We start from the raw sequence: 69,293 nt of genomic DNA on the forward strand, positions 1-69,293 counted from the left end.
TGCACTTTGCTTTATTGCACTTCACAGATGTGGCATTTTTTTTTTTTTTTCAAATTGAAGGTCTGTGGCAACGCTGTGTTGAGCAAGTCTGTTGGCACCTTTTTTTCCAACAAAATTTGCTCAGTTTGTGTCGCTGTGTCACATTTTGGTAATTCTTGAAATATTTCAAACTTTTTCATTATTATTATATTTGTTATGGTGATCTGTGTTGTTACTGTTGCAAAAAAGATTACAACTCCCTGAAGGCTCTGAGGATGGTTAGCATTTTTAGCAATAATGTATTTTTAAATTAAGGTACATACATTTTTTTAGACCTAATGCTATTACATACTTAATAAACTACAGTATAGTGTAAACATAACTGTTATATGCACTGGGGAAACCAAAAAATTTGTGTGACTCACTTTATTGCAATATTCCCTTTCTTGCAAGGGTCTGGAAACAAATCCTTGATATCTCTGAGGTATGCCTGTACATGCCAGCTGCGAGTTTAGGTGGAGAAAATGTAACAGTGCAGGGACTTCCCTGGTGATCCAGTGGTTAAGACTCTGCCCTTTCAATGCAAGGGGTGTGGGTTCGATCCCTGGTGGGGGAACTAAGATTCCACATGCTGCTCAGAGTGGCCAAAAAATAAAAAAAATTTAAAAAATGTAATGGTACATGAAACAGGGAAATCAAAACAAGCAAAAAAAAAAAAAAAAGCAGAAGCAAGCAAAAGCAGAAGCAAAAGCATAAGCAGACAGACAAAATAATTTCAAGTTTTATTAAGTAACATGAAGGAAACAAGCGAGAGTCTGAAATAGCTAGATGAGGTAGTCAAGAAAAGCTTCATTGAGAAGATAGCATTTAAGCAAGAATCAGCTGTAAATATTGTGAAAGCCCAGTACTGTTCTATTTATTCTGTGATAGGTAAACAAAACACTTTCCCCTTAAGGTGGAAACTATGAAGAAAGTCTAATTACTAGTAGGTCTCTCTGGAAGAGAGACACCTCTTCTTGTCCCTCTTCTTATCAGCCCTTGCCTCCCAGGTGATTTTTTGCAAATCTCTTTGCCAATGGGGGTGGGGGCAAGGGTGGAACTTGGACTTTTGGCAACAGTGAAATATTATTGACCCATCGAGGGCAAAGCTACAGAGGCTTGGGAATGTCCCTGAAAGGCCCTTGATGGAGCTTGGAAGAAGCTGTTCTCTGAGTAGTTCTAAGTATGTTTGTGTATGTGTCTGGTTACTAAGTATATGTAAGTGTTAGTGTCTTTAGGGATCTCAGAGATGCGCTTGGCACAGTACACAAAAATGTTACTTTGCTCTTCTCTCCTCTCGCGTTGTCCAGGTAAATCCAATCACAGATGGTGGTCCTCAATCAGTCTACCCCCTTCTCCGACCTTATGGACACCCAGACCCATCACCAAAGTGAAGAGCGTCACAACTGGACACCAGTGGCCTGGGCCTAGTCCCTGCTCCAAAGTCACTGAAGGGGGATGGGGCCTCCTGCCGGGAAGAGTTAGTCTTGGACTCAGATTTCTGTCCAGACCCTGACCTTATTTGCACTGATGTAATCAGCCAATATTGGCATAGTCCTGAGAGATCTCGTTCCCAGCAGGCTTGGAGGTGGGGGTGGTGCTGCTGCCTTCTCTATATAGGGGTTCAGCCAGGTGCCCACAGCAGTCCTGTGGCCTCTCCAGCTCATCATGCCTCGGGCACTGGGAGCACCCGTTGTAGTGTGGTTGTGGGGCCTGTGCTGGTCTCTGGGTAATGCCCACCCTCTTTCTCGGTGAGTGACGCTGGGGCTGGGGAAGAAGGACCGGGGCCCAGATGAGAGTGGAATAGGGCCAGCTTTTAGGTCTGGGACAAGTCTCGGGTCAAGAGCTAAAGGAGAGGAATTGGACACTGTGGAGCCAGACATCTGCATGTCTTCTCTCTAGGGCTGATGCCCCTAGGCATGGAGCTGAAGGTGGGAATGCGACCAAGCTGGACCCAGACGTGATTGGTGAGGCCTTGACTCCCTGAATCTATCTGTGTGGCTGTGTCTCTGCATTGTATCATCTGACTGCTCTTTTACTTGCTATCTCCCCACCTCCTCCCCAGAACGCTGCTCGGATGGCTGGGGCTTTGATGCTACCACCCTGGATGAGCATGGGACCATGCTGTTTTTTAAAGGTAGGAGGGGATGGGATTGGGGCATTTGGGACTTCAGACTTGGTCTCCTTCACCGAGGGTGTATCCATCTGCAGGAGATCTTAGGAGTTATCTGAGAGTATCACCCACAGCTTCTTTGTAACTATCTCAGGAGGCCAAAAGTTTGTTCCAGGTCCCTCAGTGATTGTGCATTTTGCAGGGGAGATCGTGTGGAAGACTACAAATTGGACCCGGGAGTTAATCTCAGAGCGGTGGAAGGATATCCCCAGCCCCGTGGATGCTGCATTCCGCCGTGGTTATGACAGAGTCTTTCTGATCAAGGTATGGCTGGACCAAGGTCAGGGCCAGGCCAGGAAGTGCTGGATCAACACTATAGACACTCCCCCAAATGCCCCTGGCATGGATCCCTTACCAATAGGTTCCAGGTTTCCTCCCCCGTGCCTTCCTTTCCTGAGAAAGCTCAGGCTAAAGGAGTCTGTGTGCATGCAAGTCTGGCAGGCACAACACCCTGGCTCTTCTTCAGTCGTAATCTGCGTCCATGCCTTTCTGCTACTCCTCAAGCCGTCGACCATCCTTTCCTTCCTGGAAATTTCTTGTTTTGCTTCCATGACCCCACATCAGGTCTTCTTCCTATGGCTGCCAGGTTGTTCACAGCACAGTGGTACCTGGCCGAGGAATGAGTGGAGGATGAATCCAGCCTAGTGTTCTCATCAAGCCCCACGCCCTGGCCCAGCCTCTGTCTCCTCCTTCTAGCATCTTTTCCTGACTCACACAAAGATGCTGTGAGGTTGGGGTAGCCTTCACTGCTGGCTTTGTTTTCCCCCTGCCTCTTTTCCTGCTCTTCACAGGCTTCTCATCCTGGGTCACTCCCTGAATGTTCCTTGGGGATCCTTCCCAGACCCTCCACACACCCTGCCTGGGTGATCTGAACCACTGCCATGGCTCTGAGGACTCTCCAAGTTGTGGACCCCAGATCTGGATCTCTCCCCAGAGCTCCAGACATCTCTTTCCAATTTCCAGGCTGACATCTTCAACTCAGATGTTCTGTAGGCACCTCAAATTCAGCATCCACCAAGTGGAACACAACGTCTTCCATACAAATCCACCCCTCCTCCTGAGTTCCCTATTTCAGCAAATGACACCACCACATGCTAATTCCTGCAAGCCAGGTGCGCATGGATCTTCAGACCTGGCCCTTGGTTATCTTTTCAGGTTTATCTCCTCCCCCACCACATTAATTGTGTGCCGGTCACACAAGCATGCTGTGTACATGCTACTCCCTCTGCTGGAAATGCCCTTTCCACACCTGTCTATCTGGAAAACTCCTGCTCAATTTTTAACTCTTGACCCAAATGCTTCCTCCTCTGCACCTTCCAGGAATTCTCTAGGTTGACTTAGGCACTCCCTCTTTATTCCCAATGTACTTCTCATGCCTCCACCTTGGGGTTCATATGGCTAGGATCATAGGATCTTTTCTGCTTTTGTACAATGAACTCCCTGAAGGCAGAGACAGAGTCTTGTCAACCCTTTATCCCCAGGTATCACAATACCTGACATATGGTAGTCATTCAGCAACTGTTTCTTGAGTGAATAAATAAACAAGTGAATGTATGAATGGATGGACGATTGCAGGATGACTATTTGTGGATGTGTTTGCCAAAACCAATGTGTTACAGATAATTGTGCCATGGGAGTGTCTGGCTGTACATAGCCAGATGTATGTGTTATAGTAACAGTGATGGGATTTGCACAAACTGAACGTGTGTATTTGTGCAAGCGGACAGCACATTGCTGTCCACAGACGGCTTGAGAGTGTGTGGGACTGAAGAAGGGTATTATGTAAGTGCAATAGATCAAAGATGTTGTGTGGGATGACAGAGTGGTAGTATCTGGCGTGCATATTAAAAGTAGTGTGCTTTTGTGTGCAGGGGGACAAAGTCTGGGTATACCCTCCTGAGAAGGAGAAGGAATATCCAGTGTTGCTCCAAGAGGCATTTCCTGGAATCCCATCCCCACTGGATGCAGCTGTGGAATGTCACCTTGGAGAATGCCTACATGAGGGTGTCTTCTTCTTCCAAGGTCAGTCCAGGCTGGAATAAGAGAGACTCGAGTAGTGGGGGGGGTGGTGGTGATGGAGGTAGTGGTAGGGATCATGGTGGTGGTGGAACCACTATATGGTTTCCTGAGGAAAGGAAGTAATAGAGAAGCCAATTATGGTCTAGAGGTCAAGTAGGGGAAGGAGAGGAAGTCATCCTGGAGAAAGTAACTGGGTGTAATTCTGCTAAAAGTCCCTCATCGTCCCACATGACCCTTAGGACAAATCTATGTTTCTTAGACTTACATAACATGGTTCTCCATGACCAAGTCCCTACTGACTTTCCAGCCTTCAGTCTCATCAAACCCTTACCTTGAACATGAAGCCCCAGAAACTCTATGCTCTTCCCTGTACACTCAATTTGCTTCATGCTTTAGACTTTCCTCTCTGAAGTTGCATCTCCCACTCTTGTCTACCTTGTAGCTCCTCCTTTAGATTTTAGCCACAGCAAGGGCAGTGGGAAGTTTTCCCTGACTTGTCCCACTGCCCTTCTGAGCTGATCATGTGTACTTTGCTGCTCAACTTTATCGTATGATTAGTTTCCTCAACTGTTTCCCTGCTGGGCTGTGAGCTCCATGTGATGGGGACCGTATCTGGTCCATCCTGGGGCCCAGTACAAGCACAAGGGAGGGCACAGCCTGGCCTCATGGAACGCTTGTTGGTTGATTGAACAAAGGCAACCGCACGTGGTTCTGGGACTTCACTACAAACACCGCAAAGGAACATTGCTGGCCGGCTGTTGGGAAATGCTCTTCTGCCATGCGATGGCTCGCCCGCTACTACTGCTTCCGCGGTAACAAATTCGTGCGCTTCGACCCCGTCTCGGGAGAGGTGCATTCCCCAAACCCTCTGGATATCCGAGACTACTTCATGCACTGCCCTGACAGAGGTGAGAAAGCCCCAAGCCCCGGGACTTCTTGGAATTTGTCCACCTTCCCTGAGTTTGTGGACCCCATATGCCGCAGCTCCTACCTTCACTCTGTGGAATGACACCTTGGCCCTTGCCCTAGCCCCACTTCCATTCTGGCTTTTCCCAGCTGTCCTCATGTGGGGAAAACCTGCAGCCCCAATAACCCCAGCCATCTCTTCCACCTCAGACCTCCTTCTGACCTCTTGCCTTCCTGTGTTCCCCTTCACCTGTTTCTCCCCCAAGGCCCTGCACACTGGAATGTGACCCACCCTGGAGGTCAACGCTGTAGCCCAGATCTAGTCTTGTCTGCACTGCTGTCTGACACACATGGTGCCATCTATGCCTTCAGTGGTAAGAGATGCGCTCCAACTCCCCCAATTCTGCCCTCCAACTCTCCCATCTCTGCCCCCCATACCGCCCATCTCTTTCATGTGTGTCTCTTATCTCTGGCACATTTCCTCCATTTTCATCACTGTTCCCCATATTTTGTCCCATCAGCCCCTATCCTTTTACCCTAGTATGCCCCTTTCCACCCCTCATTTCCTTTGGTGCATATGGTTCAACCTGTCTCCCATTGCTGAAGCCTCTAACTCCATCCACCTCTCTGCCTCCCAGTATCATCCAGTCCCAGGTCTGTGCCTTCTCTGTACCTCTTGGCCCCTATGACTCCTCACATTCACTTTGCTCTTGCGTGTCTTGCAGGGTCCTCTGGCCCTCCCCCCTCCCGCATCGAGCTTATGCGCAGGAGCTCCATCTTGTTACAGGTTCCTGGTTCCTGTGTCCAGGCCTCTGGGCACAGCATTAGCTGGGGAAGAGATGTCCCCATTGCTGACAACTGGTCAAGAAATGTTCAGTCCCTGAGACCTTTAGGCAATAGCTTCATTAGCCTGAGGAGATTTCTCCTTTGAGTGACCAGGGGAGACCCCTCTCCCCAGACCTGTGCTGTTAATTAGTAAAAGCCATCTAATGATACCTAAGGATGTTCTAGGGCTAGTCAGACAGGGAGCGATAAGTCTTGATCTATGCTTGAGGACAGCTCCAAGAGAAGCAGTGACCTGCCACATTACACTCAGGCCAAGATATATGTATATGTATGACACAAATGTAAAATAGCAGTGAGGATACAGAAGAGTGAAAATCCTTTCTTGCTCCTAATCCCTGAATAAATATGATCAGATATGGCTACCAAGCCATAATGAAAAATACACAGTCACAAGGAGAGCATATCCCCACAACAGGAATGCATGCTGTAATGAGAACATGCATCTGTGATGAAACACACACCTGTAGTGAAAAGGTAGACCTATACTGAGAACATAGGCCAGAGTAAGAACACATGAACATCAGGAGAACATGCAGCTGTGGTGGAAGCAAGGCACCATTGGGAGGACACACACACAGAGTGAGGCAGCAATGGAGACAGAGATAGGTAGAGACAGAGATGGGTAGAGAAATACGGAGACAGAGACACTAAGAAAATAGGGCCACAGGGACCACACAGAGATGTAGAGAGAACACCCAGCCATGGAGAGATCATGGAACCTCAACCATGTGTCCATAAATAGAATGCAACTGAATTCCTCAATCAAGAGTACTAGAGATGTTTTATAGAGAATACTGTTGAGAGAACACTGTTATGTTAAAAATACCCAGTTGAGGTGGGAATTCACTATCTTGGTGCAAACACCAGTGTGAACCAGCCAGTCAGCACAGGGCTGGTTCTCTCCTCTCCCTTATTGATAAACCGCAGAGCTTCTAATCCATCCTTTCTGTTTGTCACAACTTTGGCTCACACATGGACCATCATGTCCTCTCCACTTTCTCTCTAGTCGTGATCTTTTAACCTCAGATCCAACTGATAGCTGCCTCGGTGGCTCTTTTTCCCACTTGGACTTCCAGAGAGAGAATGGGACGGGCCCAGCCCATATTTTTATTCAAGACTACATTAAAGTGGCTGCTGGTCAGCCTCTGAATTGGCTATTGATGGACTGGGGGCTCAGCACTTATTTCCTCTGCACAAAGAACAGCACAGCTCTGATTCTCAAAATAGGGGCCACGAGCAGGGTAGTTTCAGCAGGAGGGGAAGGTAGACATGTAGTCACTGTGACTTGCCCGGTTAATACCCATAAAGAGAACTTGAGGCTGCATTGGGAACACCAGCTGTTTTTCAAGCACTGAAAAATTCTCAAGCACCTGATAGGCACTGGGCATTGTTCTAGGCACTGAGATACAGTCATCAACATGGCAGACAAGACACTTGCCCTCAAAGAGTCTGCTAGAGGGAGAGATGACAATAAAAAAGGGAAAATGAAAGAGAATACTTTCAGGCGATGGTAATAGCTGTGAAGTGGTCTGGGAACACTGGAATGTTACTTATCCTCAAATACCATTTGAAGCTAGAATAAATGGATTTATGAGTTGTTGATGTTTTAAAATATGAAATAAAAAATGTTAGGTCCCCAAAAAAGCTGTGAAGAAAATTAGACAGGATAACGGAACAGAGGTGAAGAGAATGAGGGGCCCCTTCTCTAAAGAGATGATTTTTGAGCTGAGACTTCGGTGATAAAAAGGAATTAGCCACATAAAGCACTGGAGGAGAAGCATTTTAGCCAGGGAGGACAGCAAATACTTTGAGGAGTCAAGAAAGGAGGCCAGTGTGGCTGAAAAGGAGCAGGTAAGTCGCTTGAAAATAGGGAGGCAGGGGCCAGATTACATGGGCCTGGTAAGGATTTTCAACGGTAAAAGGAAGCCAGGAGGGGGTCTTGAGCAGTGCTGTGATATGTTCTGACTTATTTTTTTTAAAAGATCATCCTGGGGACTTCCCTGGTGGTCCAGTGGTTAAGACTTCACCTTCCAACGCAGGGGGTGTGAGTTCAATCCCTGGTCAGGGAGCTAAGATCCCACATGCCTCCAGGCCAAAAAACCAAAACATGAAACAGAAGCAATATTGTAACAAATTCAATAAAGGCTTTAAAAATGGTCCACATCAGGGGGCTTCCTAGGTGGCGCAGTGGTTAAGAATCCGCCTGCCAATGCAGAGGTCACGGGTTCGATCCCTAGCTCCAGGAAGATCCCACATGCCACGGAGCAACTAAGCCCGTGTGCCCAAAGAAAAAAAAAAAAAAAATGGTCCACATCAAAAAACTTAAAAAAAAAAAATCATCCTGGCTTCTTGTGGAATGTAAGTAAGTTCAAGGAGGTACGCAGGGAATTCAGCGAGGAGTTCTTGCAGCTCTCTGGATTCGAGGTGATGACAGCTTGGACTGGGATAATAGCAGCAGACGTGCTAAGGAGTCATCATGATGTGCTCTGGACGTCGGGCCCATAGCATGAACCAGTGCCTTAGATATTGATTGGAGTGGGGAAGGGAAAAGAGATGTTTCAAGAATGACTTAGCTTTTGGAGACTGGGCAGCTACGTGACTGGTGGTTCCCTTTTTTTTAAATTGGGAAAGACTAGGGAAAGAGGTGTGTGTGTGTGTGTGTGTGTGTTTGGTGGGGGCAGAAATAAGTTTGGACATATTACGTTTTGGTGTCTAACGGCCCCAAATGGACATGTTAGGTAGGCAGCTGGGTTTGAGCCTGACACTTGAAGAAGAGCTCCATCAGATCCAAAGAGAACAGATCAAAAGTCATCAGTAAGTAGATGGTGTTTAAAGCCCTGGACTACGTGAAATCACCAAGAGAGTAAGTGCGGATAGGGCAGAGGCCCAAACTAGTGGGTTCCAATATTAGATATCAGGCTGACGAGAAGTCAAAAATATAAGAGGAACGCTGGAAGAGTCTGGAGTCACAGGAGCCGAGATCCAAAAAAAAAAGATATTTAAAGAAGGGAGCTGTGAGCAGTCAAAATGCTGCTAAGAGGTAGAGTAAGATGAAGACATTAGATGTGGCAAGTTGGAGGATACTGGTGACCTTGAAAAGAGAAATTTCAATGGAGGAGGGAAACAGGAATGTAAGTGAAGTGGGTTGAGGAAGAAAGGGTAAATGAGAGTTTAGACAGTTCCTTTAATAAGTTGTTATGAAAAGCGGAGAGGAAAATTAGGGTGCTGGTCTGGCTACTGCCATCTCAAAGGATTAGAGAACACAGCCAGCATAAGAACACCAAGTGGAAGCTTGCTGCAGTGCTTTCCTTTTTAAATATTATTTTATTTTATTTTTTTAAGCTCTTTATTGGAATACAATTGCTTTACACCCTTGTACTAGCTTTTGAGGTACACCAAAGTGAATTTATACATATATCCCCATATTCCCTCCCTCCCGCGACTCCCTCCCACCCTCCCTGTCCTGGCCCTCTAAGGCATCACCCATTATTGAGCTGATCTCCCTGTGTTATACAGCAACTTCCCACTAGCTATCTATTTTACAGTTGGTAGTGTAAATATGTCTGTGCTACTCTCTCACTTCAACCCAGCTTCCCCTTGGCCCCCCCCCCCCCCCCGCCAACCCCGTGTCCTCTAGTCCATTCTCTGCATCTGCTTTTCTTATAACTTCTTTTCTTTTTTTTTTTTCTGGCTGCACTGGGTCTTCGTTGCTGTGCACAGGCTTTCTCTAGTTGTGGCAAGCAGAAGCTACTCTTTGTTGCAGTGCACAGCCTTCTCATTGCAATGGCTTCTCTCTTGTTGCGGAGCACAGGCTCTAGGCATGTGGCCTTCAGTAGTTGTGGCACATGGGCTCAGTAGATGTGACTTGTGGGCTCTAGAGCACAGGCTCAGTAGTTGTGGCACACAGGCTTAGTTGCTCCACGGCATGTGGGATCTTCCTGGATCAGGGATCGAACCTGTGTCCCTTGCATTGGCAGGAGGATTCTTAACCACTACATCACCAGAGAAGTCCCCTTTTAACTTCTGGCCACCGTCTTATTGTAGCATCTCTGTACACGGGTATCTGAGATGCATAAGGAGCCCCCACCAAACCCCATGACATTGGCCTTACCTGGTAACTTCGCTACTGTTCTCCAAGCTTGCCCTTCCATCAGGCCCCTACTGACTTCAGTTCCAATCAGGTCACATGCCCAACTTTTCCAACCAAGTCCTGCTCTACTCTTTCTCACTTGGCCTTTTCCCTCTTGGCCTCTGGATGCATCCTCTCCTCCCTCTCACACTCACCCCTGCATCTGTCACTTGCCTCTTCACTGCTTGGCCTTTTACCACCAGCAATAGAGGTACCTCTGCTACCCCACAGGATTGAACTACTGGCGTCTGGACACCAGCCGGGATGGGTGGCATAGATGGCCCATTGGCCATCTGTGGCGCCAAGGTCCTTCAACAGTGGATGCTGCCTTCTCCTGGGATGATAAGCTCTATCTGATCCAGGTGTGTGTTGGGAGAGATGCTTGAGGTAGAGATTGCGAAAACACCCAGCTCTGTGCTGATTAATGTCCTTTGTCCTCCAGGGCACTCAGGTATATATCTTCCTCACAAAGAGAGGCTATATCTTAGTAGAGGGTTATCCAAAGCGGCTGGAGAAGGAATTTGGGAGCCCTCATGGGATCAACATCGATACTGTGGATGCAGCCTTTACCTGTCCTGGGTCTTCTCACCTCTACATCATGGCAGGTGAGGGGTGTCCGGTGCTGAGGGGTGGCTTGTTCTGCTACTTCTCCACATCACAAATTCTCATCAGGGTGTGAGAAGGGCCAGGTCAGGATACCCACGACATAGTAGCCATGTTATGTCTGGTGTTTCTTCCCAGGACGGCAGCTGTGGTGGCTGGACCTGAAGTTAGGAGCTCAAGCCACGTGGACAGAGCTTACTTGGCCCCATGAGAAGGTCGATGGGGCCCTGTGTACAGAAAAGTCTCTGGGCCCCAACTCGTGTTCTGCCAGTGGTCTTGGCTTGTACATCATCCAAGGCCCCAATTTGTACTGCTACAAAGACGTGGAGAAACTGACCACGGCCAAGGCCCTTCCCCAGCCCCAGAAAGTAAACAGCCTCCTGGGCTGCTCTCACCCCCAGCACTCCTGATGTGGGTCTGGCCCAGCTCCTTCTCCCGGTTTTCCTTAAAATAAAGCCAGAGTGCTTCTTCGCTTGAACCAAAGAGCCTTGGTTGTGCGACAATCTCATTTCTTTCTTTGAGTTGAGAAGCTTGTAACCTCTCTTTTGAGGCTCTTAAAGAGGCTGCGGGGGACTTCCCTGGGGGTCCAGTGGTTAAGACTCCGTGCTTCCAATGCAGGGGTCATGTTTGATCCCTGGTTGGGGAACTAAGATCCCACATGCCTAGCAGTGAGGACAAAAATTAAAAAAAAAAGAAAAAGAAAAAAGGCTGCAGGAGACAAGGGAGGGGAGGGCTCAGGGACAAACCTCATTTCTGCACAGGTGATTCCTGAATCCCAGTCATAAACTGGCTTCCTTCAGACTATCAACACAGAGGGGAACAGAGGAACAAAAGTAGAGAAAGGAACCCCTGTGTTTACATATCAATAAAAAGTAAAGCAGGGACTCTGCCCCCGCCTGCTGATAACTGACCGCAGCTTGGCCCCAGGACATTGGGAAAGTAGGGCTGGAGGCGGCTACGAGTGTGCAAAACGGATTGGCTCAGCGCTGCCGTGGGGGGCCCTCAAATTGTAGGTCCAGGGGTTCAGGCAGCATCACACCAGAAGACAAGGTTTTGGTTGCTATGAGTTAGGCATAACAGGTGGAATGAAAACAGATGGTTTTCACTCACCTAAGACAAGCTAGGGAAAGCGGGAAGGGACTGATTCAGGGACCTGGCACCATGAAACACATTTGCAAAATGTCACACAGCCTTTGGGGAGTCCTGCTGGCTAACTCCCCTGGGTATCTGCACCATCTAGCCCAGCGAATGTGGTCTGGGTGGAGGTTTGTTCTTTTCTGGTCATAAGGTGACCAAGGCTTTAGGCTTCAAACTTACTGACAACCATCTGACTGGGGATTGGCCTGGGCTACAGGCAACTGGGTCTCAGGTAAGACCCTTTCCCTCCTCTACCTTTCCAACCTAGCTGAGCTTGAAAGCTTGTTTGTTTGTTTGTTTTAGGCTCAAAAACATAGCCTCAGACTCTAGCATGGGGCCCTCACTCTGAGCTTCCATATCTTAGCCTCAGTGACTTCTTCCATAAAATGGAAGGCACCTCCCAGTGACAAGCATGGACTCAACCCATCTCTTGGATTCACTCTGGAAAGGGCCTTGAAAGGATACCCACACTCTGGCCCATGGCCCCTCCTGGTTTAGGGCCAGCCCCTCCTGACCTGGTGGCCCCTTGCCCTGTGGGGCTTTGGTGGGTAGAAGAGCAGACAGACAAGCTTTGCCCTGGGAGGCCAGGCCGTAGAGTGGCTCCCAACAGGCATGAGGACCCTGTGGTTCAGGAGAACTGCCTCAGGTTCCTTCCCCAGCCTCTGTGGCTGGGAAGGGAAGCAGGGGGTGAACCCGGGCCTCTTAGATCAGGGTCCACCCGGGACTTGAGGTTGGCTGGGGCTGGGAACAAAGCTAGGGGCCAGGCACCAGGGCTGCGGGATCCACTTCCAAGGAGTGTCTTGAGCTTTCTCCTCCAAACCTGAAGATGTCTGGATGGTTCTCCTCACAGGGCTGCTGTCCCTCCTGCAGCCTGAGGGGTGAGGACAAGGCCAGAGTCTCAGTTCTGAGCCTTATTCAGTCAATGTGTCACCTATGGGGCCATCACTGCATCATGTCAGGGAGCCTGGAGGTGTCTAAACAGTTATCCAGCAACTCTGATGGATACTCAAGGTTAACTTCCTCCTCGCCGTTGAGAAATGAGAACTATGTCTCCTCTTCCATCTCTTCTCCCATCTGCCCTGTTGCAGGGAAGCTTCTAGCTTGTGTCCAAGGACTCCCAGACAAGGTCCAACTCATGCTTCTTCCGTCCACACACTTAGCACCTCCTATGTTCACAGCAGTGTGTTAGGCAGTGGATAAAAAGATGAGTCAGACAGTCCCTGCTGCCAAGGCCTGCCACTCTACACAGTCAGGACGGGGACACACAAGGCATCAGATAAATGCAACAGAGTGAGACAGGCCTTAAGATGGAAGACTACATACGCAAATGAAAGTGGAGCCAGTGATATGTAGATGGAGAGGGGGTTAGGAAAGGCTTCATCTATGACATTACACTTGAGCTGAATTTTAAAAGATGAGTAGAATGTATGCAATCTTTAAGTAAAATATATATATTCATTGCCTGCTATGCACTACCATGCAGGGTGAATTACAGACAGAGGAAGCAACACAAAGAAAGAAGAGCCAGGAGTGGGAACTGCAACTACTCAGCAGGGCTGAGTACAGGGGATGAGTGACAGGCTGGTGGGAGATGAGGCTTGAGAAGGAGTCAGGGGCTTCTCAGCTCATGGGGGGCTTGCATGTCAGGCTAGGAAGCTTGGATTTTGTCTATATTTGGGGCAATGGAGACCTACCAAGGGATTTTAGACAAAGGAGTGAGGTGATGAGATTTTCATTTTAGAAAGATTACTCTGCCTGTTGCAGAGTGGATCCTGGGTGGTAGGAGACTGCTGTGGGTGTGAGAAGGCCACTGAGGAGTTGGTGCTATGGTCCAGGTGGTAAATCATGGAGGCCTGGACACTGGTGCAGTGAAGATGAAGAGAAGTAGGCAGATTAAAAATGATTTAGATGACAGTCTGTAGCACTTGCTGATGGACTGGATGGGAGGGTGAGGCAGAATGAAGAATTTCACCTCCAAACTGCTCCACAGCCCTTTTCCCTGTTCATCATTGTGCCTCTTCTTCCCATACTTTCCATGCTGCCATCTCGAATGCACACTCCGTGGTCGATAAGCTTCTCTATATTCTTCACACCCTCCACAGTTAATGTGCTCCTCTATCTCTACCTCCAACTTTAATTGAGACCAGCCTCTGCTCCAGGGCCCTATTCCTTTCCGGTAGATGTGAAGCATCTCAGCATTGGCATGAGTCCCATACACTCATGAAAGAAATCTATGCCATTTCTCTTTTGTCTGTTTAGGTTAAATTCCTCTTCCTTTGGCATCAAGCAAGTGAGCCACAGTACTCTCATGGCCATTATCTACCAACCTCCTGACTGTGTCCTCATTTGCTGAAGTCCCCACTTCAGTCACCCAAACTCAGACCCTAGTCCTCATTCACAATTGCTACACCTGTGAAGAAATTCCTTAAGTCCCAACATCTGCCTGGTGACCACAGCCTCTTATCCTTATCTTCCTGCTTCTCTCTGCCAACCTGGCAACCTCATTCTCGCTCTCCTGCTCTCTGATGTGATAGAGGTTTTGATCCCTTTATTATCTCCCCGTCCTCCATTCCCTAAAGGCTATTCTTTTTCCTACCAAAACTGAACATCAAGGTTGATCATCTGAACAACTTTCTTAACAATGCCTTTATTTCTCTGTCCCCTTTAACTTCTATTTAATCTAACCATAAAAAACAAAAGAACAAAAGCTAACTTTAGGCCAGAGAAAGAGTGAGAACTTTAGAGTCTGACTTGTCTGAACTCCAGTCCCAGCTAGGCCACTTACTAAGTCTGTAGATTTGAGAAACTCACCCTCCCTGAGCCTTGTGTGCGGTGTCTATGTGTGTACACGCACATGTGTATGCAAAATAGGAAAATGTGTATTGTATCAATCACTGTTTAATAAGGATACAGAAAGTACTCTAGATATTCCAAGTAGAGGATTTAATGTAAATAATTTGTTACAAAGTTGTAGGGGAGATAAGTAGAAGCACAAGAGGGAAAGAAGGGTTACCCAGAGACCAGGAAACTACCATTAATCTTGGCTTAGAGGAGCAACAGGGAGAAAAGGTACCCCCAAAGATCAAGGAGGGAGAACCCACAAATTGGCACGGGCTGCTGATGCAGCTGGAATTTGTATTGTTGACGCTACTGGACCGGCCTCCACATTTGCTAGGTTGGAACCGCTGCTGCTGATGTTGCCAGAGGCATTGCCAAAAGCAGAACGACTTTTCCCTTCCTTCCATCTTCCTCAAGTGAGGGTTCCCATTGGCAGAACCTAACTGGAGTGAAGCGGCAAAGGAATCTGAGAAATGCAGTTTTCAGATTTCCAGGCTTGTTGATATGGTGGAGATTACAGAAGTCTGGAGGTGGGGCCGAGTACCAACAGGCAATATGGGCCTTGTATACCTGTCATAACTCTTGGTTGCAAGCAATAAAACCCAACTCAGAGTGGTGTAAGCCAAAAAAAAAATGATCAACATATGTAACTTCGGGAAAAGGTAAACAAAGGTATGAAAGTGATGTTATCAAGCATCTATCTCTCTCCATCTCTTAGCTCTGCTTTCTTTGAGTTGGCTTCATTCTCAGGCTTATCCCTCCTCATGGCAAGTTAGGAACCAGGCTTATACTTTACCAGTACCTCTTGCCCAAAAGTTGAAGGAAAATTCCTGGCTCTGAGTTTCACTGGCTCAAATTTAGTCAGATGCCTATCTCTGAATTGATCACTTTGACTTGATCATGGTTTAGGAGCCCAACACTAAAGTGGGTTGTAGAGCTGGAATGATTCCCATCTGTAGCACACAGACTAAGAGTGGGGAGGAGATGGGTCTTCAAAGAAAACTGATGTGCTGTTACCAATTAGAGGGGGAGAAAGATGCTACACTGATAAAAACAAAGGCAACAACAACTTGTTCATGACAGGATAATACTTATCTTGTAAGGTTTTCCTTGTTCTCCATCCAACCCTCTTTCCTTTACTCAGCTAATGACTTTGAAAATATTGATGTCACTTGGCATGAAATACCTTAACCTCTTGCCTGCTCCCACCTTATTAATTACCCTAGCTTCCCCCTATCCTCACCCCATCCCTTCAGCCTATAAAGTTCGGGTGTCCAGTTCTACATGAGTCCTTGATCCCACCTCCTCTCATCACCTCCAGGATCTCAATCCATAGCTCATCTTTTTTCTTTACTTTCAAATTTATCTTCTCTACCACTATCTTTTTGTAGTTTATACCCATGTTCAAGTCTCCATCATCTTTTTTTTTTTAAAAGACAAAACCAGAATCTTTAACTTTACATCACTTTTCAGCTACTGTCTATTCTTTCTTCCAACTTTCTGAAAAGGAGGATCTGCACATTTATGGTACTTCCTCATTTTCATTTGTCCAGTTCATTGCATTGTGGCCTCTGCCTCCATTTTCTGCTGATTTAGATCATAGCATGGGGATACATGACCTTCATGTTGCCAAATTCAGAGGATATTTTTTTGCCTTGACCTTGTTGGAAATCTTTGCTGCATTTGATGCTGTGGACCACATCTTCCTCCTTGAAAGTCTTTTCTCTCTTGGATTTCTTCCATGACATTACTCTCTCCTGATCTTCTCTTATCTGTTTCTTCTCAGCTTTCCTCTTGGCCTTCTTTTCCTCTACTGGCTCACCAAATACTAGCATTCTCAGAGATCAGTCCTCCATCCTTTTCTTTTCTCATTCTATGTGCTCTTACTGGGAATGTATTTATTAGAACAGTCCTGTTGAAGAAGGGTGTTGAGGAAGTCCTTGCCAGGACTAGCAACTGACTTATGAATTCCAGTGCATATAATACGTAGGAAGATTTTACTTCTTATAGATTTCCCAAATGATAACAGCCACCCTAAAGAAAGAGGGTTTATTGGATCAACTACAAGAAAAATTACAGTATCAAAATAATATTTACATGTAATGGTAGAAAAGGCTGCCTTTGCTCCAAAAGTGTCTTTACTGCTAATTGAGTTGCAAGCTCTATTCTTTCCTGTAGGTGACTTGGGTGCCAACGGCCTGGTAATGCAGATGTCCACCAGGCTGATCTATCAAACCAAATAGCATAAAGCCAGTACTCTTGGTAAATGACTCTGGATGGATTTGCTTCTAATTCATTTTTCCTGATAGGTCCAAGGTAATAATTTAAAAAGTTTCCTGCCTCAGAGGGACCCATGTTGGTAAAAACCACACATAGCATATGAGATGGCTCATAGGCTACTGGTTGCTCTGGAAAGCATTAGAAGGGGGGATGAGATACAACAGAGAAAGGATGGATGAAGGGCACAGGTTGACGCCCTACCAATCAGGTGGCTTTGCAGACCTAGGAGATCAGGGATGCAGGAAGACGGTGTGTGAGTCAAACTGCACAGTGTGTGAGCTGTACATTTCCCTTTCTTCATCTTAGCTAATTAAACTCCTCTCCCCATCCTGTCTGTGAGCCTCGGATCACCTGAAGAGACTTCCCTGGATGTTGCAGCCAACCTGCTCAATGGGATTGGTAAGATAAGTATTTTGGCGGGCTGTTTGTCAATGAGTGACATTTCTGGATTCTTTTCATTTGCTCAAACAGAAATCTGGAAGTCATCATTTCCTTCATACTACCATGGCCAATCAATCAACTGATCATCAGTTTTTGTGAATTCTACCTCCTGAATATTTATTAAACTTATGCAATTTTCTCCATCCCTACTCCCATCGCTATAGTCATCTCCCACCTGGACTACATCAATTGTTTTCTCACTGGCCCCCATGCTGCCAGTTTTGCTTTCTATCCTCCACTTAGCAGCCAGAGGTGATCTTCTAAAGTGCAAGGGTGAACACGCCCCTCCCCTGCCTCAAGCCCTTTGATGATTTTCCATTGTCCTTAAAACAAAGTTCAAAACCCTAAGCCTAACAGACAAGGCCATCCTTTATTTGGCACCTGTCCACCTTTCCACCTCACCTTATGCCATTCTTCTCCAACCCATACTGGCCTTCTTGGACTTCTCCTTTGACTTGGAATTATTTTCTCTTCTCCTGGATAAACCTCTATCTCCTTCACCTCTTCCCTTCACATAAGTGCCACTTCCTTGTGAAAGCTTTCCCAAACTCCCCCACCAAATTTAGTCCACTCACATAGCATCGTGTACATCTTTAAAATACTCATCACATTTCTAATCATATATTTAATATCTCTTTCTCTTGTTATTCAAGTTCCTTGAGGGCAAGGATTCAATCTTGTTTCTTTACAAGTTCCTAGCACCAAGGACAGTGCCTCCCACATGATAATTATTTGTTGAGATAGAATGATCAAATAAAGGAGGACACCTTTCTTCTTCTGGGTAACTCTTACTCATCTTTCAAGGACAAAGGTCATATGCTATACCCTCCAGGTTGAGTGACAGTCAAATCTGATTCATCTTTGGGTCCCTGGGACCTAGCTCGGGACTTGGTACATGGTTCACAGATCATAGAAGTTTGTCAAACCAAGATAAATTCTTGGCCAAGAGTTGATAACTTTTGAAGCTCAGTGATGGGTATATAAGGGTTCATTATACTATTCTGTCTCCTTCTGTTTTATATGTTTGAAATTTTCCATAACAAAAAGTTAAAACATTTATATTCACCTCGAATCAAGTGAAAGTGTAGTCAAAGATGATCTTGAGGCTTCTGGCTTAGGCAAGCAGTAGATGGTGTTACCAGTCACTGGGATGGATAAAGGGAAGCTGCAACCAGTCGTGTGTGTGTGTGTGTGTGTGTGTGTGTATGTGTGTGTGTGTGTGTGTTCGTGCACACATGCACTGGGGAAGGTTCTTTTTCACCCCAGTGAAACTTCTAAGAAGGCCAATAAAGGGAATGAGACAATGAATTTAGATATTTAGATTTGGACATTTTTAGTTTTAGGTACCTCGAGGGCATCTTGAGTCAGTTGCTCAGTAGTTAGTAGGCACAATAAATTAGAACCTCTGCCTTAGAGGAATGAGCCAGGAGAGGGTTTCTGGATGATAATATTCCCACTATCCAGGGAGTCTGTTCAATGTTGGGCCCCACCATTCCTTCCTTCACACTTTTCATCCACATTCTCCCCTTCTTCCTTCCCTCTTGTGAATTTCTACCAGGAAACGATTCATTCTTCACGTCTGCAAGGCCTCGGTGTCACAGTTTCATGTCCAGCAGCAGGGGTAGGGTGTGAACAAACAACTGGGTTCCAGTTCGACTTCCCCACTTACCTGAGACTGCAGGCAAGTCGCTTTATCTTTCTGAACCTCAGCATCTGCCTCTGAAAACTGAGGCTAATCACAGTGGCGACTTCACAGGGCTGATGTGAGGACGAATGCACATAAAGGGTTTAACACAGAGCCTGGCACCGAGTAAGCGGTCAATAAATACGAGCTATTATTATCACCAACGCTGTGCCCTCATCACTTCACCAGGACGTCAGGCAGTGTTGCCGCAGGAGCGGAGCAGGCTGCCTCCTCCGAGCCCCTCCCCGCGCGGCCGCGGCCCGGGCAGCGCCACAGCCGCTCTCGCTCCAACCTCGTCGGTGCGTCGCCCCGCGGGCGTGCGGGGCCAGGGCCCTGCGGGGCGCGCAGGGTGAGTCCGGGGCCTCGCGGCGGAGGGCGGTGCCGGGCTGGGCGGGGGTCGACGGAGGCCGGGGCAGCGCCTTGGGACCCGGGGACCCGGGGACCCGGGCGCAGGGATGGCGGCCCGCGACGGGGTTTGGGCCGCGGGGCTCAGTGAGGCCCGAGGGTCCCGTGGGGAGGGGCCCTCTGCTCCGCTGCCGCCGGTGCCGCCCCGGAGGGGCTCGCGCTCCCGGGCCCGAGCCCGGCCCAAGATGGCGCCCCTCCCCCACCCACTGCCCCGCGCGCGCCTCCGCCGCTCCGGGCGCGGCCCCGCGGCCCGCGCGCTCCTGGGCGGGGGATGTTGTGATGGAGAAGCCGCCGCGGAGGCCGAGCCCCGCAGCCTGAGCTACCTCCGCCACCTGGGCCTGGGGCCTCCCCGCGCAGGTAGGAGCTGCCCCTGCCCGGCCCAGTCCGGGCGGTCGGATCCCGGCCCCCAGCGGCCGGCGAACCCCGCAGCCCGAGCCCCGCGGTGGCCCGCGTCCCCCGGCCAGGCCCCATCCCCGCGGGCGGCCGTCTCTCCGCGTATCCCGACCACCCTCTCGTCCCTCTCACCCCACCTCCTTACGAGGTCCGATTCTGCTTCGGTCCTCACACCGTCCCCTCCCCGACCTTTGCCTCCTGCCCCTCCGGGATGCATAGGGAGCCAGATAAGGGACGGGAAGCGAGGGGCGGTGGGGGATGGAGGATGGGGGATGGAGGATGGGGGATGGGGAGTAGAGGATGGGGGATGGGAGGTCAAGGACTGGGAAGGGGACGTGGGGTGAGGTGGGCCGGGAGGCTACACGGATTCCTGCAGGGTCCCTGGCCTGTAATCTGTCAAGCTGCATTCGGTTGCCCTCGGCGACCGAGGGGTGTGCCCTGGGGCCGGCTGTGTCCCCAGCTCAGCCAGGAGGCCTAGCACTGGCAGGAGCACTCATTAGGAGCAGTTTTCCCACTGCCAATTCAGAGGATATTTCGAACCTATTTTGAATGTGCCTGTACGTTTCTTGCTTTCCCAGCCCCTCAGAGTCCCAGCTCTCTCCACTCCTTAAAGCCAGAACCCCTTCGACACATGATGTCTTTATTTCCTCACTTCCCATTCATTCACATCACTGGGTCGTCTGTCTCTCGCACCCACGGGAAGTGCTTAAGACAAGGTCACTGGAGACCTCCCTGTGGCTAAATCCAATGGACACTTTCCTGTTATCCCCTTTCCATTTCCTAGTGTCAGTGGTGTCTGTCAACTCTCCTTGAAACATTTTCCTGGTTTCTCTCCTGCAGCATTGTCTGCTCCTTCTCAATCTTGTTTGCTACCTCATTCTCCTTTCTTTAGATGCTGGTGAGGCTCTTGATTCTTTCCTGGGCTATCTTCTGTCATTCCGCACTTTCTCCTCAGGTATTTTATTCACTTTCAAGGCTTCAAATTTCATATATATATATCATATATATATGATATATATATATGATTCTTGGATTTATACATCTTGCCCAGATCTCTTTCCTGAACTCCAGACTCAGTACCCAACTGGCCTCATGACATCCGCTTGGAAGTCCAAAGGGATTCCAAACTTACTGATCCCAGGCTATATCATCTTTCCTGTGTTCCCTCTCTACCCTTCTTCCAAATCTGTTCCTCCTTCAACTCTCAGAAATGGATACTTTCCAATCAGCTACCCAAGCTGGAATCCTGGCTGACATTCTAGATTAATCTATCTCTCTGTCTCACTCTGTGCATCTTATGTCACTAAGTTCTGTCACATCCACTACCTAAGTACTTTTCAAATCCATTCATTTCACCCCATCTCACCCACTACTGCAAAACTTAATCGAGGCCACACACCTCCTTTTCTCCTTGATTGCTCTGATCACATACCCTCTTGCCTACCTCCCCTTAATACTCTAACATAGTGTTTTCCTTTAAAAAAAAAAGCATCTATCTGATCATTTATTCATTCAATAAATATGCTTTGAGCACCTAATATATACCAGGTACTATTAGGCACTGAAGATATGAGCAAAATAGACTGGGTCTTTGTCCCCATGGAGCTGACAGTTTACGGGGAAAATCAGAAAAGAATAGTATTATAAATGTAATAAATACCATGAAGGGAAAAGTGAAAGGAGCCTGGAGAACACACAAGAGCACAAGCTAAGCTGAACTAGGGTAGGGAGAGAGGGTCAAGGAAGGTGTCTCTGAGAACATGACATTTGACGTAAGAGGCAAAGGGTGAGTAGGAGTTAGGCTGAGAGGGTAGGGGAAGGAGGTTCCAGGCAGAAGGGGAATCACATGCAAACACCTTGTGGAAGGAGAAGGCATGATGTCTTCGAGGAATGAAAAGAAGGCCAGTGCTGCTGGACAGCAGAGTGCCAGAGCTGGAGAGGAAGGCAGAGGCCAGGCTGAGCGGGACAGTTTAGGCTATGTTAAGAATTTTGATCTTAAAGTCTTTGTCCTTGGTGTGGACTGTTGATGGTAGTGGATGCAGGGAGTCGATCAAATCCAAAAATTTTCTTGGCTAGAAAATCATTAGTACTTGGGGATGGATTGAACGTGGGGAGTGAGGGAGAAGGTGGTATCAAGAATGGTATCCCTACTTCTGGTTTACAGAACAGAGCCAGTGGTCATGTCATTCCATGAGCCAGGATCCTGAAAGGACCGGTTAGGGGGTGAGAGAGAGAAACGTGAGTGGATGTGTTGGTTTGAGAGGCCTTTGAGACATCCAAGTGGAGTAGAAAGTTAAATGTGTATGTCTGGAGCTCAGATGAGGGGTCTGAAATGGAGGTGTACTTTCGGGAATCATTAGTTTGTAGGGGCAACTGAAGCAATGGGCATGAATGAATACCTGTATCAAATATTGGGTGAGAAAGAGAAAAGGGCATAAGAACAAGTTGTGAGAAACTCCAACGTGTAATGGCCAGCAGAGGAAGATGAGCCAGCAAAGGAGTATAAGAAACCACTAGACAGTAACTAGAGTGCAGGAAGAAGACAGGCAGAGGTAGCGTGTGGAAGCCATGGATGAAAGCTGGATGAGAAGCCCATGGTGTCAGGTGCTGCTGAGAGTACAACCAGGATGAGGACTCCAAGTGTCTGTTGGGTTAAATGACACAGGGGTCATGCTGACCTTGGTAGGAGCTGTTACTGAGGCATGTTGAGAGTGGAAGCAGGACTGGGAAGAGTTGAAGAATGAGACCCAGGTGAGGACATGGCAACCATGAGTAAAGACGGCTCTTTCAAGAAGTTTGCTGGTGTCAGGGAGGAAAAAGAGTATCAAGTGGCACTGGAGGAGTGTCAGGTCAAGAAAGATTCTGTGTTTAAGCTGGGAGATGGAGGATCCCATTGAGGAGGGGTTGATTGGATAGAAGAAAAAATGGATTAACAGTGGTATAAAATTCCTGGAAAGGCATGAAAGGAAGGATTTAAATGACAGGTGAAGCAGCTGGTTTTAGGAAAAAGGAGAGAAAAGGATAGGTGCTGAGTCAGTAAGTTTGTAGGTTTGAGGATGTTCTCTGGCTGATGGCTTCCATTTCCTCCATGAATTGGGAGTGGGGGGGGGGGGGTCATCCTCTACGAGGGAGGGATGGTGAAGGGGGGTGGTCCAAGGAGAACTGTGTTCTTGTCTCAGGCAGGTCTTCACTGACATCTTGGCTAAAGTAAGCCTCGGGCTCCCATAGTGCCCTCTTCTTTCCCCATTAAAATAGTCAAGCATTTATTCAACAAATAGGAAGTGCTTAGGGTGCTAGATACTGCCATTACACTGCATTGTAAGAAGATGTTCAGTGACTGTTTCCCTGCTAGACTGTGAGTTCCACTGGTGAAGAGCCATTTCTTTATTGTTCATCACTCCGCACCCCCCATGCCTAGCACAGTGCCTGGCATGTAGTAAGCGGTCAGGTTAGAAGACCATTGACCTTGAGCAGGACTCACCCCATACCCCTGTGGTCTCCTATCAGCCCCTTCAGGCTTAATGGCCACTCTTTTAGTTCCTGCCCTGAGGGCTCCACCTAGCTCCATGCCTTGAGCCAGAATCCATTTGGCTCTTTCCATCCTTTGAGAGGCTGCAGGTGTGGGTAGCACCAGTGAGAGGGGAGAGGTTGGGTTGTGCGCCTTCTTGATATCGGGCAGCTGGTCATCCTTTGACCTTAAAAAGTGAGGTGAAGGAGACCGCAATGCCTCGGGCTAGACGCTCAGGCTTCAGCACTCATTCACAGCAGATCTTTTCCTCCTGCAGTGTTTTCTGCCCCCGTGACCAGATGGGCAGGGCTGCCCTGAAGTCACCCTGGCTCTTCACTGTCCCAGCCTCACGGGCATGTGCCCTTCCCAGACCACACCTCCAAATGCGAAGGAGGTTGGTCCTGGCCTGAGCACTGAGCAACCTGGCTCCGTACACTCTTGCTTCAGAGAAGGGCCTGTCATCCCTGCAGTGCTCTGAGCCTGGCAGAGTCATGGGTTCTTCCATCTCCTGAAACTCATGGAGATGCCACTCAAAGGAACAGCCTTTGAGCCAGGATGTCAGTTTAAGCTAACTCCCTGCCTCCCTTTTTTCCTAGATCTCAGGCCTCACCTGTCCGGGACCCCATCCTACTTCCTTCTTAGGGACCCTTCATCATTCTCCAGCACCTCCCTGACACTCCCATCCCCAGACCATGAGGCCACACCAGCCTGTCTCCGTGTCTGTTCCCAATTAGTTCTGAGCTTCCTAGTTTCTATTCCTCTCACCCCTCCATCCTGACCAGGGACCCACTCTGTGAAGATGCACAATGCACTCCCTTTGGTAATGGAGTGTGACGTTGAATGAGACACGGTCTCAGGTGTTCGGACAGAATGCGGCACTGGGTATTGTGAGACAAGGAGGGAATGGGCACGTGAGGATGGGGAGAGGGGGCTGAACAGAAAAGACTTCCTGCTTAGGAGCTGTGATGGCTGAGCCAAGTTTTGAAACATGAGCAGAGGTCCTCACAAGGGGAGACGGGATTCCAAGCCGAGGGATCAGTGTAAAGAGAGGGCCAGGGCTGTGTGGGTGTGACATGTGTTCTAGAATCCACCATACTTCCTGTGGCTGGAGTGTAAGGTGGGAAGGAGGCAGGAGGGGGGAGGAGGCTGAGAGGTCATAGGGATTGAATCAAGGAGGCTCTTGGTGATCTGCTAACGAGTGCAGACACCATCCTAAAGGCAGCGGTAGCCATCTAATTTTTTGAGCTGGAGAGTGACACAATCTGATTTCCATTTTTGGAAGATTACTGTGGTTCTGGGTAGAGGCAGAGCCGTTTATTTTTCTCCTCTATGCTGGTGACCACGAGATTTCTCATTGCCCAGGTAGAGCTATACTAAGCAGACTGGCAGTAAGTTACATGTGAGGCAGACACGTGGACAGGAACCTTTTTTCATTTATTTCACAGATGTGTGGATAGCATTGTGCTAGGGTCTGAGGAGTTGGAAGTGATGGAAAGGCGAGCTACGGCTCCTGCCTCAGGGCCCTGCACTGCCCCTGGGAAGTGGCTGAGCCTTGCCAGGCAGCCTAAACACCTCCATGCAGCCTGTGCTCAGAGTTGAGAGCTACGCTGAGGAGGCAGAGCGAACTGGGGCTGTGGGTTCAAGGAGAGAAAGAACTCAGGGTGAACAGGGAGGTGGAGACCTCTCGGGTAAGAAATTGAGGAGAAAGAACTGTGCAGTGGGAGTCAGAGAGAAAGGTGTGCATGGGGGGCAGTCAGTTGGGGAGAGTTGCTTGTTAGGGGGAGGTCAAGTAGGAAGAGAGAACTCTGAGTAAGGGTATCAGGGAGGGGAGGATGGAGTGGTAGGGGCTGTCTAAGAGGGTCAGGATGAGAGAGAGTTGGATGGTGGTTGGTCAGGGAGAACAAACTGTGAGGGGGGTGGCCAGGGAGGGTCCAGGGAGTGAGCACATTATAGTGGGGGTCAGAGAAGGGGAGAAGGCCAGCAGCGGAAAGTCAGGGAGATAGGGAGGATGGAGTGGGGTTTTGAGGGTGGGATTAATCATTAGGGTGATGGGTTTGGAAGGATGATAGATGGAGGAGTTGATCCACAAAGGGCTTCTGAGGATGCAGGAGGGGATCCAAGGGGGCAGGAGGGGTGGGCTGTCACTGTGGGACAGAAGAACCCCTAACCCGAAGGGCAGGTGGAGTTTGGTTGGGACACCATGAGCGGTGGCTGAGATGTAGTAACATGACCACAGTGTGCTTTCTGAAACTGGCAGAGGAGATGCTGAACAGGGCCTGGGGAAGATGGGAGGGCAGATTCATACATTGATTCCACAAATATTTATTGAGTTCTTGCTCTGTGTCAGCACTGTGCTAAGCTCTAGGCGTACTGCACTGAAAAAAAAAAAAAGACAAAATCCTCACTACCATGGAACTGAAATTATAGTCATGGGCAAACAATCATTAAATAAAGTAAATAATAAATTAGCTTGTCAGATGGTGCTAGATGCTGGGGAGAGTTTGGGGATTGCTAGGAGGGGAGATGGTGGCCTACAGTTTTACAAAGGGCATTCAGGGAAGGCCTCACTGAAAAGGTGACATTGGGCAAAGACCTGAAGGGCTGGAGGATCCAGATCAAAGGCTCTTGCAGTGACCCAGGAGTGGGGCATTATAGGGGCTGGCAGAGGAATTGGTACCCAAGGTGAGATACTTTATAGCAACAGTCACCAACATGTAGCTTCAGCTGGTCAGAGGAGCCATGAATTGGAGCTGAAGGCCCTTCCTTTGTGACCTGCTTCCCGGGACCTTGCCCTTGAGGGCTTGGTCTGCAGCTCATTCTCTCTTTTCCTAACGGTCCCTAGTGTGGGGTGGGCTTGGGGGCTGATTGGGCCCAGTGATTTATGATGATAGGAAGAGAGGGTGGGGAGCTCTCAGTGGTGGGGCTGTGGATAGCAGTGTGGCAAGAGGAAGGGGGCAGGCAGTGTCCAGTGTCCAGAACACATGAGCCAGTCCCTCACCAGCTGTGCCCCTGGCACAATAAGCCCCAGTCGGATGAGCTGGGGGTGGGGATGCACAGAGAGCCATTGTGTGGAGTCTCTGCTATTGGGAGTGAGGGCAAAGCAGGGGCTGGCTGTGCTGTCCCAGGATGCTCAGGGCTGGGGATTTGGGCACGGGGTTGGTGGTTGAGCGGGTGGTGGTGGTGATGGTGGACCGAAGTCAAGCCCAGTTATTCTCCGGGAAAATAGCTCAGAGGACACAGTGCTGTGTGCTGGCCTGCTGAGTGTAGGGAGACGGGAAGGTGCAGGGCACAGGCTTAGAGCAGAAGCAGGGGTGCTGCTATCCTGACCTGGATATGGTCTCCCCTCCCCACCTGCAGGAGCCGCCAAGGCCATGTCTGTTCCGTCATCCCTGAGCCAGTCGGCCATTAATGCCAACAGCCACGGAGGTGCTGCACTGAGCCTGCCCCTGCCCCTGCACGCTGCCCACAACCAGCTGCTCAACGCCAAGCTGCAGGCCACGGCTGTGGGACCCAAGGACCTGCGCAGCGCCATGGGGGAGGGTGGTGGGCCCGAGCCAGGCCCCGCCAACGCCAAGTGGCTAAAGGAGGGCCAGAACCAGCTCCGGCGGGCTGCCACGGCCCACCGTGACCAGAACCGCAACGTGACCTTGACCCTGGCAGAGGAGGCCAGCCAGGAGCCCGAGATGGCACCCTTGGGCCCCAAAGGCCTGATGCACTTGTACTCTGAGCTGGAGCTCTCCACCCATAATGCGGCCAACAGAGGGCTCCGAGGACCCGGCCTGATCCTCAGCACCCAAGAGCAGGGCCCAGATGAGGGAGAGGAGAAGGCGGCAGGAGAGGCCGAGGAGGATGATGAGGAAGAGGAGGAGGAGGAGGAGGAGGAGGACTTGTCTTCTCCCCCAGGGCTGCCGGAGCCCCTGGAGAGTGCGGAGGTGCCCCCAGGGCCCCAAGCCCTTGCAGATGGTCCCCGAGAGCACGGCAAGAGTGCCAGCCTCCTGTTTGGCATGCGGAACAGTGCAGCCAGTGACGAGGACTCGAGCTGGGCCACCTTATCCCAGGGCAGCCCCTCCTATGGCTCCCCGGAGGACGCAGGTACCTTGTGGAGCTTGACACGGGCAACGTGGGAGGGCAAGAGGGCAGAGTGTGGGTCCCTGCATACGGAGGCTGGACGTGAGTCACAGAGCCCATGTCCTCAGTCCTCAGCAAACCATACCCAGGTTTTCTACATTCAGAGAGTGCTTGAACAAGTTGATACCCGCGATGGCTGATGGGCTAGGTCTGTTTATGAGCACTTACCAGGTACTGGATCTGTGCTCAGCGTTATTGTATTTAATCCGCACTATAATGTCAGGTAGATACCATGTTTATGCCCATACTAAGGTGATGAAAAAGGGGCCTGGAGAGCTTTAGTCCTTTCCCAAGTTCACAGACAGTCTGAGATCATAGTAGATCTGAGATCTAAACCAGGTCCAAGTGCAGCCTGGAGCTCTTGGCCCTTATGCTGTCACCGACGTACACAGCGTGACAAGCCCAGGTGCACTCCGGGCAGTTTTTAACAGGCAGCGCCTCCCCACAGACGTGTATTTGGAAAGACCGGGGTGTTGCGTGCAGAGTACCCTGCTGGGTGTTGCAAGAGTACTGTTTTGTCAAGAATAGGATATTGACTAAAAGTTAGGAAACAAAGGAAGAATAAACGTCTGCTTTGTTGGGGTGGGGGGAATAGATATTAGGACTCCAAGGGTTGACCATGGAATGTGTTCCGTTTAAATAAGCTGAGTCTCCGCATTTGCTAGTGTCACACAGAGATGCAGACAGAGCTGAGGAGCAGAGGGCAGAGATGGTGGGCTGCAGCCACAGGCCTGGGCTGGATGGGAGTGTAAGGAAAGACTCCTCCTGCACCAGGCAGCAGGCACCTTACCCAGACCCCAAACTGGGGAACCTTTGCAAGGAGCATGCGGTTCAGAGGAGCCAAGGGCAGCAGGCCATTCTCTTTCAAAAAACTTACTATGGACATTTTTAGACATATACAAAAATAATAGAATAATGAGCCTGATTTACCCATGACCTGCTTTCAACAATTATCAACACAAGGCTAACCTTGCTGCATCTATACCCCCACCTGTTCCTGGGCCCCAGCCTAGGTTATTTTGAAGCAAATACATCCATAAATGTTCTCTCGTGCTATTTTTTTTTTTTTGGCTGCACCACGTGGCATGTAGATCTTAGTTCCCCATCCAGGGATGGAACTCGTTGCCCCCTGCAGTGAAAGCTCGGAGTCTTAACCTCAGGACCACCAGGGAAGTCCCTACTCATTCATGCATTTCTAAAAGATAAAACTGTTTTTTAAAAACGTCCACAATACCAATGTCATGTGTATAGAAATTTAACAGTAATTCCTCAATATCATCAAATATCCAGTCAATGTTTACATTTTCCAGTTGTCTAGTAAGTGTTCTCCCCGCCCTTTAAAAAAAGTTTTGATTCATTGCATCCGTATCCAAACAGGAACTGACCTTTAGGTGGTTGATACGTCTTAAAGTTTCTTTTGATCTATATGTTATCCATCCATCTCTCTCTCTGTATTTGTGCCCGCAGTTTTGTTGTTGGTGTTGTTTTAATTGAAGCCACTCTGCTGTTTGTCGTGGGTTTTCTGTGGTCTGGATCTGTAGACCCTCCCTGTGTGATGTTGAACATGTTCCTCTCCCCCTGGATTTCCTGTAAATTGGCAGTGAATTCTAGCGCCTTGATCACATTCAGGTTCAAGGGATTTTTGTGTTTTGTTTTTGTAAGAACACTTCACTGGTGGTGTTGAGGACTTCTCCTAAAGACAAAGTCTGATCGCCTGTCTTTAGAGGGATGTTCGTGGCCTTCGGTGGTCATTGCCTGGTTCCCTTTTAAAGGGAACAGCTACTGCTCCACTCCAGCTGGTTATTTATAGGGTTAGGTGAGGGAAAATGTAGTCTCAGTGGAGCCAGTTCATGTAACTTTTCAAGGGAAACTGAAAACTATGTATCCATGTGAAACATCCGAATTTCTAAATGTTAGCCACCGAGTCTGTTTTTTTAAAAAGCACCATGCAGACCAAACAAAATCTATCTGAGGCTTACATCAGTGTGCAGGTTGCTTATTTGCAACCTCTGCCTTGGGGGGTATGAATCAGGGGCCAAATGAGGGAGAGCCTGGTTGCTCTGGGGCCCCTGAATAGTCACTGTGGTGGCCGCTCCTATGAGCCTTCTGGGACTGGGAGGGCAGAACTGCTGAAGAGCTGGGAACGGGAAGTCAGGTATGGGCAGCGACCTCAGCAAGGGAGCTAGCGTGGCAGGAGGATGGGCAAGGATCCAGCTCTGCTGGAGGTTGTGGAAATTGAGTAGCAGAAGGGGCTGGGTCACTGCTTCCTCTTTTGTGACTGTGCGGCTGTGACCAGGAAGGCCACAGAGGAGGTCTGGGCTCCTGTAGGAATGGGGTAGGACTGAGCACACATGATTTTCCCCTTCCCACCCTGGGACCTCCACAGAGCTATTGATTGAATGCATACGTATACGAATGAATGACTGAATGATGAACACATGATGAATGAATGAACTTTCCTTCCTGTGTTGGGTTCATACTCAGTGCCAGGCCTTGCCCTAGATGCCAAGAATACATACGACAGGGGACAGATGTTCCCGCCCTCATGGCACTCACAATCTAGTGTACAGACAGAAGTAAACAGGCAGTTTGAGCCCTGGGGTGGGGGAGGTACAGGACGGGCATCACGCACCCTGGCTGTGTGCGTGCTGGGGGAGAGGGCGGGTGGGTCAGTTTAGAGAAGGGACCTTTATACGGATGCCCAGAGGAGGACTGGGTGGTGCCAGGTGAAGACTGAGGGGAGGGAGGCTGGGCTCAGAGAGGATAAGGGGCAAGTCCCGGCAGGGAGAGAGAGAGCAGGAGTGTGGGGGGTGGTCAGAGGTAAGGAAGCAGGTGATCAGGGGCTGTAACAGCACACAAACCCTGTAGAGGAATGTGGATTCTATCCTGAGGGCAAGGAGAAAACAATTAGAGTATTCAACTGGAGAGAAGGTTAGCATTTAGGAACAGCAATTTGGGCTGTAGCATGCAGCTCAGATTGATGGAGACTAAATGGGAAGAGGGAGACGACTTGTGAGGCTGTTGCAGGGACCCAGGTGAAAAATACTAGTAATCTGGACCACAGGAATATGTGGGGGTGGGGAAAAGGAGAGCATCACTGACTTCTGAGCAGATGACCACATCTGGCTTAGCCAGGGAGGCATGCGTGGATGAATGAATGACACATGAACCTTTGGATGGTGGTGGGGGTGGGGGGGAGGTAGCCTGAACGAATTCGTGCAGGAGTGAAAGTGTACATTCCTGAATAAATACGCGCCTGTGGAAGCAAAGGCCAGGGTGGGGCTGTGCTTGGAGGGAGAAATGCCAGACTCCAGAAGGGCCTCCCAGATGGTCATGGGGGGAGAGTGGCCTCTCCAGGACAGATCGGAAGGATGAAGCTCTTTGAAGCAGGAAGGTGCAGGCTGACAGGGATGGCAGATGGATTGGTGTGTGTGTGACTCAGTCAGAAGAGGCTGAACTGGTTCTCAGATTCAGGGGGGTGTATGACCCTCAGGAAGAAGGGTGTGGCTCTGGGGGGCACGGCTGCCCTGGATGTGGTGTTCTTGGAAGGTTTGGCGGGAGAGCCCTGAAGATGATGGAGGGTCTCTGGGGAAAAGCAGGCATTCTAATTTCCTAGGGCCTGAGGGGAGGGGAGGGTGGGGGAAAAAGAGGCAGTAATGGGTACCTAGAGGCTGGATGGGCAAGAAGAGCCCCTCCTCTGCGGGCCCACCTCATGTGGAAGCTGAGGGCAGTGAGGCACCTTGCCCCAATGACTCTCACACCAGGTCATGCAGCCACCTTGATGTAACCACACCCACTCCCAGCCCTCCATGCCTGGTTGCCCAGCAGCCTGGGTCTGGGGACTGCCTGTCCCTCAGTGCTGCCTCTTGGACCAGTCAGGATTCCTGGTTTCCCTGGTAACGGGAAGCACGTCAGCAGACTGGGCGCTCCCAGCCGGTCCTGGTGCTGCGGTTGCCGAGGAGACGCTGCAGCCTAGCTGGGCCCCGGCAGGTGAGGGGGGTTGGTGCTGGGAAGCCCCAAGCCCAGCCTCAAGCTTGCTGGGGCCCAGCCCCTGAAGCCCACTCTCTGCTCGAACTGCTGGGCAGGTTCTGGGTAGGGGAGGGGTCCCTGGGAGCCTTGAAGCCACACCCTGCTTGTACTGAGAGCTCTGGGCTTTGCAGAGCCCCGTGTGGCTGGGCTATTCCCGAGGGGCTGAGCCTCCTGGTGTCCCTCAGACTAGGATTGACTATGGCACTGAGGTGACCGCTGTGGGGTGGGATGGAGATTCAGGATTGGGGGAGGGGATCCAGGGTTAGAAAGAAGAGATATGAGCAGGGAAAGCTGGGGTCTCATGAGCCCCACCCCCCATCCTCACCCAAGGAGGTCCCCTTCCCTGGTGGTCCTGGCCCCTCCCTAGTGAGCTCCAGGCGGGGGAGGATCTTGCCTGGCAGGCGCTCTGCCCTGGTGAGAAGGGGGCGGGATGAGCTTTTCTCTGCAGCCCAGCACCAGGCTGTGAGCCCAGCTGGCTGGGCTGGAGGGGCTGTGAGGAGGGAGGGTGGAGGCAGGAGGGGCTGGGAGCGAGCGCCATGTTCTCCCAGGACTTTTTCCTGGCCATCATCCTGCAGGACAGTAGCCCAGGTGAGGGGCAACACGGGCCTGGGCGTGATATGGGGCGGGGCTGGCAGGGAGCGCGGAAGTGGTGGAGGCGGGAGCTGGGCTGCAGGGCTGGCGTAGTGTGGCTCCAGCTTGGGAGGAGGCGCTGTGTCACAGGTGCGTGGTATGTGTGCGTGGAGTGTTTGCCTGCAGGTCCGTGTGTGGCAAGGGTCAGGGTGTGAGTGCCTGTGGTCTCTGCACACAGGTGGCAGAGGTTGACATATGTTGTGTGTCTGAATGTGCATTCACTGTCTGTGTGGTCCTCACACATGTTTTGGGGGTCACTGTGGGTGTGGTCTCTGCACACACGTGTGGCAGGGGCTGGAATATGAGCTGTGTGTGTGCACACCTCTGTGTGTGGGGGCTGCATTCGTGAATGGCTGGAGTTGGGGGGTGGGTGTGTGTGTGTGCGCCCCTGCACGTGCGCGTGCCCCTGTGTGCAATGCCTGCCGTCTGTGCGGGTATCTCCTGTGTGTGCAGACCCTTGTGTCTGTGGTGGCTGCACAGGTGTGTAGTAGGGCTTGTGTATGTTGTATGTCTGTGTGCACGAGCTGGTAAATGTGTGTACCTGAGATACGGATATGTGTGACAGGAGGTCATTTGGGGTCCCTCAACCTCCTTCCCTTTTCTCTGCCTCCCTCCTTCCCTCTGTGTGGCCACATGAGTCAGGAGCAGGGCCAGGAGGAGACCTGAGTCACGTCCCCTGCTGGTCTCCCCCCCCCCCCGCCCCCAATGCTGTGACTCCAGGCTTGAGGCTCTAGGAGGAAGCAAGAATCCTGTGCTGGAGGCCCTCCCCCCCTCCCGACTTCTCCACCACAGGGTCTCAGGAGGGGACTGGGCATAGCACCCCCGATTTGCTTGTTGGGTGGGCTGACCCTCCCTGAGACCCTCCCACCGGGCAGATTCCTTTTGGAACCCCAACGCCTTCGAGACGGATTCCGACCTGCCGGCTGGATGGATGAGGGTCCAGGACACCTCAGGGACCTACTACTGGCACATCCCAACGGGGACCACTCAGTGGGAGCCCCCGGGCCGGGCCTCGCCCTCGCAGGGGAGCAGCCCCCGAGAGGAGTCCCAGGTGAGACTCACAGGCCGGATGGTTTCGACCAGGGGTGGAGGGTGGTGCTGCTGGAGCAAGATGAGGCACCCAACTCCTTGCTCCCTTCTCCCTCCCAGCTCACCTGGACCGGCTTCGCTCATGGAGAAGGCTTCGAGGATGGAGAGTTTTGGAAGGTGGGTGAGGGGACCTCCTTCATAATGGGAGAGCTGGAGAAGGGCCATCATTTTGGTACTGATTCCTTTCCTCCCTTCCCAAGGATGAGCCCAGTGAGGAGGCACCGATGGATTTGGGACTGAAGGACCCTGAGGAGGGGACGTTGCCTTTCCCAGCTCAGAGCCTCAGGTGAGCGGGAAGGCATGACACATGGGCTGACAGTGGGATGAGTCTATCTGGAAGGGGCCTTGGGACAGCTCCCTGTTTGGGGCCTGTACCAAGTGTTACCATCTACCTCCAGCCCAGAGCCATTGCCCCAAGAGGAGGAGACGCTGCCCCCACGGAACGCCAACCCCGGGATCAAGGTTTGTCAAGATCAATGCCTGCTCCCAGACTGGGCCCCCCTGTGTACAGGAGAGCCCCTCAGGTCATGCGCTGGGGGCCTCTCTGGTCTCAGTACCGCTCCCTAGGTCCTGAGCTCTTGTAGTCTCAGCACAGTCCCCTGTGTCTGAGCAGGAGACACTTCAGTTTTTAACTAAACCAGCCCTGTGGCCTGGCAGGGGGCCCTTCCTGGCTTGGCTTAGACGCTTCCTTGACTAGCAGGGATCTCCTCTGAGACCAGCACCCCTCCTGCAACTATATCCTGTTTGTAGAGCCTCTTAGTCTTATACTCTCCCACCTGCTGTGTTCTGAGTCAAGAGCTCTTCTGGTCTCAGCGAACCTCCCTGTGTCCTAGGCTGGGGGCTCTTCTGGTTTTAGCTCAGATCTTCTGTCTCCCACCCCCTCTTCTGTGTCTGGCAGTGTTTCGCTGTGCGCTCCCTAGGCTGGGTGGAGATGACCGAGGAGGAGCTGGCCCCTGGCCGCAGCAGCGTGGCAGTCAACAATTGCATCCGTCAGCTCTCCTACCACAAAAACAATCTGCACGACCCCATGTCTGGGGGCTGGGGGGAGGTGAGGGCCTGAGCTGGCTGGGTGGCGGGGCAGCAGAGAAGTGAAGGGAACTGTGAGAGCTGGGAGAGGCTGGGGAGGGAGGTGCAGACCCACCAGGTGACAGCCTGTGAGATGGACGTGTGACTTCAGGTTGGGACCCTGGGAGATGGTTGTCTAACAGCGATGGGGATGATAAGAGGGGTCAGGTTAGAGAGAACAGGTGTGACCTTTACTAGAGTGAGGCCTTCAGGGTGGCTGGCTGGTCCCACACCAAAGCAAGGGCCCTTGAGTTGTGACTCACCCTCCCTCGAGCTGGAAGTGGCAAAGATCAGCCACCTTCCCAGCTGGGACACTGCTGAGCATCTGCTTCCTGGGCCTGCAGGGAAAGGATCTGCTGCTACAGCTGGAGGATGAGACGCTAAAGCTGGTGGAGCCGCACAGTCAGGCCCTGCTGCACGCCCAGCCGATCGTCAGCATTCGCGTGTGGGGCGTCGGGCGGGACAGCGGAAGGTGGGAGCAGGGCCAGGGATCCTAGGGTGGGGGCTCAGCCAGCAGTCAGAGCAGGGCCCTCCTCCCTAACTCTGTTCTTTGCCTCTCTTGTGCTGCCGGACCCAGAGAGAGGTACTATGCCTAACTTACCTTGACCGTTCCTCTTCCTACACCTGGACCGGATGTTGCGAAGCACCCAAGTTCCCTGTTCTGCCCAGCCCCTTCCTGCCCGCTGTGCTCGCCCGTTCTCCCCACCTCGGCGTGCTTGCCTATCTACCCTCCGGCCAGAAGGCAGCGCCTACAGGACCCCATCCCCAGGGCAGAAGCCCTGGAGGAGCTGCAGCGGATGGGGAGGGTGTGGGTGGGGCGGAAATGAGGCTCAGCACTGGAAGGCACTGGGAGACACTGAGATGCCCCTCCCCCAACAGGGACTTTGCCTACGTAGCTCGCGATAAACTGACCCAGATGCTCAAGTGCCACGTGTTTCGCTGTGAGGCGCCCGCCAAGAACATCGCCACCAGCCTGCATGAGATCTGCTCTAAGGCACGGCCCCCTTCGCACCCTGGACTAGCTGTCACCTTTGCTCTACAAGGATGCGGGTGGGGTCGTTGAGTGGGGGTGGGGGCTTGGTTCCAGGGCTACGAAGCCCTAACAGACCTTCTCTCTCGCTCTTCCCCCTCACCCCTCCTCTTCTTCAGATCATGGCTGAACGGCGCAATGCCCGCTGCTTGGTAAATGGACTCTCCCTGGACCACTCTAAACTTGTGGACGTCCCTTTCCAAGGTCAGTGTCACAACCCTGCCATATCTGTCTCAGCTTTGTTGGCAGAGGGGGGGTGACCCAAGAAGAGGCACAAGCTACTGGACAGAGTGACAGAAGAATGAAGACTCAATTCTTTGGGTCAAATAAATGGAGGGACTTTGGTTAAAGGGAGGTGGGGAAGGGGTGGCGGTAGGGCCTTGGCTGGGTGAATGTCCAGCTTATGCCCTGGTGGTGGGACTGGACTGGGAGTAAGCAAGATCTGCCACTATGATTGATCTTTTCTTTTCCCTGCAGTGGAATTCCCAGCGCCTAAGAATGAGTTGGTACAAAAGTTCCAAGTCTATTACCTGGGGAATGTGCCTGTTGCTAAACCTGTTGGTATGTGTGTCCTTTTTCACCTCCTTGATCCCAAAGGTCTGCCCTCACCCTCTGCCTCCCAGTGCCTCTTTTGCCAGACCTTCCTCATGCTTGGTGTCACCGTCCCTTCAAAGTGCATCCCACCTCCTGTCCCTCTGTCCCAGCTGCACTCCGCGTCCTGTCCACACTGTGAACCAGTGAACCAGGCGTAAAGGGAGACCCACTCTTGAATCTCAGGGAAAAGCTTTGCTTAGGTCGCGAGGCAGGTCTTCTGTGACTGAAAACACTGGAGTAGCCAGGAGCTGGGTTTGGTATTACAGTACCATCTATGGGCTGTGAGCATCTAGAGAGGAAGCAATGAGCATATTTGCCAACGTGCTTTATTGCTTGTAAAGCACTGCCTTAAATGTCATTTAGTTCTTGAGGATCTTATGAGGTTGGGATTATGATGATACCCATTTTATAGATAAGGAAACCGAGGGTAGAGACTATTAGTTCACTCTTATATTTCCAGTGCTTTCACAGTACCTGTTATTCACTTGTTCATTCACTTAGCAAATACCTATGAAGCCCACCGTGTACCAGGTCCTGGGACAACAATGGCCACAGCCCTGCTTCCATGGAGGTTACAGGAGATTACAGTAGAAAAAAAAGAGGACTAAATCAAATAATCACAAATAAATGTATAATTACAAGTTGAGTCATTCATTGAAAGAAAGTAGCAAGATGCTGTGAAACTGTGTAACAGAGGAGCCTCATTCAGTCCAGGGAGTCAGAAAGACTTGAGAAAGTGACATATGAACTGAGATTAAAAAAAAAAAAAAATGACTAGGATCTAATAGGATCTAATGTAGCCAGGAGTAAAGTGGGGAAAGATCACTCCAGGCAGAGTGAACAGTGTGAGGACCCATCGTGGAAGGCACTTTGGTACTTTGAAGGCATCGAGAGAAGGCCAGCAGTGCCAGATGAGGCTGGGAGCTCGGCAGTAGTCAGACCCTGCGGGACCTCCTAGGCCATGTTAATGATTTGTTCTTTATCCTAGGAGTGGCAAGGAGTTATCAGAGGGTTTTTCTGGAGTGCACTTGGCATAATCATTTGAATTTTATAATGCTTACCTTGGCTATACCAATGGCGAAGGCTGTTCAGCAGGTGGAGGTGGACGTGCGGAGGGTCTTGCAGTAGTTGTGGCCAGTGATGAGACTATCTTGGACTGTGCCAGGGCTGAAGAGGAGTGTGTGGATTTAAGAGATGATTAGACAATTAAAATCGACAGGCCTTGGTGATTGGTTGGATGTGGGGTGAGGGACAGAGGCATTAAGGTTGACCTCTGACTTCCGGGCTTTTGGAGCTAACTTGATAGTAGTGCTATCCTCTAGAGGCAGTAGACCCTGGAAGAGGCCAATTTTGGTTTGGAGATTTGAGTTCAATTTTCAGGCATGTCGAGTTTGATGTGCATTCAGGAAGGTGAAAGGCAAACTCAAATTGGCAGCTGGATTCACAGAGGAGAAGTCTGGGCTGGAGATACAAATGTGGGTGTCACTGAGTTAGAGAGGTAGACTGACCCCAGAAAGTGGGCAGCCACTGTGAGAAGGCAAACAAAGCTAGGCCTGGCCGTGAGCCCGCCAACATTTAATGGACAGTGGAGGAGCAGGAGTGAGGTCAGAGGAAAAAAAGAGATGGCTTTAAGAAAAGATCAGGTATCATATCAAAAGACACTTAGGAAGAACTCGGCAGTGTTTGGTGAATGGCTAAACAAACACACAAAGGAAAGAATGCCTCAGATGACACAGTCCAGGAGATGGTAGACCGAGGACTCTAACCCTGGTCATCTTCAGTTCTTTGCTCTTCCCCTCAGACCATGCTGACTAATGACCAGCACCTTACATCCAGTGAAGGAACCATCTTAGCGAGGGCGGGGATTGAGCTGGGGTTTGAAGGAGGGCCTGCATTTACAGAGAGGAGTGGATTGGCTGTGAAGCTGGGGAAGACCCTGCTGGGGGAGCAGGAAGGAGGCGTGGCTGAGCCTTTCGCCTTTGCACTTTCACCTTTGCACTCGCTGGTTTCCTCCTCCCGCTCACCCTCAACTTCATGCCTCTTGCAGCTATTAACCTACTGCCCTACCCACCTGCCACTCACATAAGTTCTCACTACGTTAAAGCACCTGTCTGCAGCCCTCAACACCCCTGTGCTGCCCATCAGCTCAATGGGTCTGCTCTGCTGAAGCCACGGCTTCACACAGTCGTCCCTAAACTCACTTCATGCTTTGTTTGTGCTGCCTTTTTAACTTCCACGAGTTTAACATGGGCCCCTCCTGAAGCTGCAATATTCACTCATTAATCATTCATTCATCAACAAATGACTGTTGGGTGCCTGATTTGTGCCAGGCAGTACTCTAGGTTCTTGGTATATAATAATAAACAAAACTGAGCAGCATTCTTGCCTTCAAGTAGCTGACATTCTATTCAGGATAGACAGGCAATGAAATAAGTAAATTATACAATGTGTTGGAAGGCTACAATTGTGATGGAAAAAAAATACACAACAGGATAAGGGGGGTTCTGAGTTTGGGGCTGGGGTGAGGGTGTAGGTTTCAGTTCTGAGCTGTTACCAAATATGACAGACTTTTTCCAGGTCACCTAGTTCCACTGCTTCCCCTACCTCCATGCCAATCCTCCCCACTCTGGGGCCAGGTGCCACCCCCACAGCTCCATCTGCTTATTAAGCAGTTAGACTTTGACGTCTGGTCTACACTCATGATCTTTGAGCTTTTCCATTGACTGGCATCACTGTCATTCACTTCTGAGCCCTCTGCAGGCTGCCCTGGCCCACCCAGTCCTGCCTGTGTCGTCACCCCTCTGTGGCTCCTGGGTTGCTTGGTTATACGTTTGGGCGCATTTGCCCACGTTGCCTTGAGGGTGACTTGCTCAAGCATCTGGAATTCCTTCAGTAGATAAGCCCTGTGCTAGGACTGGGGACACAGACATGAATGAAACTTCGTTTTTGTCCTTGAGTTGGCCACAGCCCAGTGTGGAGAAAGGTTTTCCAGCAGTTACAAAATGTGCTAAGAGTTGTCCCAGCAACACCCTCTCTGCCCTGTGGCAGAGAAGGCCTCCCAGGCAGGCCCTGGGTGAACCCTGAAGCATGAGAATTGGGAGTTTCGCAGACAGTCAAGAGGGGAAGGGCCCTCTAGAAAGAGGCTTTTCTCTCAGTTATAGCCTGTCCCTCGAGGGCATCCTCTTCTCTTACTTTGTATTCCCCATCTGCCTAGCTGGGCATTTGCCGAGATTAGCTGTTAATAATGCTACGTGAATCATGTGAAGCTCAGGGAGCAGTAAAACATGAAGCTTGACGGGTCAGATGAGGCCAGTGTTGGGGGGACTTCATGCTTAGGAGAGGAGTTTGGCTTTGAGCCAGCCAGAGGTAGGACGAGCAAGGCCAAGATGAGGGAGGACTTTTGAGGAAGAAGTCTGTTTTCTGCCTTCAAAGGGTCTACGTGTTCTGCTCCTAGTGGGAGCGCAGAGGCACTGAAAGGGGCAGGAGGGCCCGAGAGTGGACTCACAGAGGTGTGTGCTTTTGCCTTGGCATCGTTCACTCTTCTTCACTACGACGGGACACAGATGACAGCACCAGCTCACAAGCAGTGCAGGGAGCAGAACCCAAGCCCCACGTGCCAGTGTGCTCCTGCCTTGGTTCTCTGCTGAGTACAAGCGAAAGTGGGATGCATGGGTGGAAATGTTTAACCGCAATTTGAGGTAGAGGAAACATTGTTACAAAGGAAAATTGATTGATCTAAAAGCCAGGAAGCTTGGGTTCCTTGGCTTTTGAGCAAGTCTTAGGAATGACTGAGTACAACTAAGATTTTGACAGCCCTCTAGTTCTGAAACTAGGACTATGGACAGGGGGCAGGGAAAGGCCTGGCGAAGAACCCAGGCTGTGGAATCAGACTGCTTGCTTTCAGATCCCCATTCTTCAGTGCGACCTAAGGTTTATTACCTGATTTCTACCAGCTTCAGTTTCCTTATCTGTAAAATGGAGATAAAGGGATCTATTGTGAGATTATAAATGACACAGTGCATGTAGTGACAGCATGGTACGACAAACGGTAAAACATTCCTCAAATGGAAATCTGTAAAGAAACAAAAACAAAGGTTGGGTCTTGAGGCCTGGCCTTTAGGGGCTGATTTGGAAGTCATTGCCGTGTGAAGCACTGGGATGTCTGAATGTGGAGAGTAAGGTATGGAGAGGATAGAGCTTTGGGGGTCAGTCTGCTTAGGAGGATGGAGAAAGAGAGTCAGTGAAGCAAACCAAGCTTAGGATTCAAGATCGAAGAGATTAGAAAAGTGCCAGGTCACTGAAGCCAAGGAGAGCCCCAAGGAAGGGATCGTCCAGGGCTGTAGGCTAGTGAAGTGGGGTTGGGGCAAAGGCCCTGGGCTTGACTGGGCAGAGCTGGAAAGGCTAGCATAGAGGGGGGATATCGATTCTCCACCACCAGCAGTGCCATGTTCATGTGCTTATCTTGCAGGGGTAGACGTGATAAATGGGGCCCTGGAATCAGTCCTGTCCTCCAGTAGCCGTGAGCAGTGGACCCCAAGTCACGTCAGCGTGGCCCCTGCCACCCTCACCATCTTGCACCAGCAGGTAAAGCCCTGGGTGGGAAAGGTATGGCGGGGCCTTGCCACGGAGGGGAGACCGGGAATGAGGGGAAGGGCTGCCAGTGAGATGGACGCACCCAGTGGAAGAGGGTCGGGCTGTTTCTTTCCAACTGGCTCCCCTCCCCGCAGACGGAGGCAGTGCTGGGGGAGTGCCGGGTGCGCTTCCTGTCCTTCCTGGCCGTGGGCAGAGATGTCCACACGTTTGCATTCATCATGGCTGCCGGCCCAGCCTCCTTCTGCTGCCACATGTTCTGGTGTGAGCCCAACGCCGCCAGCCTCTCAGAGGCCGTGCAGGCTGCGTGCATGGTAAGTGGGTGGGGTGGCGGAGCGGTGGCGCCCAGCCCACGCAGGGCAGGCTGCAGCGTGACTGCCCCTCCCGCCTCTCTGCAGCTCCGCTACCAGAAGTGTCTGGATGCCCGCTCCCAGGCCTCCACCTCCTGTCTCCCAGCACCCCCGGCCGAGTCGGTCGCCCGGCGCGTAGGGTGGACCGTCCGCAGGGGTGTTCAGTCGCTGTGGGGCTCCCTCAAGCCCAAGCGGCTGGGGGCCCACACCCCCTGAAGCCCTCAGTGCTCCCTCCACCTGCTTGTGTTGGGCCCCAGGGAACTCAAGGGTATGGAGCAGGGAGGGGCCCTACAGGCTATTCTCAGACCTCGGCTCCCCTGCACCACGCTGCCCCTCGCTGGTAGCTGGGGTTCCCTGCCTAGGGGCTGGGAAGGGAGATCTCATCCTGCAAGGAGGCGACAATATTGGATTGATGAGAAGAGGAGCAGGAAGCAAGGCCAGCCCGAGGCTCTCCATCCCCACATTTCAGGTGGAGCAGGAGGAACTGGTCTAGGCCAGGCCCCATCTTCGTAGGGTCCTGCAGGGGCAGAGGGAGGGGACTGGTCCAGGCATGGGTCCCCTTCCCTCTGCTCCATGGGCACCTGTGCTCTACTGATATCACTAATAAAGTCTGCCCTGCTGAGCTGTGTGCCTTCCTCTGCCTGCACCACACCATCACTCCCAGTACCCTGATCCCTCCGTTAGGATCCTGTTTCCAGGGCCCCCTTGCCCTTCCTGCCTCAAAAGAAGAAATTGGGACAGTCACAGCAGGGTCTGGAGTCCAAGTCTCTTGTTTTTATTTTAACAGCCTGGTAGCCAGGCAGTAGCAGCAGGACAGGGTTCCTGGCTGGCCAGCACAGGCCTGGGGTGACAGCTTCTGTCTGGGCTTCCCAGGGCAGTGCCAGCTTAGACCTCTGCTCCATGGCCATGAAAGGACAGAAGCCGCGGAGCCGCCAACCCTCCTCCCATAAACCAGATCCAGGAAAGGAGGTCTTGTTAGTGAGGTGTGCCTGGGCCCAGGGACAGGCTCTGCCACCAGACATTCTTCTCACCACAGTGGCCCTCTGGGGTTTTCGCTCCTTTCTAAAACAAGCACTTTCCCACCTCTGGGCCCTGGGGGTGTTAGCACAATGGTGGCCTTGGCCATGGGCGCTGGACATCAGGGAGGCTTGCATCTGGCAGCAGGTGGCGACACAGAGCAGGGCTGTCCGACCGGGCGGAGAGCTGGGCGCACAGAGTAGCGAGGCGGCAGGGCGTGCCACAGGGCTCTGAGGGTGGGTGGCCCTTATGGTAGAGGAACCAGAAGGTCTGGAAAAGCCGTGCGTCGCTCCGCATGCGGTACACCAGGTCGTGCCAGGAAGTGGGCAGCAGGTCGGGCAGCCCGTAGGTTTCCCGAGCCCTGTAGAGGAGCTGCCAGTGTGGTGTGGCTCCTGGCTCATTCGCCTGTGTCAGGTTCAGGATGTAGGTCTCGTGGTCCAGGACCACGTGAGAGCTCCCCGAGTAGTTGCCATCTATTTGGTAGACGCGGTACCCTGCAAGGAGAGAGGGCTGACTGGAGAGGGAAAGGGCCAAAGCAGCTCCAGTGGGGCGGCGCAGCTTGCCCCGGGGCCACCTTGGCTCAGACTGCCCTTCCTCTACCCCAGCAACTTCCTCCCTCTCCTCAGTTTCCTCTACCCCAACAACCTCCTTCATCCCAGCAGCTTGCTCCCGCCTCACTCACCAGGATTGAGGCCGATGTAGGTGGTGGCGCTGGGGGCCAGGAAGGCTACAGATAGTGGCCGGCTTAGGGTCTCCTCATCATAGAAGACCTCAAACTCATCCACGTGGGTGTGACCAAAGAACTGAGCGGCCAAGGTGTTCTCATACCTGGCCAGAAGACACTAATCATAATCAGAAGTTTCAAGCAAGGGGGAGGAGAAGATCTGGGAAGGATAGGATGCTTTCTTTCTCCACCCTGTTTAAGGATGTAGCCTCTCCCCCGCCCCCCGCCCGCAATGGGGCAGCAGGGATGGTGAGAGGCTTGAGGGAATTTCTGACCTTTAGACTCTTCACCCCCACCCCCCACCCCCAAACACACCTCCCTCCTACCTCTCCACAATTCGGTAATAATTCCAGCTCCAGCTCTTCAGGCAGTGCCCTGGGGGAATGTGGCCAATTATATGCACCTGTGGGGACAGTTAAGGACAGTTGAGGAAGGTTATCAGAGCAGGACAGGTCCAGGCAGCCCTGATCAAGATAGTTGGTATTCATGTTTCCTACAATGACTGGCATTCCTGGCTAGAGAGAGGGGAGCAAATGAAAGGACATCCTAAGGGTGACCATGAGCTGAAACCCCAAGGAACACTGTTGGGAGTGCCAGAAAATCAAGCTTCTCTGCTCACAGGTGCTCCAGCTCCAGGGAGGAGTGTGCTCGTGAAGGGCCTGCTTCCCTGCACCCCGCCCCCTCGTCCCCACACCTGCCACACCGGATTCCCACCGCTCTCCCTCACTTTGTCTCCTCGATCCTCAGCAGCCTGAAGCTCCCCCACCAGCCACTGGAGCTGTCCAGCGGGATCTGTGGAGTTGATCAAGAGCCAGAAGTTCTCACGGGAACAAAAATTCATATTGAGAGAGATGAGGCGGAGGCCGGGGCGTGGGGAAAGGGCATAGAACCCCCCAATTCTGAAAAAAAGCGAACGCGGGTCAGCACGCATTCATAATCCCGGCCCTGCATGCCCAGTCCTGTGCAAGGAATCTGGGTGGAGGGCAGAGGCACGCAGGACATCATCCCTACCGTCAAGCTCACGTTCTAGCTGAAGAGCAGACAGCATTGATTATAGGGCCCGTGTGACTGAAGAGAGTGGCCCAGAGGACGGAAGGCTCTAGGAGTTCAGAGGAGAGGTAAAAGTGAGCTAGAATAGGAGGCAAAGGCCATCCAGAGGGAGGAGGACCCAGGCCTGGGTAAGTTGGGAAAAGCTGGGATGTTCAAGAGGGGAGGGCATTTTAGAGAGGGCCACCCCCAGCAAAGCCATAGCCTACCATGGAGAACATATGCTGCTGGCCCTGAGAAGGAGGGTGGCTGGAGATAAGGGGGGGGGGGAAATGGAAAGCGGGGTCCGATTGGGAGGGCCAGTGAAGAGAGCTGAGGACTCAGCCTGGAGCAGTCACAAATAATGCCAGGTTCCCTGCTCCCTCCAGCTTCTCCTCCCTTCCTGGGTTTCCATGGGCCTTATATACCTGAGGGTGCGAAGGGCTTCAGCAGGCAGCCAGGGCTCCCACGCCTTAGCCATCGCCTCATAGAGCCAGTGGGAAGACTGGTTGCCCTCTATGAAGGGGGGAGGGAAGCCATTGACGGGTGTGCTCTCGTGGTTGCCCACGGCAGGATACACAGGTACTGGCCCCAAGAACTTCTTCACGAGGTCTGTGACGGTGGTCAGGGCCCGCAGCTGGTCCTGACGAGACTGCTGCCAGACGTTATGGGCAGGGATGTCGCCCGTCCAGTACACCATATCAAAAGGGCCAGCGGGGCCCAGCCCACTCAACAGGCTCTCCAGCGTCCGCAGGGGCAGGTCACACTTGCTGTACTCGCCCCAGTATCCAGCACCTGGCCGGGAGGCAGGCGGCAGGCCAGAATCCCGGCGGCAGCACAGCGGGTTCTCACAGCCGGGGTCTGTGCCCTCCAGGTAGTCATGATCCCAGTGCAGGTCAGTGAGGAAGAGGACGCGGCTGACAGGGGAGCCTGGGGCTGGGGGCTTGGGCGGCTGGGGGGACGGCTTTGGCACAGCTGGCAAAGAGATGTTCCAAGATGAGAAGATGTCCCAATGCCCACAGGAGGAGCCCAGGAGCAGACCACAGGCCTCAGATGGGCTCAGCACTGAGCGCGTCCACACCTCCACCATGTCGTCCTCGAAGAGCTGGACAGCTGACTGGCACACAGCAGGCGGGGCTATTTTCAGCAGCGTGCACATCTTGATGGCCACAGAGCCCACCCAGGCCACACTGGCCTCGTTCTGTGGTGGGAAGAACCAGTGGTGAGAAGTCAGAGATGGAGCACAGGGACCAGGTCAACCCCCAGATACGACCACTGGGCCTCCATATCCACACTGGGGCTAGAATGGACTCAGTACCACACGCTGAAGAGATGTCAGGTCACCCCTGCCTCCCACAGGTATCGCCCTGTGACGCTGGCATCACCAGGCCATGCAGGCATCACCAGGCCAGTACTTCCTTTTTAGCTCAGGGACACTTCAGGCCTTTGCTTGCCCGACTGGCTTTCTCAGACAGAGTCTGCTGAGGGCCCTGAAATTTAGGCTGGGCAGAAGGACAGACTGACCAGGGTTTGGGGACACTCACAAGGGTAGGCCCCTCACTCCTTGAGGGGCCCCACAAGGCCCACCTACCAAGCTGCGCTCATCATAACCCCATCAGGGTCAGTCAAGACAGCCCGGCCCCAACTAGTCCCACACCTCTGGATATTCCTTAATTCAGGTCCCTTTTCAGCAGTAGCTAGTCCCAGGCATGGTGCTCAGGGCTGGAGGTGCTGGGTGTAAGGCAGAAGGGATTCTGTCGGGGATGCCAGGGTGAGTGAGAGTCCGGCCCCACCCCTCAGCAGCTGCTGGCCCTCCTACAAGTGATTTCAGCTCCCCGGTCTCTATTCGTTTGTAAAACGGAGATAACAGTAATGAAACCACATTGCAGGCTACATTTATCCTGGGTTAAAGGGCTAGCACAGTGCCCAGTGCCCAGCATATCACTTGCACACTTTTCTTACTTCACTAGGTCACAGTGGAGGTAGTGGTGGTGGTGGTGTACAGCCACGGGTGTCCCCCAAGAAGGGCAAATTCAGGAACGCCTGGACAGCCTCTCCATCGGGGATGCTGTCGGGGACCTCGGAGCGGCGGCCTTAGCCCCAGCTCCCACCCCCAGCGCTCGCTCCCGGCCCGCCCCCCCCCGCAGGCCCTTTATCGCTCACCCTCAGCCCGATGTCCACGGCGGTGAACAGTCCTTTGCAGGCGGGGCAGCTGAGGTTCCACCAGCTAAAGGCCTCCCGGAGTCGGGGCTCTATGAGCATGAACTTCGTATGGCCTTGGGCGGGAAGAGGGTGGGCCCCGGCACGGGACCAGAGAACCTGGGAGCCGGGCAAGCCCAGCGCCAGCGCCAAGCCCATCCACAGGAGCCTGAGGCCGGGGGCCCCCGAGGACCTGTCCAGTGTCTGCTCCCGGCCCGACCTGGGGCGGCCCTGGCCAGGAGACACTCCGTGACGGGACATTGCCCGGCTTCCTGGACCAGGCTGTCCGCCCGCCCGGCCCCGGCTGGTGTAGGCCCTGGTTGGCTCTCAGGATCCCAGGCGGTGCCAGGGACACCGATGACCTCCCCCAGCTACAGTCGGCTGACTGCTCGGAGACAAGCCACAAAGCAGCTCCGCCCCTTCCTCTTCCTCGGTTCTGCGGCAGCTGATGGCGGTGGCTGGGAGCCAGGGCTCGCTAGCGAGGCGGAGGGGTGGTGGGGTGGGCCGGGCGCGCCTGGGACCCGCCCAGGATCCCGCCCGCGATCCCGCCCCGGCCCTGACAGCTTTCGGAGGCCGCTGGAGCCGCCCCGCTCTTGCTGGAGCCGCCCCGCTCTTGCTGGAGCCGCCCCGCTCTTGCTGGAGCCGCCCCGCTCTTGCTGGAGCCGCCCCGCTCTTGCTGGAGCCGCCCCGCTCTTGCTGGAGCCCACTAAGTGTGGCTGGTGAGAGGCCCCCCCGAGGCTCCTTAGGCGCCTCCTCTCTCCAAACCTGCGCTCAAATTCCAGGAATAGCTAAGTGCCAGGCTTTAAACTGGGGAAGACGAGAGGGCATATGGGGGGGGGGGGGGGTGGTGGGCGGTGATGGTGAGGCGGAGCACATAGGGGAAGGGATTCTCACACAGCATTACCTCTCTGGCCCGGAGGGTTCCGACCCTCAGTTTCTCATGTTCTGCCACTGGTACCCGCACCCTTGAGTCGTCCTGACTGATAATCTTTTTGACTCAGGCTTCTCCAGATGGGAGGGGCCCTGGGCTCATGTGGGGACAACCATACCTTCATCATACGGATGAGGAAACTGAGGCTGAAAGATGGTAAAGTGGCCAAGAAGGGGTAAAGACCACACACCGGGAAGGTGGATTAGAACTTGGGTCTCCCACCTTCCTGCACCCATGATCTTGAAAGCTGTCGTTTGCAGAGTGCTGTAACATATCCCAGGCACTGAAACAGGCACTTTATAATAACTAATCCTCGGTTCTAAAAACAACCCTAAGAAATAAGTATAATACTATTATTACCTTCATTTTGCAGATGGGGAAACTGAAGCACGGGAAAGTTAAGTTGCAGAATAGCAATTAAAACCTAAACTGTATTTGTAGAGACATGGATGGACCTAGAGACTGTCATACAGAGTGAAGTGAGTCAGAAAGAGAAAAACAAATATTGCATATTAACACATATATGTGGACTATAGAAAAAACGTACAAATCAACCGGTTTGCAAGGCAGAAATAGAGACACAGATGTAGAGAACAAACATGGACACCAAGTGGGGAAAGCGGGGAGGGTGGGGGGGGGGAGTGAATTGGGAGATTGGGATACCAAATTGTACACTCTAAATATATGCAGTTTATTGTAAAAAATTAAAAATTTAAAATTAAAAAACAACAACAACAACAAAAACCCCTGAACTGTAACTCGGTCTTTCTCCAAGGTCCACAGAGCTACCAAGCTGTCTTTGAGCATTTTTTCCAAGTGAGTCTCTTCCCCCACCCCCAGTTTTGTGGGCATGATATCAAATAGAGTAATTATGATACAATAGGAAATATATTTGGTCTTGTCTCCAGTTTCTGGCACAGAGCTCATACGTTTTGAAATTCCTGAGTGACAGGTGTGTCTTTTGCTATTTACACGAGCCCCTTTCAATCACACCTGAATTTATGCTAATAAGGTGAGTTAAGGTGGAGCCCCTAAAAGCCTCAGGATGGGGCTGGTCACCAGAAAGAACTAGTGATCAGAAAGTGAGGTGTTTCAGTCTCACCCCCAGTCTTCCAGGTTGGGGAAGGGGGTTGGAGATTGAGCTCTATAAAAACTCTCAGAGAGCTCCTGGGTTGGTGAGCATACCTGCAGAGGGCATGGGAGTTCTGGGACATCTCCCCCTTGCATGTCTTGCCCTGTGCATCTCTTTCATGTGGCTATTTCTGAATTGTACCCTTTGTATTAACCAGGACGTGTAAGTAAAGTGTTTTCCTGAGTTCTGTAAGATGCTCTAAACAAACTTGCAAATCTGTGTAGAGGGTCACAGAACCCTAGAATTTACAGCTGGTTGATCAGAAGTATAGGTGCAACCTGGGACATTCTGTGAGCAGATAGGGTAGGGGGTCCCCAGAGGAAAAGAATCAGATATAGCTTTTTGACATAAGATAAACCATTTTAGGGCTAAGCCATTTTGTGATCTAAGCCTGGCACGATGCTTACCCTTGAACAGGTCTCAGTAATAAAGATCTTAAGGGAACAAAAGAACAAGACTGTTATCTGGCAAGAGAAGTAACCATAGCAAAGATAATAAATCAGTTGTAAAGACACCCGGTTCCGTTTCAATGGTAAAGATTAGCCTGAAGCACTTTCCTGAGCTGTTTTTCAGAATTTAAACCCCTCCTCTGAGTAAGCGCCCAATTGCCAGATCTACTGGAACCTAAGGGATGATGTTGTTGACCTCTTCTGACCCTCGAGACTTCAATCTCCTATAGCTGGGATTCTGTCGACCTTTGCCCCAATTCTATGCAGAATTCCCCTGCTCCAGCCCCTTCATGAATATGTATTCACCCTTTGCTTAAAACTTCACCAATTATGCTGTTCAGGGAGACACTGCTTTGGGAAAAATCCCTGGTGTTTACCTTATTACAAGTAATAAATTCTCCCTTCCCCTAACCTATGGCTTATTTGTGTCTTTTGGCTTGACCCCCACCAAGAGGTAAACCCAATTTTCTGGTAACATTGTGACTGGCCTCTAGAGTGGGGACAATCTTGTGGGACTGGACCCTTTCATTTGTGGGATCTGATGCTAACTCCAGGTAGATAATATCAGAATTTAATTGAATTATTGTAAAATCAGTTGGTGTTGGATGATTGGTTGGTGTCAGAGAAAGCACCCCCAGAATTGGTGTCAGAAGTCAGATTTGCCAGTTTGGCCCCAGCTCCTGGAAACATGTGGTTTGGGAAGAGATAGGATAAAAGGGCAGAGGATGAGGGACCCTTGATTCCTGGGTGGCCACACCGTCACCCATGGTATGAAATGGCAGATGGGCTGTCATCAATTACCAGAGGTAAACTTTACCAGTGGAATTTAGAGATAGATCCACTTCCTGGGGCATTTGTTCACTAGATGCTTGAGGAAGTGGAAACTAATAAGAAAAAAAGCAAACTATGTAATCTCTTGGTTACTGATATTTGTAACAGCTAAAATGAAAGTAAGAGAGAGTGCTGGGTTGGACCTTGATTGGTCTGAGCTTTGGCTACTAGCTTCTGTCGACTTAAAAAAAATGCACAATGTGAGAGTTGCGAGTTGAGTGTATTTGGGGCAAAATTAGAACTGCAACCTGGAAGACAGCATCCCACATGGCTCTGAGAAACTGTTCCAAAGAGGCAGGGGAGAAGATTAGTATGTATATATTCTTGGTAAAGGAGGAGTACATGCAATCAGACACATTTTTTTGTGAGGGGTTTCTGCTAGTCACGAGGCACAGAGGTCACCATGTAGGGATTTAGTGCTTTTCTATATATGAGGAGATGCAAGGATTTGGCTCATAAAATCAGCTCCTGAAAACATCTAACTATCTGAAGACCTGTTCCACCCATCCTCCAAAGCACAGAGTGCCTCATTCTTGGTCTCCACCCTGAATTCCCTTCAGGGGATGTGGAAGGTTAGTAGCTACAGCAGCACAAAGTGATTTAATTCTTGTACAGGCAGATGGCAAGTTCCAATTTATAGTTGACACCTCAAAGCCACCCACACACGAAAAAAATTATGTGGGGACAACAGTGAGTACCTCTAAGATTCAGGTCACCAAGAAGGTAGTCCATGTTGGAAGAAGACGAAACCAAGAAACTACTAAAACCAGGGGATATAATGTGAAGGAGTTGTTTTATTTTGTAGATTAGTGTCATCAACTTCCTAAGTAATCTTCACTGAAGTGGATTGTGAGAATGACTAATTTGGGGGAAGTATCTTTGTTTCTAAATGCTACAGAATGGAAGAGCATGTTTGGGTTGATACAGGACCCATAGCTTACTATGGAACAATTACAGATGGTTATACATGATCCAGACACATGGCATGTTATTCCTGAGGAAATGGCCAGCCTGTTGGGTTGGATAAAAGCCACTGTAAGGTCTGTTTACCCTGATAAGGGTAACTATTCAGCAACCCCCATAAACATCAAGTGGAACACCCAGATAAAGCAGCCGATCTGCTTCATATGCAGGCCATGTGGAATTGACTTTATGATGACCTGGATATTCACCCACTGACTATGCCCGTTACCCAGGACACGGCAAATGCTATGGTTAAGCGGGCTCTTTTTGCACGGGCGCCACTTTTGCATTGACACCCCGTGTAACTTTACTGCTACATAATCGAATACCAGTCCAAGAAGTCATATTGAATTTGGTGTCTTCCCCTCATGGGTCTTACAGATGCTAATAAAAACATTATATTAATTAACAAGAGAATGGGGAGACATGGATGGGGGAATCAAGGCACTCATTCCAACAGGGTGAATATTTAGATGGTTTTTAAGAAAGGGATTTCAAGTAGCCCCATTTCTCCTTATCTGCTACTGCTCTGCATCTCTGTCCTTCCTTATGTAGGACACTGATGACTCTCAAGGCCCACATTCTATCTGTTCTCCAAGACCTTATCTTCTAAGGTCTTGTAAACAAAAAACGTTGTGTATCATTCCAGTTCTACAAGGCTCAAGCACCGCAGTTGCCTAGATAGTTAAGATGTATATCTAAACAATAATTTCAATGAACCGAGATTCTTGCATCTTCCCATACATGGAAAAGAACTGAAAGAGTTAACTTGAGATGCCTGTTCTTTGTAATTAGCAGCAATCTTTCAAAGTTTGTTTTCCCAGCAAAACCCTCCTGTATATCCTGGCTCCTCCCTTACCTCTTTGGAGCAGTTCCTCAGAGGTATCTGAGAGGCTGTCTCCTGGGCTAAATTCCTCATTAAGGTCCCTGATTAAACTTAACTCACAAATTTATATTGTGCATTTTTCTTTCAGTAGACAGTCTTTTTTTAAAATAATTAATTAATTAATTAATATTTGGCTGTGTTGGGTCTTTGTTGTTGCGTGTAGGCTTTCTCTAGTCCCAGTGAGCTGGGGCTACTCTTCGTTGTGATGCGCAGGCTTCTCATTGCAGTGGCTTCTCTAGTTGCAGAGCATGGGCTCTAGGCGTGTGGGCTTCAGGAGTTGTAGCTCATGGGCTTAGTTGCTCCTTGGCATGTGGAATCTCCCTGTCCCATGGATGGTACCCATGTCCCCCGCCTTGGCAGGGGGATTCTTAACCACTGTGCCACCAGGGAAGTCCCAGTCAATAGTCTTTTTTTTTTTTTTTTTAATTTTTTATTATTTTTTGGGGGGTACACCAAGTTCAATCATCTGTTTTTATACACATATCCCCGTATTCCCTCCCTTCCAGTCAATAGTCTTATCCTTCACTCATATCCCATCTCCTTAATAACGTCATTCTTGGTCACTCCCTCCTTTATCATTTGCCCAGTCCTCTTTTTCACAGTGTTTTGACATATATTGTTGCTTTTGATGAAACCATCACTTGCTACATGTCAAACATCCTTATTCTTATGGATCAAAAGCCCCTCTTTCCCTGACATGGATGACATTGTTTTCCAGAAATCAGATGCTGAGAAAGAGGCTAACATGTAAGAGGTTCTGAAATTCCTTAGTGGTCCAGTGGTTAAGACTCTGTACTTTTTCACTGCTGTGGGCCCAGGTTTGATCCTTGGTCGGGGAACTGAGAGGCATGGCCAAAAAAAATACAAACCACCAAAAAAACCCCAAAACCCCCCCACCAAAAAACCAACCAGCCAACCAACCAAACAAAAAAGTGCAAGAGGACTTCCTAGGTGGCGCAGTGGTTAAGAATCTGCCTGCCAAGGCAGGGGACACGGGTTCGAGCCCTGCTCTGGGAAGATTCCACATGCCATGGAGCAACAAAGCCCGTGTGCCACAACTATTGAGTCTGTGCTCTAGAGCCCATGAGCCACAACTATTGAGCCCATGTGCCGCAACTATTGAAGCCCACATGCCTAGGGCCTGTGCTCCACAACAAGAGAAGCCACTACAATGAGGGGACGTGGGTTCAGTTCCTGGTCCGGGAAGATCCCACATGCCCCAGAGCCACTAAGCCTGTGAGCCACAGCTGCTGAGCCCACGTGCCACAACTACTGAAGCCTGTGAGCCTGGAGCCCGTGCTCCACAACAAGAGAAGCCACCACAATGAGAAGCCCGTGTGCCACAACAAAGAGTAGCACCCACTTGCCGCAACTAGAGAAAGCCCATGCACAGCAACAAAGACCCAACACAGCCAAAATAAATAAAATAAAATAAAATAATAAATAAAAATTTTTTAAAAAGTGCAAGAGATTTACTAGGAAGTGCTCTTGGAATCTACAGTGGTGGAGGGAAAGGGAAGGTAGCAGTGGGCAGAGGGACTAGTTGACCTGTGATGCTGTCCATAGAGGCCTCAGTGGATTTCATGGAATTCTGAAGCTGAGATGACCCTTCAGAGTTGTCCTAAAACAGAGCGAGAGGCTTGCTTCATTTGCGGAAATCCAGGTAGCTGATCTCAGGACGTCAACTGATACCCATCATTTTCCTCTTCCATATCTTTTAGATTTCCTTCACTCTTAGCTAGAACTTCTGCTGATTTCAGTGGCTTACCTGATGATATGACCCAGACTTTTCCCTTCAGGGGTCTGAGCCCTGGTATCCATGGTCTCCTTAAATCATAGCTGCTGCACTTGTCATTACTGTGAAAACAAAGCAGAGCAGGGGAGTATCAAGAGGCTCCCAAGTAGACCAGCTGATGGCAAACACATTCCCTTATGTCTCCTTGTGCAGCAGTCGTCCTGCGTCCCCTTATGTATGTATGTATGTATGTACTTATCTATTGGGTTGGCCAAAAATTTCATTGGGGTTTTTCATAACATCTTATGGAAAAACCTGAATGAACTTTTTGGCCAACCCAATATTTATTTATTTATGGCCACACTGCCGGCTTGCAGGATCTTAGTTTCCTGACCAGGGATTGAACCCACACCCCTGGCACTGAAAGTGAGGCGCTCCAACGGCTGGACCACCAGGGAATTCCCCCCATCCTGCCTTCTCCCTGTTCTTGTGATCAGGGTTTACTTTGTAGCCCACATGGCAATGCCTCTTCTTGCCTGCTGGTCCCTTCACACAAAGAGCCCAAAGTTCCTACGCAGCAGCCACACCCTTTCTCCTGTTGGACTCACTTTCTATTTGGGAGCCAGGAACTCTAAACACGCAGAGCCTAGAGTTGTAGGGGCAGGAAGTACACATTGCCCGAGTGGATCTCAGGAGTGATGGTAAGCAGGCCATTCCTGCTTCCCTCCCCCCTTGTTTCTAGACTCATGTGTTCTCTCTACTGGGCACACAGCTCCATATAAAGGTTGTTGTACGAAAGTGGACCCTGCGTGCTGGAAGATGGCACCCTGTCCTCTCTGGGTACCGCTTACAAGCTTATGCTTCAGCTGTGCCTTCACCAGCCTGTTTCATCATCTATCAGGCTGGCATTTCTGGGTGGCATGAGATATCAATGTAATGTGACCAGTGGATCCCATAGTCTTGTGCCCACTTTATATCGTCTTTGTCAAAGAGTGGATCTTTGGTCTGATATCATAGGATCCCATGCCTGTCGTCAGCCTTTGGATGGTGGTGATGGTTGAGGCCCAGTGGGCAAAAAAGACAAACCCATACCTGAGATATATATTTATTGCTATCAAAAACAATTGTTGGGACTTCCCTGCTGATGCAGCGGTTAAGAATCTGCCTGTAGATAGGATCAAGATGGTGGAGTAGGAGTACATGCGCTCACTCCCTCTTGCAAGAACACCGGAATCACAACTAACTGCTGAACAATCATTAACAGAAAGACACCGGAACTCACCAAAAAAGGCACCCCACATCCAGAGACAAAGGAGAAGCCGCAATGAGATGGTAGGAGGGGTGCAGTCGCGTTAAAATCAAATCCCATAAATCCTGGGTGGGTGACTCACAAACTGGAGAACAGTTACACTGCAGAAGGCCACCCACTAAAGTGAGGGTTCTGAGCCCCACGTCAACCTTCCCAGCCTGGGAGTCCGGCAATGGGAGGAGAAATCCCCAGAGAATCAGACTTTGAAAGCCAGGGGGATTTGATTGCAGGACCTCCACAGGACTGGGGGAAACAGAGACTCCACTCTTGGAGGGCACACAAAAAAGTGTGCTCACCAGGACCCAGGGGGAAGGAGCAGTGACCCCATAGGATACTGAACCAGACCTACCTGCTGGTGTTGGGGGGTTGCCTGCGGAGGTGGGGGGCAGCTGTGGCTTACCAAGGAGACAGGGACACTTGTAGCAGGGGTTCTGAGAAGTGCTCATGGGTGTGAGCCCTCCCAGAGTCTGTCATTAGCCCCACCAAAGAGCCTGTAAGCTCCAGTGCTAGGTAATCTTAGGCCAAAAAGCCAACAAGGTGGGAACACAGCCCCACCCATTGGCAGACAAGCAGATTAAAGTGTCACTGAGCTCCGCCCACCAAATCAGATTAAAGTCTTACTGAGCTCCACCCACCCAGCCCTACCCACCATCAGTCCCTCCCATCAGGCAGCACGCAGGAGCCTCCTAGACAGCTTCCTCCTCAAGAGGGCAGACAGCAGTATCAGCAGTGTTTTGTCTTGTGGAACTGAAAACCAAAGCCACAGAAAGATAGAGAAAATGAAAAAGCAGAGGACTTTGTACCAGATGAAGGGACAGGATAAAACCCCAGAAAAACAACTAAATGAAGAGGAGATAGGCACCCTTCCAGAAAAAGAATTCAGAACAATGATGGTGAAGATGATCCAGGACTTTGAAAAAAGACTGGATGCAAAGATCGAAAAGTTTACCAAAGACCTAGAAGAATTAAAGAACAAACAAACAGATATATAACACAATAAGTGAAATGAAAAATACACTAGAAGGAACCAAGGGCAGATTAACTGAGGCAGAAGGACGAATAAGTGACCTGGAAGACAGAATGGTGATAATCACTGATGCGGAAAAGAAAGAAAAAAGAATGAAAAGAACTGAAGACAGCCTAAGAGACCTCTGGGACAATGTTAAACACACCAACATTCGCATTATAGGGGTCCCAGAAGGAGACGAGAGAGAGAAAGGACCTGAGAAAATACTGGAAGAGATTATAGTTGAAAACTTCCCTAACATGGGAAAGGAAATAGCTACCCAAGTCCAGGAAGCTCAGAGAGTCCCAGGCAGGATAAACCCAAGGAGAAACATGCCAAGACATATAGTAGTCAAACTGACAAAAATCAAAGACAGAGGAAAGTTATTAAAAGCAACAGGGGGAAAATGACAAATAACATGCAAGGGAACTCCCATAAGGGTAACAGCTGATTTCTCAGCAGAAGCTCTGTAAGCCAGAAGGGAGTGTCATGATATATTTCAAGTGATGAAAGGGAAGAACCTACAACCAAGAATACTCTACCCAGCAAGGATCCCATTCAGACTCAATAGAAATCAAAAACTTTGCAGACAAGCAACAGCTAAGAGAATTCGGCACCACCAAACCAGCCCTACAACAAATGCTAAAGGAACTTCTCTAAGCATGAAACATAAGAGAAGAAAAGGACCTACAAAAACAAAACCAAAACAACTAAGAAAATGGTAATAGGAACATACATATTGATAATTACCTTGAATGTAAATGGACTAAATGCGCCAACCAAAAGACACAGACTGGCTGAATGGATACAAAAACAAGACCCATATATATGCTGTCTACAAGAGACCCACTTCACACCTAGGGACACACACAGACGGAAAGTGAGGGGATGGAAAAGGATATTCCATGCAAATGAAAATCAAAAGAAAGCTGGAGTAGCAATACTCGTATCAGATAAAATAGACTTTAAAATAAAAACTGTTACAAGAGACAAGAAAGGCAACTACATAAAGATCAAGGGATCCATCCAAGAAGAGGAGATAATTATAAATATATACGCACCCAATATAGGAGCACCTCAATACATAAGGCAAATGCTAGCAACTATGCAAGAGGAAATGCAAGGCAGAAATAGAGACACAGGTGTAGAGAACAAACACATGGACACCAAGTGGGGAAAGCGGGGACGGTTGGGGGGGAATGAATTGGGAAATTGGGATACGAAATTGTACACTCTAAATATATGCTGTTTATTGTCTGTTAATTGTATCTCAATAAAAGTTCTTAAAAAAAAAAAAAAAGAATCTGCCTGCCAATGCAGGGGACAAGGGTTCGAGTCCTGGTCTGGGAGGATCCCACATGCCTCGGAGAAACTAAGTCTGTGTGCCACAACTATTGAGCCTGTGCTCTAGACCCCATGAGCCACAAGTATTGAGCCCATACTCAACAACTACTGAAGCCCGCGCTAGAGCCCATGCTCCACAACAAGAGAACAAGCCACAGCAATGAGAAGCCTGCACACCGCAGCGAAGAGTAGCCCCTGCTCTCCAAAACTACAGAAAGCCCGCACACAACAACGAAGACCAACACAGCCAATAAATAAAAATAAATAAATTTATTAAAAAAAAACAAAACAGAAACAAGAAACCAAATCGTTTAACCTTCTAGAGTGGAATGAGTCCAATGCTGTCTACTCACCACCAAGAGGTCGGTTGGTCACCTCAAGGTATGGTGCCTTACCAGGGATTCAGCTTTTGTTTTTGCTGCTGGCAGCTTAGACACTGATGGTGGCACAAGCTGTGTCAGCCTTGGTAAGTGGGAGCCCATGCTACTGGGGCTATGCTAGTGGGCTTTTGATGGTTATATGCTGCCACGTATCCTCTCTGTTGGGAGGAAGGTACTATCATTTGCATCGCCATCAGTGCGCCCAGCTCAGTAGCGGCATTTCCTACCGTGGGTCTTGGCCTGTACAGGAGAGCCATCACGGGCCTTCTTAGTGCTGCTGGTGCCCTTCTCATCACCCATCCCTCTTTGCTTTCATAGACTGTGTCCTCCAGGCTGCTGCAAGGAACATAGTTATTTGGTGGGTTTTCCAGCCTTATGTATCCATTCTCAATGCCCACTTTCTGAGCCCTTTAAATCAGTCCTGTCAGTTATGACATTTCTTCCTTCCTTGGTGTGGGCCATCACATTTTTGATGCTTTTAACTACTGATTATTTTCTACTGATGATTTAACTACTGATTATTTTCAACTTTTCATTCTTTTCCAGAGTATTGGTCAAGCTTAGCTATAATCATTTGGTTCCCTTAGCTTTTTAAATTTTTACTGATGTACAGTTGATTTACAATGTTGTGTTAGTTTCAGGTGTACAGCAAAGTGATTCAGTTATAAAGATTCTTTTCCCTTATAGGTTATTACAAAATATTGAGTATAGTTCCCTGTGCTCTACAGTCTATTATATATATAGTAGTGTGTGTAGTTTATCCCAAACTCCTAATTTATCCTTTCCTCACCTCCCCCCCTTACTTCACTTAGTATGGTAGTCTCTAGGTCCATCCATATTGCTGCAAATGGCATTATTTCTTTTCTTTTCTTTTTTTTTTATGGCTTATTCCCTTATCTGTATAGCTACTAGTTTCCTCATGTGTCTCAAAACCCTGATGCATTTCTTGCCACCAGTAGACCCTCTCAGTTCCCCAGGGTCTCTCCAAGATCCACCTGACCAGTGACAGGGTCCTCAGCTGGGTGATGAGTGAGCCAGCTCCCAAATCCTACCCCAGCACGTGCTTTCTCAGGGACCCCGGTACCAACTCTTATAGACTGGGTGACCCAGGAAGCAGACCCTAAGGTGGAGATGAACTTGCAGCAGGTATATTAGGGAGTGGTCTCAGGATCACCACCTATGGCAAGAAGGAAGAAAGTAGGATTGGCAGAGGGAGAGGACGAGCTTTGATGCATTCCCTACAGAGGCCACAGCTGACCCTGCAGTGAGTTCTGAAGCTGAGATGACCCTTCAGAATTGCTCCCAGCAGAGGCAAGGGGACTGGGCCTTTTTCCTCCTCCAAAATAGATCAGTCGTAAGATGAGGGCTGCCCCAGAAAGCAGGTAAAGCCTTGGACCAGGTGGCTGTCCTAGGTGGAGGCTTCTATAGGGGCTCATCCTCGAGGGCCATGTTCTAGCTGCATCCCCAGCAGCTGGAGGGGTGAGTCCTTCATTCCTGAAGGGGAACCTGGGTGCATATCACCATGTCCACTGCACTCTTATTCCCAGTGTCCATTTAAGGAAAGCGCACAGATGCAACTTGGGTATCCTGTGACCTAAGAGTCATGAGCAGGGCCCTGCAGGGCTGGTAGTGAGAGTGGTTAGGGACAACTTTATTCTTGATTTTTCTCTAGCTTTTAGAACCTCTGAAACCTAATTTGGAGGCTCTCAGGCTCCTGGACAATGGAGAGGACTTGGAGAAGGGAAGGGGAGCCCAGTGTTTAAAGATCTAAGGCTCACACAGCCCCTGCCACTGTTACAAACTGGGTTCCAGTCTTGAACAGTGATGGGCAGAGGGATAATATGGGCTGCCTGGTTTCGACCGTGAACTTCTTAGTTAATTTGGACTAATTTGATCCAATTTATGGTACCTATGCTCCATTGTGCCAGGAAACCTGTTCAAATTCTGTACAGGTAACTTGTCAACTCTTGAGCTGCCTGTGAAACTGCAAGTTAAATTCATAATTTACCAGCAGCCGAGAGCTGATGGGAAAAGGTCTCCCTCTTGTGGAATTTTTAAGGAGTACAAGAGACCCTGAAGAAATGGTATCTTCTGACAGGCAGTTCCAGCACAGTGTGTACAGAACCCTCCATGGCAGGGCAGGGGCTAAGGGTTTGGGCTTTAGACTCAGGCCCCCGGGTTAGAATCCTGGCTCTGCCACTCGCTAGTTGTATGACCCTGCAAAGCATGTCACTTCCTGAGCTTCAGTTTCTTCCTGTGTGACATGCTGATGATAATACAGGGTTGTGGTGAAGATTCAATGAGATAAAGAGTACTTAGAGCAATATACAGCGTCTGCATCTGCCATCTGTATTGACCATCTGATCTTTGATTTAATTTAATGAAGTCCAACTCTCAGCCCTTCCCGGCTTCCCATTCACAGTGTCCACTGTCAGGGGAGAGGAACTCTGGCTGCAGTGAGGTGAAGGTCAAAGGAAAGAATGTGGGAAACTTTGAAAAGTGTTCCCACCTCCCCCAAGATGTAGGGAGAATTTATGTAACAAACAGTAACAGTTCCTTTTATTGCCAGGCAGTCATGCATTCATTCACTCAAAACACACACACACACACACACACACACACACACACACACACACACACACACACACACACACACCCTGATTTGTCAAAACAAAACCCTCATTGAATTCAGCCTCCCTAAAAAAGCCCTACTGTATAGTCACCTATTGTTATTCATGCAGCCTTCCGGGGCCTCAATCTCCCCTCTCCTAAACGTCTCATCAAAGAATTCATTCAATACAAACAATTCTCCTCTGAAAGGAGGGGGAGAAATTCTGCATCTAAAAAAAATAATAATTAGAAATTTCTATATATTGTTATAGAGTCCTCTGTCAGTGTCCGCGTGGGGGGTGGGGGTGGGGTGGGGTGGGGATTGGTTCCAGGAGCCCGGTAGATACCAAAATCCACTGGATGCCAAGTCCCTTGTATAAAATGGCCTCTTTCCACGAGTACAGTTGGCGCTCCGTATCCGCGGTTTGGCATCCGTAGATGTAACCAACCGCTCAGTTGGCTGAATCCGTGAATGCCAAACTCGTGGATATCGAGGACCAGTCGTGCTAGTAACTGAGCGATTCTAATTAGTCGGACGAGCGCTTCATCGGGTAAGTGAGAGGAGTCTTGGGAACAGAGAGGAGGAGCATCACCTGCAGCTGAGGGCCCTCGCGGAAGTTTCCAGAGGAAGAGATTTGTGTGCCTAGATGCAGGAGGACTGATGCCCCTGGCACAGGGAACCTCTCGCACCGTCCTCTGGCCGGGGAGGGCTGGGCAGGTTTGGGACCTGAGAGAGAAGATGGGAGCCCTGAGAGGGAGTCGGACTTGGAAAGCGCTAAGAGATGAGGCTGGAGAGGCTGGAGGCTGGAGAGGCTGGCGAGGCTGGCACCGGCCCGACTAGGAGGATCACGTTAAAGAGTTTAGTCTTAATCCTCAAAGAAATGGGTGTATTTATTATTGATTTTATTTCTTCTTTCCTCCAGCCATCCATCCATCCAGCCATTCAGGTGACAAACACCTTCAGAAGTCTACTCTGTGCCCCATGTTGTGCCAGGGACCATGAGACACAGAGATGACTACGACATCGCATCTTCCTCAGACAGCTCGGGCACCTGTGGGAAGAAACAGACCTACCATAAAGATCTCTTGATGAAGCTATGTAGCTCTGTAGAGGTCAGAGGACGATGTGGTGGATTCCTGCTGATTAGGCAGTAAGGGTTGGTGGGAATGAGAACTATTTTTTCCAGGGCAGGCCAATCTTGAAATAAAAGTTAGTATTTGCCTGGAGGACAAGATCAGGGAGTGGTTTCCCCTTGGTTCTCAACGCTTGAGATGCAGTAACCTTCTATCAGAGCCTACACAGCATGCTCCTGCTTCCTCAGGACCTCTGCACATGCTGTTCCTACTACCTAAAAACATCTTCCCTCTCCTTTCACTTAACTTCTACTCATTCTTTAGCTCAATTGTGATTTCCTTGGAGACATTTTCCCTGGTCTATTTTTTCTCTTTTCCTTTTTTCGCCTTCTCTGTTGTCTCCTTTTCCTCCTTCTTTTCTCCTTCTCCTTTTCCCCCCCTCCCCCTCCCCTCCTCCTCCTCCTGCTCCCTCTCCTCCATAACTTTACATTTATTTATGTGCTTGTTTGACTCATGTCTGTCGTTTCCAGTAGACTGTAAGCTTCATGAGGACAGGGACCATGTCTGGTTTTGCTCCCTACTATGTCCCCAGTGCTCACCACAGTGTCTGGCAATGTCTCTGTAAGAATGGTTGCTTGAATAAATTAGAAGTGAGAGTATAAGAAAAAGACCAAAGGCATGGAATACTCTGCAACAGGGGGAAATTTTCAAAAGTTAAGATGAAGGGTAGTTTTGAGAGGAGATGCAAGAGAGGTGGGTGGGCAGGGACCAGATATTGAAGAATTTAGTCACAATCTGGACAACTGAGTCATGAAAGGATTTTTTAAATCAGGATATGGAGGTGCAGTGAGGAAGGGTCAGGGAGATCAGCTGGGAAAGAATGGTGATAGGTCAAGTCAGAGATGATGAATTTGAAAAGTGGGATGGATGTGGGGTATTCCGCAGGGGGTATAGAGAGAAGAGGTATTTGGAAAGCAGCCTCAAAAGAAGCAACTGGATGCTGTGGAGAGAGGACTCTTGGTGCCTTCCAAGTAGCCACCTCAGATCCACAAGTAAACAAGTGAAAAAGATGAATACTCGAATTAAAGACGGCAGGGCTTCTGGCTTGGGAGAGAGGCAGAGGGAGCACAGGTGTAAGTGTCGAACTGGGGCAAGAAAAGAGATACTGCTTCCCCTGAGGCTGAAGGGGCTGTACTTCAGGCTCATGCGGGGAGGACAGAAAGGGAAGGGGTTTCACAGTCCCTGTGATCTCTGTCAAGTAGGAGTTTGAGGTTCCACAGGTCTTGGTCTGTACTGCCTCTTCCCTCATCTAACTTCTTCAGGTTTCAGCTCAGCCAGGCGAACACGCACAGGGCGCTCCTCCCCATGCTGCCCCGCAACCCACACACTGGACACCCACCCTGAGACAGTTACCCAGTTACCGGATGTCTGCCCTCGGAGAGCAACGTGAGGGGGGAGCTTCAGTTTTAACACTCTGTCCCCACTTCCTGGAATGACACTCACTGTTTCTTTCCGAGAAAGGAGTGGGGCTGAGGTTGGGGTCTGGAGGAGAATGTTGACAGTATAGAGATGAGCAGATGGACAAAGAATTTAAAGAGAAACAACCAACCTGATTGACAAGTGTGGCTGGAAATCCAGGTCAAAAAGTACAAACTTCCAATCATAAGATAAACAAGTACTAGGGGTGTCACATACAACATGAAGACTGTAGCTCACACTGCTGTGTGGTATATTTGAAAGCAGTTAAAACAGTAGATCCTAGGAGTTCTCATTGCGAGGGGAAAAACACATCTTTTTCTCTTTCTTTTTTGGTATCTATATAAGATGATGGATGTTAACTAAACTTATTGTGGTAATCATTTCACAATATATATGTGAAGTCATTATACTGTACACCTTAAACTTACACAGAGATGTATGTCAGTTATATCTCAATAAAACTGAGAAAAAAGAAGAAAAAAAAAAACCTGGGAATCCAGATATTAGAAAAAAATGATCCAAAACACGAGAAAAGATGAATTTTTATGCTATTGCCCAAATAGTGAAGTTGAACCACCTGGACAGACTAAATGGAAAAGAACTTTGTTTGCTTGATTTGAGTGATCTGATTAACAGTCCCTTTTAGAAAGTTAGAATGTAACCCTCTCAGTTGCCTGTTAGTCTTGTGGTGAGGCTAATGATCTTTGCTTTTATAAATTTATTTATTTATTTATTTATTTACTGGCTGTGTTAGGTCTTCGTTGCTGCACACGGGCTTTCTCTAGTTGCAGCAAGCCGGGGCTACTCTTTGTTGTGGTGCATGGGATCTTCACTGCAGTGGCTTCTCTTGTTGCAGAGCGTGGGCTTTAGGTGCACGGGCTTCAGTAGTTGTGGCACATGAGCTCAATAGCTGTGGCTCATGGGCTTAGTTGTTCCATGGCATGTGGTATCTTCCTGGGGCAGGGATCGAACCCGTGTCCCCTGCATTGGCAGGCAGATTCTTAACCACTGCGTCACCTAGGAAGTCTGAGCCTAATGATCTTTAACCAAACATATTTTTCTTGCATCTTATCTTATAAATTTATCTACATACTCCTTTTTCCTTCAAAGAAAAATTTTTTTTCAAGTGGGTTTCTTGGAAGCCTAGATCCCTCGAGGGGAAGCTTGAAATAAAACTTTAACCATTGATTAAAATCAACCTGTCTTAGAAGTTGCTTTAACAAAGCCATTGCTTGGCTTTGTGTGAGTAATACCACCTGCACTTTTCTGTTATACTAGTGTAGGCACCGTACCCCTCTAAGGTGTTTCAGAGACCATCTTGGAGATGGAAGAGTGAGTAGGGAAGATTTCAATGTTTTTAAAGGCCAGTTTTCTTAAAATTGAAAAAGTAATACATATTGATACACATGTTAAAAATTGTTTTCAAGTACTTTGATGGGTATACTTTAAATGGAGGATGATTTCTTCCTACACCAAACTCCTGAGCCTTTCTCTGGAGAGATCCGTGACTACTCTGTGTGTTTGTAGAATGTTTCTGCCATAATGTGTGTGTGTGTGTAACAGAACGTTGAATGGGACTTCTGATATCTCAATATCTTGACAAATGCTCTAGCCTTAGACAATATACATACCCAAAGGATTACTTAAAATTTGATTGAACAGATCCTTTGACCTTCACCCTAACATCCACTTTCAGTCTACATACGTCTGAAATTCTATGAAAGTTACAGCATAAGGGGCAAGTGCTATGGTTTTCTAAGTCTGTGTATGTGTGTGTGTGTGTGGCGGGGGGCGGGGGACGTATTCCAAGAAAACCACACAGAGTGATTGGGACCTGGTAACTATCTTGTGGAGAAAGGCTTGGGAGAGTTGCATAAACATATACCCAGTGCAATCCCAATGAAGCTACCGGGGCAAAGTATGGTGAGAAAGTTCTTGGAAGAGCTTGATATGTGACACAGAGCCTGCTGCCTTCTTTCCAGCTATGTCTTTCAAGCGGGGAGGCTGGCTGGATCAACCCTCAATGTTAGAGCAAGGAGAAGGCAGCAATGGGGTAGCCTGCATGCTCACAGCTTGATGTGACAAAGTCAATAGGTGCCTCAGAAGTGGATGTAAATGTGAAGGAACCTTGTCCAAGGGGTACTTGGTACTGGCATTGACAGCCTGTAGAATGTAAAGAGAAAGTGAGGAGATGCGGTCTCAGGAGATCATCTGGATAACACACTTCCTGCCTGCTTCCTCCCCCACCCCCATGCCAGGGAACTGTACAGGGTCAACATCCCTACTGGGCCTCTGAAATCCACAAATGCCCCCAGGAGAAAGCCAAATATCTGCATAGAACAGCGGTCCCAAACCTTTTTGGCACCAGGAACACTTTTAGTGGAAGAAACATTTTTTCCATGGAAAGGTGGGGGGAATGGTTCAGGCGGTACCATGAGCCATGGGAGCGATGGGGAGCAGCAGATGAAGCTTCACTTGCTTGCCCGCCGCTCACCTCCTCCTGTGCCGTGGGGTTCCTAACAGGCCTCGGACAGGTACCAGTCCGTGACCTGGGGTTGGGGACCCCTGACACAGAAGATAGGAACAGCTCAGTTACAACAGGATGGTGCTACATGTATAAACTCACGTCCAAACATGCTCTGGGGACTCTGGAGGAGCCAGTGGTGGGAGGAGAAGGAGGTGGATGGAGAATGAAAGAGCCAGTAACATCTTCTTTCATCACTGGAAGGCCCCAGGCCACAGAACTGGCCTGAGCTGGCAGTGCAGGATTAACTGGGGAACTTCTGAATTGAAAATGTTTTGAATTCTGATTTAGGCATAGCAGAATCATCAAAGTGAGTTTATTTTTATTTTATTTACTTTATTTTTTATTTTTTGGCCACTCTGCGCAGCATGTGGAATCTTAGTTCCCCGAGCAAGGTTGGAACCTGTGCTCCCTTCAGTGGAAGCATGGAGTCTTCACCACTGGATGGCTAGGGAAGTCCTGAGTTTAATTTTCATGACCAATGTGAGACTCTTTCCATCTGAAGGTGACCAGAAATCTATGAGATCTACCTGAGACACCACGGGAAGGGCGACGGGAAAGGGCATTCAATGCAGCCTGTGTGAAGGCTGTGGTTGGAAAGAAAGCTGAGACACGATTGCACTCCCTTGAGTTCAGTTCATTCAATATTCTGTTGCATGTGTATGTATAGGCAACAATACAAAATATACAAAGGGAAAAAAGGTGCTTTGTTTCTTTCACTTAGCAAAGTATCTTTTCATAGCAACATACGAAGAGCTAACTTTGGGGTAGTTCCAGGGAGCCAGTTAATCACATGGGTCCTCACTGGATTCTGAATGGAGGGTAAATGCCCAGAGGCAGATGGGGATGGAGGGGCACCATCTGCTTCAAACTGGTGCTGTACTGGAGGAGGATACTGGAGCTGGAGGCCAATGTGAGACTTCCCTTTTTTTTTTAAATAAATACATTTATTTATTTATGTTTTTTGGTTGTGTTGGGTCTTAAATGCTGTGTGCGGGCTTTCTCTAGTTGCGGCGAGCGGGCTTCTCATTGCAGTGGCTTCTCTTGTGGAGCACGGGCTCTAGGCACATGGGCTTCAGCAGTTGTGGCACATGGGCTCAGTAGTTGTTGCTCAAGAGCTCTAGAGCACACGCTCAGTGCTTGTGGCGCACAGACTTAGCTGCTCCGAGGTATGTGGGGTCTTCCCAGACCAGGGCTCGAACCCATGTCCCCTGCATTGACAGGAGGATTCTTAACCACTGCTCCATCATGGAAGTCCCGAGACTTCCTGTAAATCTTCTCCCCAAGCCACCTTTCAGCCAGATTTAGACTTTGGGACAGTCTGAGGGGGAAATTCAGGCTATAGAACAGTTCTTTACTCAGCTAGAAGCATAGAGGATCACAGCCTGGCCCATAGCCCAGCTACTGGGAGAGAGCAACACACCTCTTACTTGCAAATTCCTATGAATAAATAATTTTTGAGCACTCATCCTCAAATGTTCATTTATTTAAAAATCACTACATATAAATTTACTGTTGCATTATTTTTCTCTAAAAATTATTAAAATATAAATTTAAGAGAATGAAATAAAAGTAAAAGTAAATACCTGTTTTAATAGTCTAATATTTTATTCTCGCACTGCAGTGGATTGACTGGTTCACTGCCTGGGACATGTATACTCTGCTGCTCTAGAAGGAGGGGAACGAGAGTGGAGGAAGAGTGTACTCTGTGTAGGCCTGCAAGTCACATGTGAGATCAAGGGCCAGGAGACTGGGCTGTGGCTTGGCAGCCTCTTTGCCTCATTTCACCAACTGAGTTGTGAATTCAGTGAGAGGAGAAAGAGACCCAAAGTATTCTTTCAATAGAGTTCTCTCGTGGAGAATGTGTTACGCGAAAACTGGATTCACCCCTTGGTGGGTGTGGAGCCAAAAGACACAACCAAGCCAAAGATCGGAAGAAAGAAGGATCTATTATTACCTGCAGCAAGTAAAGAGAACACCAGGGATCTTTCCCAAAGCAGTGTCTCCATGAACAACAGAATCAGGGAAGTTTCAAGTAAAGAGTACCGTGTATATCCATGAAGGGGCTTGGGCGATCGCAGAGTCCAAGCTTTAGCTGATAGATGTCATGAGGGTAAGAAAAGGTCAACATTATCATCCCTTAGGTTCCAGTTGGTCTACTGGTTGAGTGCCTGAGGGAGGTTTAAATTCTGCAAAACAGCTCAAGACAGTGCTTCAGGGTACTCTGTGAAACAGACCTGGGAGACTTTACAGCTGATTTGTTATCTTTGCTACCGCTGCTTCTCCTGCCTGATAACAGTTTGTTTCTGCATTCTTTTGTTCCCTTAAGATCATTCATTACTGAACCTGTAAGCATTGTGGCCAGGCTTAGATCGCAAAGTGGTTTAGGCCAAAAACGTCTTCTCTTATGTCAAGAAAACCATGCCTGGTTTTCTTTCCCTGGATAACCCCTTCCTTACCTGCTCACAAATGTAGCAGAAGTACTTCCTCTCCATGAAAACTTGAAGAATGCTGCAATAAGCACCTTCTACTCTAAAATTTAAAAGCAGGCTAGTATTCCATTATAAATAATGATGAGGTACCCTGGAATATTTTTCTGTGTGTGTGTGTGTTTGTGTGTGTATGTGTTTCCTTTCTGCATGTTCTCCTCTAGACAGAGGGTGGGCAAACTACTGTCCATGCGCCAATCTCATTGTTTTTCTGGGACAGTCTATGAGCTAAGAATGTTTTTATAGTTTTACATCAAAAGAAGAATAATACGTTGTGACACATGAAAATTATGGGAAATTCAAATTTCAATGCCTATAAATAAAGTTTTACTGGAATACAGGCACCCTCATTTGTTTATGTATTGTCTATGGCTGCTTTTACACCAGTGTGGCAGAGCTGAGTAGTTGCAACAGAGGTTCTATGACCCTGGAACCTAAAGCATTTCCTCTCTGGCCCTTTACAGGAAATATTTGCTGCCCAGGGCTCTGGGGCAGTGGGAAATACATGTTATCCCCAGGAAATTTAGGATTATTCTAGTAGGAGGAATGCAAATAGAAGCAAAGGGCTAATGTTTAGAGTAGTGTGTGTGTTTGTGTGTGTGTCTGTGTGTGTCTCTGGGTATAGTGTTTATTTTCAAACAAGCTTTGGGGAACAAAAAGGGAAGGGGATCAAGGCATGGAGTTTATACTATTACAATAGACAGGGAACAGAACAGGCATAGGCAAGTAATTCAAATCCTGCATCTTTGCCCTGGAGAAACTAGATAAGGATCATGGGGACTTCTGATCGCAAGGAGAAGGTAGTGATAAGGTGGGCTGGGAGTCTGGATGGGGAGTGACTGTTAGGCCAGGGTCAGCGTCAAGATGCCTGAGCCTGTACCACCTCCAGCAGCCAGAATCGGGAAGCCTGTCAGCAGTCACATGACCACCCCATGTCATCAGTGTTGGCTGATGATCTCCCAGTCATTATTGGGAGGAGGTTCTCCATCCACTGTGCGTACGTTACTAACGATGGAGGTTACCTGTGTGTGCCCTGAGACGGTGCTGCACCCCAACCACACTGCCCCACGTGGACACCCCGCTTTCCGTGACTCAGGATATTGTGAGCTCCACGGAAGCGGGTGATCAGGTCTCTGACACCACGGGTGGAGCGCGATACCAGAGGGACCATCCTGTACTGGGGTGGGGCTGAGCAGGGGTAGAATCCAGTCCACATTTACATTTACATTTCTTTTACATTTCTTAGCATCTGTACTCTCCATAGAAGCGAAGCCCTGGTGGCACTTTTCAGCCAGAAAACAGGAATCTAACTAGAAAACCATTGTGCATAGCTGTGTGGACACGTGCACATGAGCGTTGAGCCGGGACGCGCTCCCTACTCCCCACCATCGCAATAGCTCTCTGACTTCATCAGTGCCTTCAATCTGTCATTATTTTTCTCCCTCTTTTATCCACCTGTCCTGTCTTCACATCCTTTCTAGACCATATTCTATAATCTAATGTCATAATGATTCTCCACAGATACTCACAGCTCCCTTGCTCCTCTTTCCACTGTCATCTTCATCTTTCGACCAGCGAATCCTAGTGGATTGTTGTGGAAAATTCTACAGGTGAGAAGATTGATACAATGATAAATTCATAATCCACAGCTTCACATGCACCGTCAGTGCTGCCTGGCAACTTTCCTGCTTTTCTCTAGTCAGCTTGCCCATATATATGTATATGTATATTCGTTCTCATATTCTTTTTCATTATAGAGTATTACAAAATACTGAATATAGTTCCCTGTGCTGTGCAGTAGGACCTTGTTGTTTATTTTATATATAGTAGTTTGTATCTGCCAAACCCAAACTCCTAATTTATCCCCCCTGCCCCTCGAACCCCCCTCCTTTTCCCTTCTGGTAACAGTAAGTTTGTTTTCTGTGTCTGTAAGTCTGTTCCTATCTTGTAAGTCAGTCCATTGGAATCATGTTTTAGATTCCGCATATAAGGGATATCACATGATATTTGTCCCTCTTGGTCTGGCTTACTTCACTTAGCATGATCATCTCTAGGTCCATCCGCGTTGTAGCAAACGGCATTAGCTCACTCTTCCTTATGGCTGAGTAGTACTCCATTGTACGTATGTGCCACATCTTCTTTATCCATTCATCTGCTGATGGACACTGAGGTTGCTTCCATGTCCTGGCTATTGTGAACAGTGCTGCTGTGAACATTGGGGTGCCTGTATTTTTTCCAACTAGAGCTTTCTCCAGATATATGCCTAGGAGTGGGATTGCTGGATCATATGGTAACACAAT

The 69,293-nt window shown here is 49.7% G+C and overlaps 3 protein-coding genes across 6 annotated transcripts; 2 read left to right on the forward strand and 1 right to left on the reverse strand.

Annotated features, from left to right (window-relative positions):
- The first annotated feature begins 1,672 nt into the window (after positions 1-1,672).
- Positions 1,673-11,190, forward strand: HPX (hemopexin). The gene is made up of 10 exons (XM_057749811.1): positions 1,673-1,769; positions 1,921-1,985; positions 2,084-2,155; positions 2,334-2,455; positions 4,063-4,213; positions 4,906-5,118; positions 5,383-5,490; positions 10,323-10,453; positions 10,534-10,696; positions 10,833-11,190. Exons 1-10 carry the CDS (start codon positions 1,687-1,689, stop codon positions 11,102-11,104), a joined length of 1,380 nt encoding a protein of 459 aa, XP_057605794.1. The 5' UTR covers positions 1,673-1,686; the 3' UTR covers positions 11,105-11,190.
- An 8,113-nt stretch (positions 11,191-19,303) lies between these two features.
- On the forward strand, positions 19,304-41,507 carry APBB1 (amyloid beta precursor protein binding family B member 1). Of its 3 annotated transcripts, none has more exons than XM_057695602.1 (14): positions 19,304-19,423; positions 26,738-27,472; positions 33,043-33,218; positions 33,317-33,373; positions 33,457-33,542; positions 33,655-33,718; positions 34,155-34,304; positions 34,666-34,793; positions 35,201-35,315; positions 35,471-35,555; positions 35,829-35,912; positions 40,414-40,529; positions 40,673-40,849; positions 40,934-41,507. In XM_057695602.1, the coding sequence occupies exons 2-14, from the start codon at positions 26,752-26,754 to the stop codon at positions 41,099-41,101; spliced, it is 2,127 nt and encodes a 708-aa protein (XP_057551585.1). In that variant the 5' UTR covers positions 19,304-19,423; positions 26,738-26,751; the 3' UTR covers positions 41,102-41,507. The 3 variants fall into 3 exon arrangements, with proteins under 3 accessions (XP_057551585.1, XP_057551584.1, XP_057551586.1); XM_057695601.1 differs by lacking the exon at positions 19,304-19,423 and adding an exon at positions 19,751-19,836; XM_057695603.1 differs by lacking the exons at positions 19,304-19,423; positions 34,155-34,304 and adding an exon at positions 19,751-19,836.
- Positions 41,508-41,639: 132 nt separating this feature from the next.
- SMPD1 (sphingomyelin phosphodiesterase 1) lies at positions 41,640-46,312 on the reverse strand. Of its 2 annotated transcripts, none has more exons than XM_057695892.1 (6): positions 45,816-46,310; positions 44,081-44,853; positions 43,354-43,525; positions 42,953-43,029; positions 42,585-42,730; positions 41,640-42,396 (listed from the first exon to the last, which is right to left on the reverse strand). In XM_057695892.1, the coding sequence occupies exons 1-6, from the start codon at positions 46,110-46,112 to the stop codon at positions 41,987-41,989; spliced, it is 1,875 nt and encodes a 624-aa protein (XP_057551875.1). In that variant the 5' UTR covers positions 46,113-46,310; the 3' UTR covers positions 41,640-41,986. The 2 variants fall into 2 exon arrangements, with proteins under 2 accessions (XP_057551875.1, XP_057551876.1); XM_057695893.1 differs by having other exon boundaries at positions 42,226-42,416; positions 45,816-46,312.
- Between the last annotated feature and the right edge of the window lie 22,981 nt (positions 46,313-69,293).

The sequence above is a fragment of the Hippopotamus amphibius genome, chromosome 9 (genome assembly GCF_030028045.1).
Source record: "Hippopotamus amphibius kiboko isolate mHipAmp2 chromosome 9, mHipAmp2.hap2, whole genome shotgun sequence".
NCBI lineage: Eukaryota > Metazoa > Chordata > Mammalia > Artiodactyla > Hippopotamidae > Hippopotamus > Hippopotamus amphibius.

Excerpts from the sequence above, each read along its gene's own strand:
- HPX (XM_057749811.1), top strand. The coding sequence starts at position 1,687 with ATGCCTCGGGCACTGGGAGCACCCGTTGTAGTGTGGTTGTGGGGCCTG. Across the intron at positions 10,454-10,533 it reads ATAAGCTCTATCTGATCCAG|GGCACTCAGGTATATATCTT; the intron begins GTGTGTGTTGGG and ends TTTGTCCTCCAG. Across the intron at positions 10,697-10,832 it reads TCACCTCTACATCATGGCAG|GACGGCAGCTGTGGTGGCTG; the intron begins GTGAGGGGTGTC and ends GTTTCTTCCCAG.
- APBB1 (XM_057695602.1), top strand. The coding sequence starts at position 26,752 with ATGTCTGTTCCGTCATCCCTGAGCCAGTCGGCCATTAATGCCAACAGC. Across the intron at positions 34,794-35,200 it reads GTCGGGCGGGACAGCGGAAG|GGACTTTGCCTACGTAGCTC; the intron begins GTGGGAGCAGGG and ends CTCCCCCAACAG. Across the intron at positions 35,913-40,413 it reads GCCTGTTGCTAAACCTGTTG|GGGTAGACGTGATAAATGGG; the intron begins GTATGTGTGTCC and ends CTTATCTTGCAG.
- SMPD1 (XM_057695892.1), bottom strand. The coding sequence starts at position 46,112 with ATGTCCCGTCACGGAGTGTCTCCTGGCCAGGGCCGCCCCAGGTCGGGC. Across the intron at positions 43,030-43,353 it reads CTGAGGATCGAGGAGACAAA|GTGCATATAATTGGCCACAT; the intron begins GTGAGGGAGAGC and ends CTGTCCCCACAG. Across the intron at positions 42,397-42,584 it reads CTACATCGGCCTCAATCCTG|GGTACCGCGTCTACCAAATA; the intron begins GTGAGTGAGGCG and ends CTCTCCTTGCAG.